General features: G+C 42.2%; 3 protein-coding genes across 3 annotated transcripts; 2 read left to right on the top strand and 1 right to left on the bottom strand.

The window, feature by feature from the left end:
* The first annotated feature begins 8,968 nt into the window (after positions 1-8,968).
* On the top strand, positions 8,969-13,822 carry psmc6 (proteasome 26S subunit, ATPase 6). Its single transcript, XM_018735128.2, has 14 exons — positions 8,969-9,072; positions 9,528-9,607; positions 10,318-10,357; positions 10,564-10,616; positions 10,707-10,774; positions 10,974-11,088; positions 11,171-11,258; positions 11,419-11,480; positions 11,586-11,709; positions 11,967-12,028; positions 12,186-12,306; positions 12,540-12,620; positions 13,274-13,345; positions 13,433-13,822. The coding sequence occupies exons 1-14, from the start codon at positions 8,982-8,984 to the stop codon at positions 13,549-13,551; spliced, it is 1,176 nt and encodes a 391-aa protein (XP_018590644.1). The 5' UTR covers positions 8,969-8,981; the 3' UTR covers positions 13,552-13,822.
* Positions 13,823-15,327: 1,505 nt separating this feature from the next.
* Positions 15,328-22,201, top strand: LOC108924135 (serine/threonine/tyrosine-interacting protein-like). Its single transcript, XM_018735330.2, has 11 exons — positions 15,328-15,546; positions 17,110-17,142; positions 17,240-17,293; positions 18,609-18,706; positions 18,842-18,902; positions 19,027-19,063; positions 19,257-19,296; positions 19,398-19,448; positions 19,928-20,000; positions 20,610-20,703; positions 20,824-22,201. The coding sequence occupies exons 1-11, from the start codon at positions 15,484-15,486 to the stop codon at positions 20,895-20,897; spliced, it is 678 nt and encodes a 225-aa protein (XP_018590846.1). The 5' UTR covers positions 15,328-15,483; the 3' UTR covers positions 20,898-22,201.
* Positions 22,202-34,718: 12,517 nt separating this feature from the next.
* Positions 34,719-40,135, bottom strand: cgrrf1 (cell growth regulator with ring finger domain 1). The gene is made up of 7 exons (XM_029255171.1): positions 40,009-40,135; positions 39,278-39,414; positions 36,837-37,014; positions 36,300-36,447; positions 36,113-36,220; positions 35,533-35,598; positions 34,719-35,457 (listed from the first exon to the last, which is right to left on the bottom strand). Exons 1-7 carry the CDS (start codon positions 40,125-40,127, stop codon positions 35,173-35,175), a joined length of 1,041 nt encoding a protein of 346 aa, XP_029111004.1. The 5' UTR covers positions 40,128-40,135; the 3' UTR covers positions 34,719-35,172.
* Positions 40,136-60,948: the final 20,813 nt, after the last annotated feature.

The following is a 60,948-nucleotide window of genomic DNA, read 5'->3' as shown; positions in this document are numbered from 1 at the left end:
ATGGCCCCCTCACAATGCCTTTTCGGGCTGAGCCCAGCCTGGTTACGTGGGCTGCCCGGCCACCAGGCGCTCGCCTAGAAACACTAGCCCCAGGTCTGGCTCCAGGGGTAGGTCGCAGTGACCCTATTCTGGGCAGGGTAAACATTCTTCTGTTCCCATTTTTCATAGGGGTTTTTCAGATCGTGTTAGTCTGGATCTTCACTCCACACCTGTTCGCCTTGGGAGATCCTACCAGGAGCATACTGCTCCCGCCGACATGGCTCTGGAGATACCCAGACCACACAAGCCCTTCCGCCACACCACAGCCCTGATCCAGGAAGGGACAGGAACGGCGGGGCCTCTCTGCTCTCCCTGCTGCCACCACAACCCTATTAGGACAAGTGGGATGGAAGATGGATGGGTTGAAATGCATTTCTTAAAATTGTTTAAAAACAGGGATAGCTTCATTGTTACAGCTCCATCGCAAACAATTGCGAGAAACACTAGGTTTCTCTTATGAACGAAGACAATAAAAGTTTAGGTAAGTTGTTTACTAGCATCTTGAGGGACAGAGCTGCAATTAATGCAACTTGCTAACTTGAAGGGGTGGCTTGCAGCAGTGGTTAAGCCAGATCAAGGTAAGTTTAAATCATGGGTTTATCAATGCAAAATTCTGCCATTAATTCTCTGACCCCATCTGGTTTATGACGTACCAATATCAACAATCATAGCATTCAAGAGAAAGTCAAGCTGTTACTTGCTCAACCTTCCAGGTACCCCAAGGCATCTGTAGCAACATGCCTTGTACAGGCACAGTGACAACCTGAAGTTCTTTCAGGAACATTGAAGTGGAGTTTAGGGTGACATGGGCAAGGAAAGTACTGGAATAGAGAGATTTAAGCTATGAGAGAGTTGCTGGAATGGGCACTGAGGTAAGGACAGGTGGCAATTGAGTGGAGAAGGCAGAGTCCCAGCTTCAGTGGTGGTCACAGCGGCTTCTGGAAGAGCTTCTTTGGGCACTGTTCCATCATGGTAATATGGCAATGTCTATGGGAAGGACAAGTATAACTGATTCAGGAAGGACTGTGCACAGAAGTAGAAGTATGTGACTGACAGTGGGATGTTGCAGCAGGTAGCACAGATTGGTAGGAAGAAGTGCTGGAATGGAAGGCCTTGTAACCTAACATAAGTTTCTGATTCAGGCAACGTATGACATACTGCCAAGTGCACTTAACCTGTTCAGCTGAGCAAAAGTTGATTATGTTGAGAGAGCAACATTGGTGCACTCCTTAACTGTGGAATAGTGCTAAGTGAGGGCTGCTATCCTTAGATCCTATGACCAGGCATTCAAGGTTTTTGCAGTATCTATGAACATGAGATAGCACACAGACGTGCCACCCAGCAAGAATAATTTTTCCCACATACATTTTATATTAATGATCCTACTAGCTGACTTGGAAAGGCTCCCTGTATTTCGTTCACTCTAAATTGGTGTTCTACAAGGGTCAGTACTTGGACTCCCCCCAACTCTTTTCAACCTACACCACATCCTTCAGCTATACCAATCATTCTACTGTTGTTGCAACACTGATGACAGTTTCTCCCCCCCCCCCTGCCAGAAGAATCACAAGTAACCAAACATTATGCCTGCTCTTTAGAATTGCACCAATTGGACAGAAATTCGCCAAGAATTGTTTCAGCTATGCATATTATCAGATCTAAAAGCTCAATACAACCATGATGAAACATCTGGTTTTGAGAAAGTTACCAGCCTTGTTCTGGGAAAGGCAAAGCTGAAGGCACATTTAACTTTCCTGCAGGCTTTGCTGTTAGAACAGTGTGTTTTTGGAACCTTATACTAGGGGCACTTGTAAAGCTCACTCTCAAAAGTGTTTCGCAGTGTGAGTCAGGGCAGAGCAGGAAAGAAGAATCAAACTGTCTGAAACCGCTTATCCCAGGCAGGGTTGCGGCAAACCAGAGGCTAACCCAGCAACATAGGGCGCAAGGCTGGAGAGGGAAGGGACACACCCACCATGGGACACCAGTTTACCACAGGGCAAAAGAATCTATATTTAAAAAATTTTTTGTTCATTGCCCACCTTTTACAACTAAAACCTAGTATTTCCAATCATTGCTTGCAATGGAGGTGTAATAATGAGGTTATCAATATTTTGAATCATTTGACACAATAGAACATTATAAAAAAAAAAAATTAAGACAACCAAACTTAAAATGCTGAGTGAAAGAAATCATTAGTCTAACAAAAACATTTTCAGTGAAAGTTACGATTAGATAAAATCTGTCTGACTGTACTCATGACATTGTTGAAAAATATTTACCTCAGCTGTGCTTGTATTTGCACAATCCAGGCAACTGAAATTAGAGTATATACTACTACTAGTTATTACACTACTAACAAAACATGTCTATTGCAAAAAGAATCAGAATAGCCAAGCATGGAAAGGTTTCACATTTGTTATTGCTGTTTTTAACCTTTCCACTGAACATTTTAGAACCCCCCCAATAATATGATTTTCATAGTAATTTCCATTAGATCCAGCTAGTACCTGCTACACAAATCTAAAGACATGAATGCCAGACCCCTCACTGTGCACTATTGCTATTAGCTGCTCTCCCTCAGTGTCTTTTCATTCAGTAAACCAGGCTGTGTGTGTTGCAGAATGAGATGGGAAACTTCAGTACCAGCGGCATTGCACAGAAACATGCCCCCAGATGACTTGGAACAGACAGGAGCAGAAATTGGTGAAATCTGGCCTGGGGGAAGCATTTCAAAAACCAGTCCATGCAGAAAATCCAAGAAACTCAGCCAAAAAAAAAAAAGAAAAAAAAGTTCTATATCCAGAAGTGTTTACAGAAAGAGGCATGACAGACATAGCTAATTTACCAAAGTGAAATAAACTGCAGTCACAGCCACAACGGGAATCAATTACAGGAAGGAAACTAAACAGTAAACTTCACTGTGTTTTACCAGGAAGCACAGACAGTTGATAATGGAAAATTTGAAACCTCAGTCATTAAGTAAAATGGCTTTGCAAGGAAAATACGAGAAACACAAACGGAAAGCCTTAAAGCAAAAATACTGATTAATTAGCGTTTAGATCCAGGAATCACATAAAGCTGTATCTAACCAAGCAATTAATTTCAATAACTGGTTGTCCTGAGCAGAGCCACAATCAGCTGGAGCCTATCCCCCAAGGTTGTGGGGGGGTGGGGACCTGGCCTGGAGGGGACGCCAGTCCATCGCAGGGCCACAACTTACCCAGAGATACAGCTGGACAAAATCAGTGGAGCCATTGCAGGGCAAGCACCTTCCTCAAAGGCACTACAGCCAGAGGCAGGGATCAAACCGGCAACCCACGCAGCCAAAGGCAGCCACTCCAGCCATGATGCCACTGGCAAACGGTAGACATACTTTGCTAAATTATTGAAAAAAATACATAAACAAAGAAATCTAATTATTATTAAATCAAATAATTTCAAAACAATTTCTTCAGTGGGGGGCGCAGTGGGTTGGACAGGGTCCTGCTTTCTGGTGGGTCTGGGGTTCGAGTCCCGCTTGGGGTGCCTTGCGGCGGACTGGCGTCCCGTCCTTTGTGTGTCCCCTCCCCTTCTGGCCATACGCCCTGTGTTACCGGGTAGGCTCCGGTTCCCCGCGACCCCGTATGGGACAAGCGGTTCTGAAAATGTGTGTGTGTGTATTTCTTCAGTTTTTGTTGAATATGCACACATTATATTAAAATACAGTAACGGTAGAGTAACAACAACTACTCAGACAAGAAAAAGTATAAGTCTGTATCATCATGTAAATCTATCCAACTCCAAAGACAGCAGTGAAATAAAAGTTTAACTTTTCAGCCTTTTCCTTGTCCAGTAAGGATTTGGTTAACAAGCTCTCTGGGGTTTTTGTGCTGTCTTCATTATGCAGTTCACAATAATGACATTAAATAACCACCACTTAAATGTAGTCATTAGAACATGGTAGAAGAAAAACAATCATCTTGTAGATTACCACACTTCTGGAACTGCTTTACAGCAGTACCGATTTCTGTTGGCCGCACATTTGGAAAACTGATTCTGGAATTTCACCCATTGCTCTCAGGTGGCCTTGCATTTTCTAAGGACATGTTTAAAAACAGCTGCAGGATTACATCAGTGAGAAAGACGGACACATGTGGACACCATTATTTACTAACACTACAACTTAGCCTGCTAAACCAAAAAAAGTTAACCAATAACATTAAAGTGAGTAAAACAGCATTGAATTACAAAGCTGCAGCACCAAACAAGATAACACTCTGGAAAAGTTCACAACTGTTTTAAATTAGTTGAAATAATACACATGCACAATTTATCAATTTTTAAGCTAAAACACAAACACACCATCTGCAACAGGACACCAGTCTGCTGCAAGGTACCCCAAGCAGAGCTTGAACCCTAGACTTATCACACAATAGGCACTGGGTGACTCTGCTGCACCACCATGCTTCCAAAACAGGAGACATAGAACAACTTGAAGATGACCACTAGGAACATAAGCAACCATTTCAGTATGTGATGGATAGTCATTCTGTCAGGACAGAATACAGACCAGTAACATGCGCACACACACACATTTTAAAGACAATATCTATGACATCATTCAGTCTTTTGAACCGTAAATAAACAATGTCACAACCACGTCCACACCTCAACCAGCAGCACCTGGTTCCAGTCAAGCACCTGAGTTTAATTTAAACACTTGGCTATAAAAACCACAACTCTACCACCTTTTAGTTGTAGAATCTTATTATAGACAACTGTCTTGAATTTGTGGAGGCATGTAAGTGGGGTTCAGGATTCTTGTCTGGATACCTAAGGTCCCAGGGTTGCTGGAATTTCTCCTGGTGTTATCCCAGCCCTGGTCTCACATTTCAATGGCCTTCCTAAGACCAGGACCAGTGGGTGCAGTTCTTCCTATGGGCTGAGTATGCCCATAACTCTTTCACACTCCTCAACAGGTCTCTCCCTGTTCCAGTCTCTCTTTGGGTATCAACTTCCTCTGTTCCCATATCACCCTAGCTCCTCTGATGTACCTGCTGTTTTTGTATTACAGAAGAGTGATGAGGCCTGTCATGTGGTTTGGGAGCTCCTTTGCAAGAGCATCTGCTGCTACAAACAGCAGGCTGACAAACATTGCTGCACCCTGACCTTCCAACCAGGACAAAGGGTGCAACTGTCTACCCATGACATCTGTCTCAAGCTTCCTTCCAGAAAACTCAGCCTCTGCTACATTAGTCCCTACAAGATCCTTTGCATCATGCCTGTCACTTACTGGTTACAGTTGTTGCAACCCTTACCCATATGTCCCACTCTTCATGGCTCCTTGCTCAAGCTTTACAGTACCTGCCTGCTCCAGACTACCCAAGGAGACCTTATGCCCCCTCCTGTAGACCCTTCTGGACTCAGTGTCGATGTAGGGGCCTCTACTACCGTGTGGACTAGAAGGGGAATGGCATGGAGTAGCACAGCTGGTGCTTGCGCCCATCATCCTGGATCCATCCCTGACTTCCAACAGGACCATCCAGACCAGCCAGCACCCCGTCCCAGAGGTTTCCCTCCTTCCAGGGGTTGTAAAGTGCCAAGAGCTGCCCATGAAGGGGAAGAGGGGTACTCTCATGACCATGCCCACACTTCAGTCAGCAGCACCTGGCTGCAGTTAAGCACCTGAGTTCAACTGGAACACTTAGCTATAAAAACCACCACTCAACCACTTCCCAGTTGCAGAATTTCATTAGAGACAACTGTCCTGTCTGCACTCTACAACCGATCTTACTTTGCTTTTCCCATGTCTTGGTCTTTACTTCCCAGTCCTGCTCCATGTCTCTTCAGTAATGACTGCCTGCCTTGTCCCCTGACCATGACTTTGGATGTTCACCTCTGTCCTGTTAACTGCTGGACTGACCATTTGCCTATCCCAGGCTATGAGAACAAGTCTTTAAAAGATCCTGCACTTGGGTCTCATTCCCTCCGTGTCCTGTTTGCCATGACAAACATGGTTATGGCCTTAATTTTCTTAAAGGGATTTTTACTAACTTTTTCTAGAGTTTGCCATCCACTTTTTTTAAATAAAATTCTACAATTCTGTGTATCTTTAGGAGGATTGCTTATTTTGACTTTAATTGTTTTCATAGTGTTTGTACTCACTTCTATTTAATTGTTAGCTGTATAGAAATTATGTAGTAGCCCAGTACACAGAATGCTTGTTATGATGAGTATGCATGTGATGGACTGGTGCCCCATCCAGGGTATACCCTCACTGCTGTGGCACCCTGTACTTCTGGGATAGGCTCTGGTCCACCACAACCCTGACTCAGACAAGGGGTTAACAATTGTCAGTGAGTGTAATCTTCAATATAGAACATTTATCATTTTCTAGCATGCCCTATTTGAGAGAATAAAAAGGGAAACGTAGCAGCTCTCATGGTGAACGCAGGAAACCAGGCTGATGGACTCACACACAGGTGCCTTTATTTATATAACAAGTTATGTTTTGTGTTTTAAAAGGTATTAAAACACACCTCTACTTTATCAGTGAGAATACATAGGACATTGACTAAGAACCATGACCATGTCACTGGTTGAACCACATTGATACGGGTCAGAATAAACATGCACCGTATCAAAATGGTATTATAACAGCGCTGAGGGGAGTAAATGTGTTAATAGTTGGCATTAGTGTTTATGTGTGTGTACATAGTTGTGTGCAGTTTCTGATTGGTTGTCGTTCTATTTATGTTCAGTGTTTGAGAGTAGAATTCTGGGGAGTCCTGGGGAGGGACCCCTTAACCATGGGGTGCAGCAGGGAGGCTGGGAGTGACCTGGGGGATTCTCAAGTGTTCTGTATGACTTGTACTGTCTGAAGCATTTTTAAGACTGCTACTGAGAGACATGTACACTTCTCATAAAGAGCACGTTTCTTTTATCCCGACTCCCGAGCCGGTTTCTAGTAGCTCCATGGGGAGATGCTACAGTATATTAAGTATTGAGACCCCAAGGAGGCGCCATTGTCGTTCCTGTGCAGTATCTCGCATCTGTAAAAGGCCTTTGCGCATCACCCTGTTGCTGTTCAGCGAAGTCGCACCTAAACGGTGGACTCCAGAATAACGCTTACGAACGCAGGCGCTCGAGATACTTCAGATACCTCGAGAGCCGCTGAGTAGCACTGAGGGCTGAATATACTACTACTGTATGTACGGCCTATTTATTTTATCTGTAGTACTATGTATTTTTCATAAAAGTGTATTGTTATTGTTTTGTGTACGAACAAGTTTATGGTACGACATGCAATTAAGGTTATACTGTCATCCGGTGCGCAGCGAGTTGCGCTGCCAGCTCAGCTCCTGCTGTGTGGTGCCAAGGGTTCGATTCTTTTTTAGCAAAATTACACCTCGAGGTGTCGATCCCCACCCAATCTGTGTTGAGTTTGCGTGTTCTCCCCATGTCTGTGTGGGTTTCCTCACAGTGCAGAGACACGCAGTTCAAGTGAACTGGTGACGGTCAAGAGTCCTTTAGTGTGCGAATGGGTGAGTGAGCGTGTGGCTACCCTGCGATGGACTGGCGTCCCGTCCAGGGTGTACCCCCCTAAGCCTTGCAATCCATGCTTCCAGGATAGGCTGCGGTTCACTGCGACCTTGTATGGATAGATGGATGGGTTGTGAACCGGTTATATATGCGTTTTTTTTTTTTTTACTTACATGCGGTGCGGATATTGACCCTTCACTTAAAATTTGACTGTGTTCAGTTCGGAGGCTGAAAAAACTGACAAATTTCTGGAATTATTTTATAAGCTGGTGCGCAGGACGGAAATGTAGTCGCTATAGTATCTTTTTGTTGAGAGGTATCGTCCAGTGTGTCACAATGTGATATAGGATTTACCCAAATCATTTCCTTTAGAAACTCAAGAAAGACATACGAATAGTGCTTTTTGTCAAGAGTTCTCGGAAACTGCTTTACAGTTTTTTTGGCAGTTCTCATACGGTAATACTGAAAAAAAATACATGAGTATTAATTATCACAAACCGTGATTGTCGTCATTGTGGGAAAATGTGCGCTTTTTCGTTTTTGATTCCTGCAAGGACAACAAATAATTTTAATTAATGTAATCTTATTACAGGATGAGAGCTCCCGCGACCCTGCCGCTCAGGACAAGGCTTGTCACAAGCGGTTAGTGAAATGGATGGATGCATAATTTTATTATGAACCAAATTTCATATCCATAAAATCCAAATTCACTACTCTGAAACACGACTTTGTGGCTCTCTGAAATAGAGTCACAGTACATTACTTTCCGACTCCATTATTAAATAGCAATTAAAAATGTGAAATTGAGAAAGTTTGTAAATCTTTCAGAATTTTCATCTAAAAATTTAATTGTATTATCTTTGCTTAAGTAGGGGGGTGCGGTGGCGCAGTGGGTTGGACCACAGTCCTGCTCTCCGGTGGGTCTGGGGTTCGAGTCCCGCTTGGGGTGCCTTGCGGCGGACTGGCGTCCCGTCCTGGGTGTGTCCCCTCCCCCTCCGGCCTTACGCCCTGTGTTACCGGGTTGGCTCCGGTTCCCCGTGACCCCGTATGGGACAAGCGGTTCTGAAAATGTGTGTGTGTGTGTGTATCTTTGCTTAAGTTTTATGCATCTTTGTACTTTTGCATTTTTTTTTTTTTTTGCTTTCATTATTTGAGTTGTTGTGTATGTTCTGTTGTATTAAATAAAAGAGAAACTGGCAAATATTACTACAGTCGTACGTATAAAATTAAAAATAAACCGTGTCTGTGGGTACATACACAAGGATGTATTACACGGAATTGTAATGTTATATTTACAGAATAAAACACCGCAGAGCCACGCAAATCCTCACGGATGTGACGTCACGCAAAAGGACATCAACCCGGATATCCGGTTCCTCGAGCGGCTCCCATGATTCCAGTGGTTTGAAGTCGTCAGTGTAATGAACATGGCGGACACCAGGGAGAAGGGTTTGCAGGATTACAGGAAGAAATTGCTTGAGCACAAAGAGATTGACGGACGTTTGAAAGAACGTATGTCTTGCAGCTTTAGGTTATTTAGTTTCGCAGCGCAGGGAGCCGCACAATGCGAGCTGCCGACGCGTTTGTCAGAGAAAAAGGGAGAAAGCGAACAAGTCGCTTTGTCATCCTGCCATGATTATTTGAAGCAGCCGCCGGGTCCTTCAGTTCAGGACCGAGAGGTGCCGAGGCTCATGCTTCGGCATCTGAAACATACCGTTCACAGGAATGTCATTGAAAAGACATCCCTAATCTGATATTGATTTGTGGATATTGGAGTTTATTTGTATTATTTCCTATTAACTCTAATGATGTTTAATTGCTAGTTTGTTAGTAACGATGATAATAAAACTATAAAGGTAATAACAGTAGAAAGAGTGCACCACAGTGTGCTTACAAAAGTCATGTCTGGTCAGAGCTTCATTAGTCATTTGTCTGATTGTTGTCAACATTTCTGTTGTTTACTTTAGTGAGAGAGCAGCTGAAAGAGCTTACAAAGCAGTATGAAAAGTCAGAAAATGACCTGAAAGCTTTACAAAGTGTGGGACAGGTGAGAACATCTATCATTTATAACATGCAATTAGCAATGGCGTTAAAACATTGTGTTTTTTTAAAACTAATTATTGTGTCTTTGTCAGTCCCCTGTCTGATGTTGTGTCATACTGTTGGGTTCTGTTTGGCTTAATGTGTTTTTTCAAGGTGGATATCTGTCTATCTAGTAGTAGTGAGTTTGCAGAAAGCCAGGTGTCATCATGAAATGTCTTTTTAGTCAGCAGCACCAGCTGTACACTTGTTAAGAAACAGGAATTTGTGTAGTTAATCTTGGTGGCAGGGAGTCTTATCTTTTGATAAGACAGCTTACCGGCTCTAAATATACAATTACAAAAACTTGTTAAACACTGTCACATTGGATGGAATGTTTTATCGGTGGCATTCAAAAGCATTGATAGGAGCCTTAAAAAGTGTGACATTTCTAGTCTTATTGACTCATACATTAAGCAAGGATGTAGTGCTGAACACAAAGGGAAAATTGAGCTCAGAATGCTACCAAAGAACCAGTTTAATAGCAGCAGTCAAGTTTAAACCCCCAAAACTATTAGAGAATGAACGCACAATTTAACTCGTACATACGATAGAAAACATGAATATGATAACTTATGTTGCATGTTTTATTTATGGTTTACTGTTTATTTGAGATTGCTTTATACTGTTACCTGTACAGGGTTTGCAGAAGTGTTTTTTTCCATTTATTTTGTGCAGATTGTTGGGGAAGTCCTCAAGCAACTGACAGAGGAGAAATGTGAGTAACAGAATTTTAGTAACATTTTTAGTAAGTTTGTTATTTTCAATTTGCATTTGAAATGCAACAATGTAAATGATATTTGTGAAAATTCTTATTGAATTCAAAGGGAAATATTTCCTGTAGTATGTTTTATGCTTTATTTTATTGAATATCTACAGAGCCAAACATTGTGTAACTGCAAAACATTTTTATTTAACCCGCAGTTATTGTCAAAGCCACAAATGGCCCTCGATATGTTGTTGGCTGCCGTCGACAGGTAAGTTAACATTTACCATCTGCTTATTAAAATTTGGACTTGCTGCTCTGTAGACAATACTCATCTAACTCTGCTGTTATTCAATTATAGCTGGATAAATCCAAGCTGAAACCTGGCACCCGAGTGGCTCTCGATATGACCACTCTGACCATCATGAGGTAGGTACCCAGAAAACTAACACACTTTCCCACACAAATTATCATGGTTTTTTTTTTTCTTTTTTTTTTTTTTTTTTAAATCTGAGGCTACAGCTCAATTCACTCCTGTATGCATTTGACCAAGTCCCAGGATTTTGCCACATAGCCTGAAATCAGGAGTTAAATTCAGGAGTTTGAACTGATGGACAGCCCTTTACAGGTATTTGCCCAGAGAGGTGGACCCCTTGGTTTATAACATGTCCCATGAAGACCCAGGAAGCGTGTCCTACTCCGAGATTGGGGGGCTGTCAGAGCAGATCCGAGAACTGAGAGAGGTACGTGGCATTTGACGCATCCCTTAGAGGCATGGTTTGTATTTTCTACACAGAAAATGACAACCTTTAATTTGCCACTCAGGTGATTGAATTGCCCTTGACAAACCCCGAGCTCTTCCATAGAGTGGGCATCATCCCCCCAAAAGGCTGTCTTCTCTATGGGCCACCAGGTGATTATTTAATTTATTTGTGCTTGTCACAATGTTCTAGTTTCTGTGGGTCAGAATCTTTAGGTAACACAGGAATGCTTATCACTGAATTCTTCTACTCCTTTTTGTCATATATTGTGCAATATATTATAACCAACACTGTATATTTCTTTTGAAACAGGAACAGGAAAGACCCTTTTGGCCAGAGCTGTAGCCAGTCAGCTTGACTGCAATTTTCTGAAGGTCAGCTTTTTTCCCCACATTCTTTCTTGTTCTTGTGTTGCAGTGTAAAGCTGTGGTATTTTGGTACTTTAGGTGTCTGATCACTCTTCCCTGTGTGTGCTCTAGGTGGTGTCCAGCTCCATTGTAGACAAGTACATTGGCGAGAGTGCCAGGCTGATCCGAGAGATGTTCAACTATGCCCGTGATCATCAGCCTTGCATCATCTTCATGGATGAGATTGATGCTATCGGTAAACGCGCTGGCCATAATTTTCTCTGTGGTTACTGTTAGTTACGTGTGTGTTACACCTCAATACTTTAAATTCTAAGCATCAAAAATGTCTGTATAGAATATAATGTAGTATCCTACTTTTAGTCTTTTCAAGAAATGGTACACTAAAACTGTGAAAAGTTTGGGCTGAGTACAGCTGTTTGGTGCCTTGGCACTTCTTTTCTCATACTCAGAAAAGGTGTAGGAGTGATTTACTATTTTGCTTCTGTTTATAAGGTGGCCGTCGCTTCTCTGAGGGAACATCTGCTGACAGGGAGATTCAAAGGACACTGATGGAGGTGACCCTGACCCTTTAATCTTATATTGATTGACTGAAAGTTTGGTTTTAAGCATGGCTGAGTGTTATTTACTTCATTCTTTATACTTGCATAATTATTTCTTTGTTGTGTCAAAATTCTGTCTGTCTGTCTTCTCTGATTCTTCTGTGATGCTCAGCTGCTGAACCAGATGGATGGGTTTGACACCCTGCACAGAGTGAAGATGATCATGGCCACCAACCGGCCAGACACTCTGGACCCAGCATTACTACGACCAGGCAGACTGGACCGCAAGATCCGTAAGCTTATTCAGCTGATGGCTCTATCGAAATACAATCCTCTGTAAAGTTTTAGTTGTGTTTTACTGTATTGTAGCCTTCTGAGCAAAACAAACGTATCAGAAGCATTGCAGATCAGTTCACACACTTAAACACAAAGCAACTCTTTTCGCATTGACCTTTTTCAGAAGCTCTTGTACCCAGTGTTTAAATACTTTGAGACAAGTTTGAAATACCTTTCACCATCTTTCTAGATATTGAGCTCCCCAATGAGCAGGCTCGTTTGGACATCCTGAAGATCCATTCCGGCCCCATCACTAAGCATGGAGAGATAGGTCAGTCTGCTGGGAAATGGCTTCATGTTATTTGGTTAATCTATGAGTCTGGTTAATCACTACATGGGAGCAAAATTTTGAAATAGCTGTTTTAGGGAATGAAAGCTATATTTATTAGAAACTCTAGAATTCTGTCAAAGCACTGAAATGTTGATATTAAATGAGGATGTTATATTTTGAAATTTTTAATTGTATTTTAGTATATATATGTTCAGACTTAGTGAACTAAGTCAGTACATGTAAAGGTTGATGATGCTAGGCTTTTATTGTCCCTCAGTTAGTCATGCAGTTGGTAGCATAGTACTTACGGCTACTGCCTTTGGACTCAAAGGTCACAGGTTTGAATCCAACCTCCAGCTGTAGTACCCTTGAGCAAGGTACTTACCCTGAATTGCTTCAGGAAAATTCAGTGGCCTATGCTTTTTTTTTTTAAAGTTATACTATTCAGAACAATTAAAATTGCTTTGAAATAAGGAGTTAGTAACTGTGACTAAGAATTGTGAAATACATAAAATAAAAAAATAATTTCTTCTCTGATATTCTGCATTTTTTGCCAAATCTGGATGTTTAGATTTTACATATTGCTACTTAACTGTTGATCAGAAAATTGGCAAAATGATTTTACATAAGAATTTATCTGAATTTATGTACAGATTATGAAGCCATTGTGAAGCTCTCTGATGGATTCAATGGTGCGGATTTAAGGAATGTCTGCACTGAAGCAGGTAGAACATTTATATGTGATACAATTTGGATATAAATTGTTTAACAGGAAATGTTAACTGATGCAAACATTTTTTTCCTACTTGCAGGCATGTTTGCGATCCGTGCAGATCGTGATTATGTGACCCAGGAAGACTTCATGAAAGCAGTTCGCAAGGTGGCCGATTCGAAGAAGCTTGAATCTAAACTGGATTACAAACCTGTATAGAACTTTGGTTTGTCAGAAACCCTTTGTGTATGTGTACCGTCAATAAAAGAAATACCAGCTTCTGTAGCTACGCTTCATGCTGCAATGTTTCATTTGTATGTATGAATAAAACAAGGTTTCTTTCTCGGTTTTTTCATGGATGGTTTGCATTTGGTCTGAGTATAGTTTTTCTCAATATAAATTAGCTCCAGTGACCCTGCATGACTTGTTGCATTTTTTTAATGTTTTATGAGTACCCTAAAAATTGCAATAAAAATTTTCAAAATAATAAAAATGACTTTATGAAATGTGAAACATTTCTCTTTGGATTAGTTTTAATGTGTATCAAAGTATATTAAAGCTGGCTGTACTTGTAGAATTATATTGAAAACCATTTTCTATAAAAATAAAATGTCTATATAACCCTTTGATATACTTATTCTTCAGCGAAGTCAAAGTTTATTATATGCAGCTGGTGTTTGTGGGCTCTCTTTCACCTTTCTTGAAAGTGACAGATTGCAGTTATTAATATTCTGCAGTACATAATGGAAGAAATAATAGCCTGGAGGTGGCTGAGTGTTGTGCAAGTTAATGTAGCTGTGTTGTTCCTCTGGGTCAGGTGACTGAAGCTGGTATACAGATTGTTTGCACTGGCTCTGAGTGGGTGGCACCAGGAGTTCATGAGGAAGGAATCAAATGTAAAGAAAAAACATGTTTGAGGTTGAACAAGATCAAGGATATAATACATAATGTACATCATGTGCCAGCTTGTAGCACAGTGTTTAGAGTAGTCCCATTCCAGTCAAAAGGCCCGTTCAAGGTCAAAGGTTTGCGTCACCCCTCTTGCAATAGTACTCATAAGTAGGATATTTACCCTGAACTATAAAACCATAAGTTACCCAGTTGTGGTTTAAAATACAAGCCTAACATTCTAGGTCACTTTGAAGAGATGTGCCCTGGCAGTCCTTGTCGTTACCTATGGATCTGATTTTTCAAGAACCGCAAGACAATTTGGCAGGTATCTGCAGAGCACTCACTTTTAGGAGTGCCTGGGTGGTGCGAGAGAATGTGGGTTCATTCTCCGCTCAGTCTGTGTGGACTTTGCATGTTCTCCCCATGTCTGTGTGGGTTTCCTCCGGGTGCTCTGGTTTCCTCCCACAGTCCAGAGACATGTTGTTCAGGTCCACCCACAATGTGTGAGTGACAGAATGTTCCACTGAGGTATGGATGAGTGACCTATTATAAGTACTGTATCCTGCAGTGTAAGTCACCTTGGTGAATAAGGTGTGTGGGCTGATAATACTACATAGAGTTCATTGGAAGTTGCTTTGGAGGAAAGTGTCTGCTAAATAAGTAAATGTAAATGCAAAGTCAGTAGTTCTTCATCCAAGCTGAGACCCCCAGGAGACACAAGTGTGCACAACAATGGTGGACAGACAATAACATTGCCCCATGTTGAGAACTGCATAAAATGCAAACTCTTATTATTGTTGTTGTTACAGTAGATTATCTACTGAATCAATAATAATAATAATAATAATAATAATAATAATAATAATAATAATTACATTAAGTTTATGTCCAGGGCGACTGACAACGTTAAGCGTGCAACACCGACAGCAACAGTCACACACGCCCCCGAAGCACGAAGGTGCACAAGTACATATTTATTTATTTTTATGTATTTATTTATTGAATTTTGAGAGTAATTTCAGACTGATGCGTGGCGTCGAAACACAACTTCCATGCCGCAGAGGGCGCCAGCTGTCGCGCGGGCGTGTGACGGCGGCCACGTGACCTCCCCAGCGGCAGAACCATCATGGCGGACGTGCATGTGGAGCTCCACAACAAACTCCAGCGGTACCGCTGCCACGCCGTTTCCAAATAACACACACACACTACAGCGACACGAGCCCGGGCCTGGGAAGTTGGCGGCCTGCAAGAGAGCGCAGCATGGAGGAGGAGAAGAGCGCGCTACAGTTTCCGTCGCTGCCTTCCTCGAAGGAGGACCAGCTGGTGAGCCGCGCGAGCGCAGTGCGGCTCGACGCCGTGGCGAACGAACGGTGTTGGACGCATCGCAGCTGTCCCGTCAGGGCCGGCGCGCGGAACCACTTCCCTCGCGTGGCTTTTCTGGCAGCACGTTAGCTTCCCGTCGTCGACAGGCGCTCGCTCATTAATTTAATCAGTGTTTGAGTTGCCAGCTAACTTTCATACGTCTAGTCGCGCGTCGAACGACGTTGATCTTGATGTACTGAGAATGATGAAATCGGTTGGTCGCTCGGCACGGCAGCACGGAATTTTAGGTGACGGCGGGCAGAGTATGACATTTTAGAGCGACGGTGAGTCAGTGAGTCCCCTGATCGGGGTCCTCTCCGTGCCGCACGTGCTGCTCCTCTCTGCGCTCGCGCACCAAAAATGACAAGCTCGGCGTTCGCACAATAGAATTCAATAGAGTGTCGCTCAGCACAGTCAGTTCCGTTCTGCTATAGCGCGATGCGTAATACTGTTAAATTAGAAGATGCTGCGGAACTTAGCAAAAACATACATTCTCTCAAATAAAGGATAAAGTTCATGAACACAATGAAAGGATGTGCATTTTGGGCCATTTCTTTTAGGTTTTTTTTTTTTTTTAATATTATAGTGCATATATAATTTCTTCATTTAGCTGATGCTTTTCTCCAAAGTGACTTGTGATATGGTACTTAGTTATTTACCCATTTATACAGCTGGGTAATTTTACTGCAGCAGTTTAGGGTAAGTACTTTGCAAGGGTACTGCAGCTGGATGTGGGATTCGAACCTGTGCCTTTGGGTTCAAAGGCAGCAGTTGTAACAACCACTGCCTGCTGTCCCAGTATATGTGTGTATTTTATATGTTTGTATTTATAACGTTTGACTGCTGTTGCGGGGTTATAGCTTTGCTTTATGGTCTCCAGCAGACCTTAGACCCCCCACAGAACATCCTTGCACTCCTATCACTTTACCAAGTCGTGTTTAGCTGTTGTACCTAAACATCTTGTCACATAAATTGTGCTCCTCTCTCTGTTGTTTATATATCTATATCTGTTTATATCCTAATGTTAGTGCTGGTAGAGAGATGTTCCTTTTGTCAGTCATGTTTAGAAGACCCACCATTTTTCATGTTATTGACACTTCTCTCCAAAGCATCTTGCAATGTTAAGCTACTTATGATTTAGCCATTTGTACAGCTGTGTAATTTTTCTTAAAGCAGTTCAGGGTAAGTACCTTGATATTACAGAAAGAGGTGGGATTCGGATGTTTGTCATTTGGATCCAATGGTGGTGACTCCCTACTGTATTCTAAGCAATTTACAATCTTAGTTGTACAGTTTTGCCACAACTTACCTATTCGTAGAACAGAGTATTCTGTTCAATTCAAGCACCTTGATGAAAGGTATTACAGCAAGAGTGGACTGTTTCAAAGCAACACCCTAACCAGTAGCCAGCCTGTTTAACATATTGCATAACATCATTCCCATGTCTCTCGTTAAGGGGCTTAACCGCATGATATTATGAACATGTTATTGTTTATGTCTTATGCGATCTGATCTTTTTTGTAGGATTGGGCATATCCAATGAGGCGAGAGATGCAGGTATGTTGATATTGGAAAACACAGGGCATCACCATTCACACTTCACAGGCACAGTGGTCACATCTAAATTTACTGTATCTTCATGATTTTGTTTCAGGAGATCTTACCTGGTTTATTTCTGGGTCCTTACTCAGCAGCCATGAAGAGCAAGGTACGTTTATCCAAAATACTCTGGCAGTGTAGGATAAATATGGTCAGGGATTTAAACCTTTTATTTTCTTCTGCCATGATCTTTGACTTGATTGATAGTCTACTTTGAGTAAAAAGAACTATATTTTCCAAGAGTCTATGAGTTACAGATACAGACACATGATTTTTGAAGCGGTCAGTTTGTGTTGATACCTCTGTTTATTACGGTGCACAGGACAAGGAGATGCCTTTAAAATTGATACGAAATGATGTGCAAGTTTATGGAGCAATTAGAAGGTCTGGAGATAAGTAGGTCCAAAAGATGCATTTTGAGACTCTTCAGGTTTGAAAGGCAGTTATTTCCCTCTCTCTCTCTGAGAACTGCTCATTGCACCTTGTTAGAGCCAAAACCAAGAACCTGCACTCTTGATTTTAGACCTCTCATGAGGGGGACCGCCAAATGGTCAATGGTGGAGAAGCATAACAATCTTACGGGTGCATAGTGAATGATTAAATGGGTTTTAGAGGCAGATTCTTTGTCCTGTAAGTTGTAACCAAAGTTTTGAACTGGATGGAAACAACCACAAGAAATACATGAAGAGGAGATGAGATACATAGGAACACTTTTGACAGGTCAAATACAACTCATGCAGCAGCATTCTGTATCATCTAAAGAGGTTTAATGGCAGAGGCCGGAAGACAACGTAGGCCAGTAGTTGCTGTAGTCAAGGCAGGATAACACCATGGCTTGGACCATGAGCTGTGTAGAGTGTGTTGTGAGATATGGGCACGTCCTGTGGAAGTTGTATAGGGGCTATCTGTTGGGAGAAGTAGAGCAAATATCAGTATACAGATCAGCAGATCATTTATCACTCCCAGGGTCTTGACAGCAAATTGTCCAGTCTGATAGAGCATTCCTAGCAGGTTGACGGACCTGCTAGGAGGTGGACGATCTCTGTTTTGGAGAGGTTGATCTGTAGATGGTAGTCAGTCATCCAAGCAGAGATGTCAGAGGATATGCCTGTAGCTGCAGAAAGGGAAAGAGAAGAGCTGGGTAACATCAAGCAATGATAGGAGAATTTGTGAGAAGCAATGACAGAGCCAAGGGAAGTGATGTAGATGCAGAAGAATAAGGGGCCAAACACCAAGCCCTGCAGAAGACCAGTTGAGAGAGACTGAGGGGAAAACAGGGAGCCACGCTGAACCACCTGGTAGGATCTGTTTCATCGGTAGGACTCAGACGATTTCAGTGTTGATTCTTTCATTCCATGCTGTTTTAGACTGAAGCGGCATCTTTGAGTCTATCAGATATATTGAAGAATTTCATTCTTTTCCAGCTTCATATTCTGGAAAAAAGGGGAATCACTCACATTGTGTGTATCAGACAAGACATTGAAGCTAATTTCATCAAGCCAAACTTTCCAGAGGAATTTAGGTGAGACATCCTGGGACTCTGGATAATTCATTTGAACTAAAGTAACAGTTTCCATAAAATACCTCTTTGGTAGTGTTTTTGTAATGGCATCAGGAGACCAGTTGGAAGATCGTATTTTCCTTTTTGAATACTCAGATACCTCGTACTGGATATTGCTGATAACCCTGTGGAGAATATAATTAGATTTTTCCCGATGGTGAGTGACCATTGTATTACTGTTTGCATATTGCATAATGTAACACTGTTGTTACTGTGGAAGGCTTTAACACATTAACACACATTTCAGCTAAGCTCATGTAACTTCTTATTTTCTGCTTTAGACGAAAGAATTCATTGATGGGAGCTTACACAATGGAGGTACAGGTCTTACACTTATTGCATTATTATTACTTGTTATGTTAATCACTTGTGACGTGCTGAATATTATGACTCTTCGGTTATGTTAAATGTACATTTATGATGTGCGTTCGGACCTTAAGCGCCCTCTTGACTAAAAAGTGGCTCAGCATTTTCTTTAATGATTTTAAATACCTCTGTATTCTCCTTGCAGGAAAAGTCCTTGTCCATGGAAATGCGGGGATATCGAGAAGGTTATTTTGCACCTTTAAAAGTCAAACAGTAATTTGTTTTTTGATGTAGACTCTTGGACATTCTTTAATCAAGTCTGACGTACTTATTTACTTTGTTTCAGTGCTGCCTTAGTAATTGCTTACCTTATGGAAACATTTGGTGTAAAATACAGGTAATTATCAAATTTCTTTTATAATCACATGAAATTGTATATAACTGTATAATGCAATTTTTAGTAAAATAGTGTAAATGTATGTAAAATATATGTTGTATATAAATTTCTTAAATATATTAAATTTGTTTTTTATGTTTTGTATATTTTGTTTTGAATTCAATTAACATTTTAATAAATTAGCTGAATTAAAAATTGAATTTTATGCCATGTATATAATATTAAACTGTTGAGTAACTTTCAGTTCCACATAAATAGTTTTTTTCCTCATAGTACAAATGTAAAATAAGATTGTAAAGAGTACAGAGAGCATACTGCAAATAGTGGAACTCAGAAACTGCCTGCATCTAAAATAGCTTTGGGGAGAAAAGATATATGTTTAGAATGAAATGAATTTTGTGTTGACGTTTTACTCTGTAGCTTGTCAGTGTGTCTGCCAGCATATATATATACATTCCATCTGTATTGTATGTGAACAGGGAGGCATTCAGCCATGTTCAGGAGAGGAGGTTTTGTATCAATCCAAATGTGGGCTTTGTGCATCAGCTGCAGGTAAATGTCTCTTTCATAACCACTGGATTCTGTGCATGTTGGAAATCCTGTTTGACAGTTTTGCTGCCTTTTGATGTAATGGGAACCTTATTGTTAAAGGATTCGAACCTGTGCCTTTGGGACAGCAGGCGGAGCAGTGTTTACAGCTGCTGCCTTTGAACCCAAAGGCACAGGTTCAAATCCCACATCCAGCTGTAGTACCCTTGAGCAAAGTACGTACCTTAAATTGCTGCAGTAAAATTACCCACCTCTATAAATGTAAATAACTGTAACATTGTAAGTCACTACCTACTCAAACGATGAACCTCAGTATAGCAGGTGGTAGGTAACAAGCTAGGTTTGCTTGAGACTTTCATGTCTGCAGCTGTGTCTCCTTCTCAATGTAGTGCATAAATTGTACTTTTGCTGAGATGTATGTCTATTTGGACAAAGGCGTCTGCTAAATGAATAAATGTAAATGTTAATTTTAGTGTTCTCAGTAGACAGATCTTTTTGAACATTGTGCCTGTTTTTACTGTTTGCATCTGTTTAAGGCAAAATTAATCAATGAATGATTTGTGTGATTCTAGAGTGCTGTCTTTTTTTTTTTTTTTTTTTTTTTTTAAATAGGAATATGAAGCTATCTACCTAGCAAAGCTAACTATAAAAATGATGTCACCAATCCAGCTAGGCAGGTCATTCTCTATGCAGGCTGGAATGCCAGGTTGGTAAAATCGTCTGCCTCGGGAAAGCTGGGATATCTAATTTTGTGTTGTCTTGTTGGCTCATGCCATTGTTTTCTTGAGGAAAAAACGGTTGAGTAACATTCAGTTCTCCTTTACAGGCAGCCTGAAGCGTACGTTGGAAGAGGATGAAGATTTCGGAAGCTTGCAAGTTACTGCTGGGCAGAACAGATAGACAGAGTTCTCTTGCTAAGGACTTTTATACATTTTTATTGGATTCTGGGAAAAAAAGATCTTGCTGAAGATGGGACGAAGGCAATTTGCAATTTTTTTTGTTTTTAGGGAAATCCTTTCTTAAGGCTCCCGATGTTAGAGACCTTCGTCCTAGAGAATGAAAGGGTAAAATGTTTGCACTGATGAGAATATGCATCCATCTGCAGATTTTAGAGTGTTTAAAGCATTTTGTGTTTCAGCAGCACAGTACTGAAAATAATGCACTTTTGAAAAATAAATCCCTCCTCCTTTTAATGGGTGGAATACTGATACCATTAAGGAAATGGTTACGTGACGGTGATTTGAGGACATTTTTCTGCCGCCTACTATATGACCGTTAACAAAGTCCGAAGGAGGAGAAATCTACAGACCATTGCTCTTATTGAGACACTGTGAGCCGGGCTGAAGCTTGGAAATTTAGTTTTTTTTTTTTTGTTTTTTTTTTTTGAGAAGTTTTTTTTTTTTTTTTTTTTTTTGTAAATTACAGATGTCTGATTCCCCTTCAAAAGGATGAACAGGGAAAAGATGCATGTTGCATAATAGAACAGCCCATTCATTGAAACATGGTCTTCAACTTCTGGAAGAAACATTAGCTTATGGTGCAAGCTGAAAACATTATAAGAGGTGTGCTTAAATTTCTTAAAAGAAGCAAGTTTTAAGAGTGTGTTGCTTCTTTACTTTGATGCAAATGCAAGCGTTTGGCTTTGTCACACTCAGGCACAAGGTAGTATTGAACGAATCTATTGTTGATATGTATTGCAAGGACACGCAACGCAAAACAACATGACAACGGCATACATGCTGATTTGCTCCTGTATAAAGTAAGCATTTCCTCCAGCTGCAGACATGTATTGTGCTGGAAAGAATAAGGGTTTCTCTCTCCTTGAGTCTGTTCCTGTGAAACTTGTGCGAAGAGTGAAAATATCGAGGTCAGTTTGACAGCTCCCTGCAAAACTAGTTGTTGTTACCATGTGGCCCTAAGTTATGTTTCAGCCTTCATTGATGACTTATGAGTTTTTACTTTTTCAGTCAAAAAATCACATTATGTTGTGCTCTGTGCTGTCTGGGCACATCACATTTATACATGTTGTGTGCATTGGGTAAGGGTCACGGTTGTTTTCTTTTTTTTGTTAGTTTTGTTCTTATTTGATAGCTGGTATGCAAGCAGCAGGTCAGTTTATAGGAGAAACTAATACCAATGTGAAAGGCTGTTAGTGGAATTTAAGACAAAAGCAGTTGGAAAATAAAAATCCATGTGGTTTTGAATGTTGTCTTGAAAATTCAGTCTTTTGCGAGAGGTAAACCGGCGTTAGGGCCGAAAAGAAGGCGACTCCTACTTGAGGGTTTTTAAAGGTTTCTACTTTCTCTACGAGCTTTACATACCGAATGCACAGTGAGCGGTCACATGATCTCTTACAACACCTCAAATGCCAGCGTACGTAACACAAAGCTTACGTGCTTTCCCCGAGTTAATAAAGTAAGACTCTAAGAGTACCCGGCACTAAATATTACAGCACTGTTTAGTCTTAAAAAGGTGTCAGCTACATGAAAAGGTTCCCTGCGCTTGTGAATGCCTCTCTTTTTCAGCTTCTCGACATATTGTCTGCACACCGGCCGGGTCGCAGCGCGCGAGGCGACGCACGCGCGGGACCCGCCAAAACTAGCGCTGCGCGCGCCGCTCTGCGCGTCTCGCTCCCGGTTCGCGCTGCCTCCTGCGCTCAAAAGTTCTCCGGTTCCGTCGTTGGGCTGCGCGCGCCGAGTGACTGGAAGTTGAAACATGAAGCGGGCGGTTTACTCCAAGGTGTCCGTGGCTGGGAGGGGCTCGCTCACAGTCGCGCGCTGCTGCGGCACACAGATGTGCGTGTTCCAGCAGTGGCGGCTGGAAGCTGGAGCGCAGCCGAAGCGCGGAGGACGACGACGTGAGCTTGGCCACTCTCGTCTCTGCCTACTCAATCCTCGGCGGTGTGGGAGAAGGTCCTCACACAGTCAGGGTCTCGTTAAAACCCCACTGACTGAGATCCGCCACTGCCATGCTGCAGTACTTCGCCACGGGTTACCAGGAGAATATCAACGGTGCGTCCTGAAAGTTTAAAAAAAAAAAAAAAAGTAAATAGCACTGCTATAAAACAGGAGGGCACGGTGGCGCAGCGGGTAGCGTGGGTTTTGTGTGTGCGCGCGACCCTGAGAACGAACAAATAATATGAAACACGGGCTAAACTCATCAAACAAAAGTGCGAAATGCTGAAGATGTGATGTCCGTTTGTGTTTATTACCTGACAGGCAAAAAATATGAGTATTGACTGCGCTAACAGTCCACACTCCTCGTAACTTCAAGTTCATCATCAGCCGCGGTCTTTTTAAACACTGCCTATTACGAGCTATTTGCTATCCTTAAACGAACAACCAAAGTATAAATGCAGCTAATAGAAGTGCAGCACAAGCAGAAACGTTGTTTGTACAACATGATCCACGTGCTCCTGTGAAATAGCTGTTCTTTCCTATCTATCTATCTATCTACTTTTCTTTTCAAGCATTCTATTGCTGTAGTGTGTGTGCTTATTTAGATGTCTTAAACCAAATAATGCAAAAGTGTGAATGAATAATTGAGAGCTCAGGGTTACGCAGTGTACCTACAGCATCGCGATGTAAATCTGGTCCATGTGTGCTTACAAGCTCTACTGGTTTCTGTGCCTTTCAGTGAGGCCCACAGCTCTCTGTTGTCCGCTGCGTACAACTGGCTGGAGCGTCTTGACTCCCACTGCATCTGCACCTGATTTGGATGGTTTTGGGGGGAGGGGGTTACTGGGTTGGAGTTAGTGTACAAATGGAACCTGGTATGATGGTCCTTTGGTGATGAACGCTCACGTTCCTATTGGTTTCATAACATGGGGAGGTTTGATAACAGACTGCAAAGGACTCTTGGCAGATCAAAGCGTGGGCAGTTTTCCAGGCAACAGATACAGATTAGTGAAATTCACCGACTTTCTCCCGCAAATATTTGAAATTTGTCTTCAAGGTGGGTAGAACACCTTAAACACTGTTACGCTACAGCTAATTATTTTTTTCTTAATGATACTCAAGTCGTTCACTTTCATTAACTGCTTGTTCAAGTCGGGGTCATGCTGGTGCAAAGTCTGCCCTGAAACCACAGTGTAGGAAGTGTACACCCCAGACAGAATGGCAGTCCATCGCAGGGCGCGCACACGCACACACACACACACACACACACACACACACACACACACACACAGGCGCACAGAGACGGTTATCTGGAGTCACCAGTTCACTTAAAACACATCTTTGGACTGTAGGAGGAAACCCACGCAGACGTGAAGAATATTTGTGCTCAGTGCTTGCTTTCCCCCTTCATGTGCTGTCATACTTTATCGTAAGTCCCAGCCCAGTAGATAAGTGGTGCCATTCTTTGCCTCTGACCCCTCGGTGTTGTTATTGATTCATTTAACTCGATGTCCTCCAATGAAACATGCGATATTCAGTTTGAACTCTAAGCTGCATACAATTATGAATTGATACAGTTTGGTCATTTTTTTGGATACATTCAGGGTATGGACCTTGTTCAAAGGTACTACAGCAGGGTATTGGATTCAAACCTGGGTCTTTTGATCACAAGGTGATGGCACTAATCCCTACACTACCGGCTGGCCGGTGTCCTCATGCATACGCCCAAAACTGTGCTCCCAGGTCCGTATGATAGATAGATATCTAGATAGATAGATATACTTTATTGATCCCACAAGGGAAATTATGTTACAGCAGCAGAACACAAGTCAGATAAATACTTGCAATATATATCTAGAAAACATATAAAACAAGTGGAAAAATACAAGTTAAAAATACAAGATAAAATAAATGTGCAATTATGTATACTGTTGGAAAAATAAAAGAATAAAAAGTATATTAAATAAATTAAAATGCTGCAGAACCTGAGTCACACGACATCGTCAGCTTGCCGCGTTTCCGTGTATACGTTCTCTTGCGCAAGATAACTGACCAGGAAATTAAAAAAATCATGACCCAGAAGATGCTGATCCTTCTGGAAACAGCCGCTGAAACTTGATTTCATTTGAATGACAATACAAACCTGGTGAAACCAGGACAAGAGTATAGAATAACAGAAACTATTTGACTTCTGCAGCAGTGGAAACTAAGAGCTAAGAAACTAAAAGTATAAAAATAATTAAATATGATTTCTTTTGAATTAATGAGAATATGTGCTGTGGTCTTTTACACTGCAAATGGTTTTTCAGTGTGTTCTCTGGCAAGACAAATTGGTGTCACATGTATCTTTCAGAGGGGGGCGCAGTGGCGCAGTGGGTTGGACCGGGTCCTGCTCTCCGGTGGGTCTGGGGTTCGAGTCCTGCTTGGGTCGCCTTGCGACGGACTGGCGTCCCGTCCTGGGTGTGTTCCCTCCCCCTCTGGCCCTACGCCCTGTGTTGCCGGGTAGGCTCCGTTTCCCCGTCACCCCGTATGGGACAAGCGGTTCAGAAAATGTGTGTGTGTGTGTGTGTATCTTTCAGATGTGATCAGCGATGCTGCCTTCGACAAAGGCCACGATGAGATGGTGATCATTAAGGACATTGACACATTCTCCTTGTGTGAGCATCACCTGGTTCCCTTCACTGGCACAGTAAGAGTCCTCGTATCTGCATATCTGAAACAATTCAGAGTCGTTAAAAATGTTCAGAGAAATTAGTTGGGAAAAGCACCACTGTCAGCTATTATAGTGAAACACTATAATGAAATGGCTAGGACTGCCAAAATTGCATAACCCTGCAGAAAGTTAAAGCTGTGTTCTGATACAGTGTATGTGTGTGATACTAATTAGTTTTATAAATAAGGAAAACCTGACAGGTGTTAAGGTTAGGGTAGATTCACTGGTAGTGTTAGCGTGCATAATACATAGAATAAAATGTATTTCAAATACTGTATATTGACTACCCTGTAATGCACTGGCACCCCATCAGCATGTACCCCCGCCCCCCCCCAGCCTCGCGCACAGTGCTCCTGGGATAGGCTCCGGATCACCGGGACACTGCTCAGGGCAAGCAGTTACTGAAATTGGATGGATAGATAGCGTATATTGAAAGAGGATCCTCAAAGGCAGGGTCTGTTTAATCTAGAATGCCCAGGAGGGGTGGGGAGCCACTGGCACTTGGACCCTGAGAGGTTTTTTCTCTCCCTCGACTGTCAGCTGGGAGTTTTTTGTTCCTTTCCTCCGTTGCCAGTCGACATACTTATAGCTTTATAAAAACATTGATAATGCATTACGCTTGTTCTGTCGTTTCTTTGTTTCCTTGTCCGACGCATTTGTTTCTTTGCTCTATGCCTGTGTTCAAGCGCTCCGTGTCAGTGCATGAGAAGAGTGTTCTATAAAAATAAACTGAATTGAATTGAATTGAACGGAACTAAATTGAATTTAAAGTCGAAAAAAATGTGATATTTTTCCATACAGACATAATAACGACAATGCAGAAGCCCCAGGTCCCTCTGTAAAAAAAAAATGTACCACACTGCTGAAGGTGCAGGAATTTTCAGAAGCAGTAACTCATATTTACCACACAAGTAAGAGCAGATTAACGGAATAGCAACACCTCAGGGAACTGAAATGTCTGTTCTTGTTCTAATGTGAAGAGTTTTCCTCTTCCTGTCTGCATCAGAGAGCAAGATTAGACCTTGCCGTTATGCAACGTGAACTTCTCCTTCCTCTTTTCTGCAAATGGTTCAACGGGATGTTTGAGGGTTGGGCAGGCAATGCCCATACTTGTGTTGGAGCTAAATAACGTCTGTGGCATCGCATGGAGACAGCTCTCATCAGAACGGTAGCGCGGGTTGGGATAAACAACTCGTTTCGAGAACCCGCCGAGTGAAACGAACCGAGTACAAACCTTCCATCCAGTGCTGCGGAATCAGAGTCGAAAGCAATTATTGGGCTACTGGAGTTGGAGTCGGTAAAAATGTACCAACTCCGACTAAATGTACCGTATATGCCGGCGTAGAAGCCGATCCGGCCTATAAGTCTACCCCCAAAAATTAGAGGTGTAATATAGGTTTAGGCCTATATATATTCTGTATTCTCCAAAACAGAGATCCTACACCTCCCAGCTGGCCTGTCTTCCTGTCACGATCTCTCGATCAGACTGGACAACTCACTCATTTTGCCTGCCTCCTCAGCTAAGAGTCTGGGAGTGATTATTGACTCAAGTCTATCTTTCTCTCAGCACATCGAAGCCACAACCCAAACCTGCAGATACATCCTGCATAACATCCACAGGATCTGTCCTTACCTTACAGTACACACACACACATACACACACACACATACACACAGGCTGAAGCTGCTTGTCCCGAGTGGGGTCGCAGCGAGCCACAGCCAAACCAAGCAACACAGGGCATGAGGCTGGAGGGGGAGGGGACACACCCAGGACAGGATGCAAGTTCGTCACAATGCACCCCAAGCAGGACTCGAGCCCCAGACCCGCCAGAGAGCAGGACCCAGTCAAACCCACTGCACCACTGCAACCCCCTACCTCACAATAGACTCTGCCAAACTACTTGTCCAGGCCATGGTGACATCCTGTCTGGACTAATGCAACTCTCTCTTGTATGGCCTTCTCGCTACTGCCATCAAACCGCTACAGCTGATATAGAATGCTGCTGCCTGAGTTGTGTTTGATTTGCCAAAGAGTTCCCATGCATCTCCCCTCCTCATCTCTCTGCGCTGGCTTCCTATAGTTGCTCGGATCAAATTTAAGACCCTGGTTATGGCCTACAAAAGCATCAATAGAACTGCTCCCAGTTATCTACAAGACTTGATAAACCGCTATGCTCTTCCACATCTGCCCGCTTGGTGGTCCCACACACGAAAGGTAAAGCACGGAGGTTCTTGGTTCTCGCTCCGTTGTGGTGGAATGACCTCCCCCTCTCACTCAGAACTGCTGAATCTTTGTCCACATTTAAAAAGGGTCCGAAAACTGACCTCTTCCAGACTCACTTTGCCCATGATCTCATAAGTTCATGTAAAGTGTAAATGTTCATGCACTATAAGATCATGCCCGAATAAACCTTTATGCAGCTACTCATGTAATGTACGGAAATGTTTATGTGTATCTCAAAAAAACAAAAAATTAATAGGAAGGTAATCAGAAATCACTGATATTCTGAAAGTTTTATGCAGCTAAATGTGTGATGGACATTGGTGCATATGGTGGAAAGAAACTAACTGTACTTAAGAATCACATGTCTGCATCTATGTCTCTCTTTCTGCTAATGTAATGCACAAATTGTATTTTCTATGAGGTGTATGTTGCTTTGGAGAAAAACGGCTGCCAAAATAACGTGCAACTTTTGGGCAGTGCTGTGGAGTCGTGAGCAATTACTTGGCTACTGGAGTCGGAGTCGAAGGTTTTGTGTACCGACTCCACAGCCCTGCTTCCATCCATCCAGTTTCAATAACCGCTTGTTTTGAGCTGGGTCGCAGTGAACCTATCCCAGAAGCATTGGGCATGAGGCTGTGGGAGTACCCGCTGGACGGGAGGCCATCACACACACACACACACACACACACACACACACACACACACACACACACACACACACACACACACACACACACACACACACTCACTAACAACCATTAATATGCTAAGGGCACTTTAGCATCACCAATGTACCTGAACTATATGTCTTTGTACTGTTGGATGAAACCAGAGCACCCAGAGGAAACCCACACAGACATGGGGAAAATATGCAGACTCCACACAGATGTTTTTGTCTTATAGGGGGTGCGGTGGTGCAGTGGGTTGGACCGGGTCCTGCTCTCCGGTGGGTCTGGGGTTCGAATCCTGCTTGGGGTGCCTTGTGATGGACTGGACTAACCCGTCCTGGGTGTGTCCCCTCCCCCTCCAGCCTTACGCCCTGTGTTGCCGGGTTAAGCTCCGGTTCCCCGCAACCCCATATGGAACAAACGGTTCGGAAAGTGTGTGTGTTTTTGTCTTCACTTGGTGTCACAAGATCTGAAATTTTCATCTTCATTAGTGGCACATTCCTCTGTGATTGAACAAAATATGATACCATAAACCGTTTCGGTAATTTTTAATTGTTATGAGGTGAGCCACTGTTTTTAGTCATATGTTGCTGTTTCTGTCTCCTCCAAGCTCACATAGGCTACCTCCCCTGCAAGAAGGTGCTAGGACTGAGCAAATTCGCCAGGTAGGTGGCTCACCTGAGAAAAAAGGCTGATGGAGCCATTGTTGTCCCTTTTCCCCACACGACCAGTAGCCTTCACAGTACGTGTGTCAAAGCAGAAATGGACCAATCATGTTATCTAGCAGCCTTGAAAGGGAGCATTAGGACACATTGTTTTCAAAAAGTGCTGTAATCTGGGCAGAAACAAATTGGACACATGAATGATGTTCAGATCAAATTAGGCCCTGAACATCTGTTTGCATTTAATATTTTACAAGATTAGACGTTGATGTGACAATATGAGAATATCACAGACGGGAAGCCCTCAGTTATTAAACTTTAAATGGTGCTTTTATCAAAAAACTTTTATTCTAGGTCCTTAATCTGTAAGCTAAAGTAAAACAAAAAGTAACAACTGCGACATAAACTCTCAGAGTATAATTGATCTGAAAGGCTTAAAAATTTGAAAAATGCAAATGGGTTTTCTTCTGGACGCCATTTCTGGTGTCTCAAGTTTGTTACTGTCTGCACCTCTCTCCATGTAGACGGTTTTACATCAGACCAGCATCACAGTTGTTTGCATCCTTTCAATTCCCTGCAAAGATGTTGTTCACAGTGGGGTCTGATGAAGTTAGCAACTCCCTTAGGAGCTTTCAGGAGTCAAGTCAAGGGGATCTACAAAGTATTATACTAATTTTGAGAAAGAGGGATCCCATGTGACACTGTCCAGATTTACATCACTTTTCGATTTTGAATCTCATTACATGTAATGACTGTTATTTGAAATCTGTATGTGACATGGCAATGCTGTTTATGTTTCTTTTAACTAAAACCTTTATCCTCTTTCAGGGTTGTTGAAATGTACAGTAGGCGATTACAAGGTAATTTTACATCAAATTACAGTTAATTTGATCAAGGAATCACAGTCTGCAACCAGTTGCATTTTATTAATCTAAGTCTAGGCTAAAGGCTTATGGTAGATGCCATGATTGCATTACATTTGGTTTAATTACCTGGCCTGAGCACTGCGGTATTTGTTCATGGCTGTGAGGGCCAATACCAAACGTAGGTGATACGAAAAACCGAAGATCTGAACCCATGATATTGGACGTTTATTTGTATTCTGGGGCTTTTACTTAACATAGTTTAAAAGCTGCCCTGGCGGTTTATCTTTTTGTGTGTCTGGTCCAGGAGCGCCTGACCAACCAGATAGCCAGTGCCATCACTGAAGCTCTGCAGCCAGCAGGGGTCGGAGTTGTTATTGAAGCCATGTACGTGTTGCTGTACTCTGCCAGTCCATTGGATGTGGTGACTACCTGCTTTCAGCGGCAAACATCATACGTTCAAATTCTTTCATGTCACTTGCCAGCATCACCCGCACAGGCTGTAGAGATGCCAAGTTTCTAGAATTCCAGATGTCTCTGAGTGTTTAGAACAAACAATGTTTCAGTGGTAAGAAACCACAGCCGGATGTTGACATAGGTAATTACCCCAGAGGCTTTCATTTGTTTTTAAAGGTCTTGCAGTCAATGCCAGTGTTAACAAATTTAAAGTGTCACAACATACTCATGTCAAACAAACACTGGCACAAAGTCACACAGTGGATACTGTGTACATAGACTTTGATGCATAGATTTTGAATTGTGCTTATGAACGTACCAGTGTAAAGTTTGAGTACACCTGCTAAAAACTTTTTTAGTAACCTATGTTATATCAAATGCCTCTTTAAATACTTGAATCTCTAAGAAAAAAAAAGAGAAAATTGCCTCAGAATCTTGGCTTCCTCAAAATATCACCCTTTACCCCAGTAACAACTTCATAAACACTGCTGGTTACCAAGGTTCGGCAGGTACACTCAAATTTAGGACAGATGTCCTTCATCTCAGTTTCTGTAGTAGCAGGATTCCTTTGTGTTCATGGAGCTGTAATGGTCAGGACGTTGATGTTTTTCTCTGCTTTTTAGCCACATGTCTATGGTAATGAGATGGGTACAGAAGACCAACAGCAAGATGGTCACCAGCACCATGCTTGGCGTGTTCCGCGATGACCCCAAGATGAGAGAGGAATTTCTAGCACTCATGCGAAGCTTTTAGGACCTGGAAAAAATTACAACACTATGCAACTATACCTGCAGCCTGTAATCTCACACCAGCCAGCTGATGGCCTAGTGGTTATGGAACTGAATTTATAACCAAAACCTTCTTACCCCTACTCTTGCTCTGTGAACCCATCTCTCTGTGTTTATTAGTTACACCCATCTGTCTCCTGAGATCCAGGCTATGCCCTTGAATGTGTTACACACTCAATTCAGATTTTAAATAATAAAAGAACAAGACTTTTTGTTCAGTTTAAAAGTACTCTTTATGAAATAGCCCAAGAAATGATTTAGCATGTATTCATTCAGAATTAATTCATCTGTTAATACAAAGACTGTTTTCATTGCTGGGTTTTCACCTGCTCTCTGATACTATGCTTCATGATGACTTGATGTGATGAGCGCAATTTATGGCACTTGCACAGTTCCAGCCATTTTATCTTGGCCAAGGACAAAAGCAGCGGTTTAATCAGATATGACCAGGAACAAGGCATTTGCTGAAGTATGATTCACAACCAATCTAATAATTTAGATAATATCATTCATAAACATCTACCGTATTTACTGAAATAGAGATATCGGTTGAACTCCGTTCACACCCCACAGAATTACATAATTGGTCAAAAACATGCTATGGGTATCCCAGTAAATATGGCATTTCTACATCACATCTTCTTAAAAAAGAAAGCTTTTTAAATTGTCTTCAGCAAAGTAATTGCACTTGTAGAAGTTAATCATTACTTTGGTAAGGATGAAATCCTATCAAGTGGTCTGGCGGAGCGCTCGTTCTTCCCCTCTGCCTCTCTCAACCGGTGTTCCGCAGGGCTCGGTATTGGGTCCCCTTCTTTTCCCAGTCTACACCTCCTTCCTCGGTCGGGTCATAGCCTCCCATGGATTCAAATACCACTGCTATGCTGATGATACCCTGCTCTTCCTCTCCTTTCCACCTGGTGCATCACACATCTCAGCACGCATTGCTGCCTGCCTGTCAGACATCTCTCCATGGATGTATGATCACCACCCCCAACTCAACCTCTCCAAAACAGAGATTCTTTACCTCCCAGCTGGTCTATCCTCTTGTCACGATCTGTTGATCAAACTGGACAACTCACTCATTTCGCCTACCTCCTTGGCTAAGAGTCTGGGAGTAACGATTGACGTGAGTCTGTCGTTCTCTCAGCACATCGAAGCCACAACCGGGTCCTGCAGATAAATCCTGCATAATATTCGTAGGATCTGTCCCTATCTCACTACTGACTCTTCCCAATTACTTGTCCAGGCCATGTTGACTTCCTGTCTGGACTACTACAACTCTCTCCTGTGTGGCCTTCCTGCTACTGCCATCAGACCTCTCCAGCTTCTACAGAATGCTGGTGCATGAGTTCTGTTCGATTTGCCAAAACATTCTAATGTATCCCCTCTTCTCATTTCTCTCCACTGGCTTCCTATAACTGCCAGAATCAAATTGAGAACCCTTGTTACTGTGTACAATTGCGTCAATAGAACTGCTCCCGGCTATTTACAGGACTCGATCAACTGCTACACCCCATCCAGACCCCTTCGTTTGTTTACTTTCATCTCGCTTGGTGGTCCCGCGCACAAAAAATGTAAAGCTTGGAGGTTCTTGATTGTGGCTCTGTTGCGGTGGAATGACCTTCCCTCGTCACTCAGAACTGTGGAAACTGTCTATATTCAAGAACGGTCTGAAAACTCACCTTTTCTGGATCCACTTCGCCCAAGATCTCTCCAGCTTATTTACGGTGTAATTGTTCACGCATCATAACTTCATAGCATCCCCTGACACAACCTTTATTCAGTCACACCGGCATTATACTTGCTTATTTGTGTATATTAGAGTATTTTTTTAAATAAAAAAAAAAAAACTGGTAAGAGGGTATCAGGATTTGTCTAGCCTGTGTTTTACGCACCTGCTTGAATGGTGAACCTCGGTGCAGCAACGAGTGGGTAACAAACTAGGTTTATCTGAGACTTTCATGTCTGCAGGTGTCTCCTCAATGTAATGCATAAATTGTACTTTTGCTGAGATGTACGTCGCTTTGCACAAAAGTGTCTGTTAAATGAATAAATGTAAATGTAATGAAATTGGTTTGGAGCCTAATCATCACAGCATGGTGGTGTCACTGCAGGGACACTTTACACTGTTCTGCTCTTCACACTGTTGATACACACAGCAGTAACATTATGATCTGAGTTTTGGTTGGGGTCTCTCACAGTGACAATAACAGTGAGTTACAGCACAGTAAGGGCCATGTCTTTGTGATCTGGAAGTTGCTGCAGTACTTGAATCCTACAGCGCTTCTCAACAAAGTACTTACCCTGGCTTGCTTCAGTAGTGTTACCCTGCAATGTAAAGAATTTTAAGTCGCTTTGGGTGAAGACATCTGCTAAATATCAATGATAATTATTCTGATTCCATCTGTTGGTAGCAAATTATGGATGCCCGACAAACACATTTCAGGTGCCAGAGCCAAATGCATTATGTGCGGCTGTAAGATCTCAAAGGTATTGCACACATAAAATGTACGCTGCCTGTTTTTATCAGAGATCTTCCTTCCTGTTTCCTGACGACAACTGGAGAAGAAAGCAGTGTTTATGAAGACAGCAGGACTATCTACACTCAAAGGCATTTGATAAGGAACTGAACGACCATGTGTCATGAAACTGTCCCAAATAGACCACCTAAACCCCCTTAGAATGGCATTCAAAAGAAGTACAATTCACAACAAAAAACAAACCTCCCTTCATTCTACCTTGGCAATAGGAGTCTTCACCACAGGAATCACCAGCTAAGGGGACCATGTGTGGTAGGGGGGTCCACATACAGAAATATTTGAGTCTGTGGTCCAAATTTCATTGTGTAGATGAAACATGGAAAAAGGGTATGATTAAGAGTGCTACATGACCAACCTTGCTAAGCCACCTTTTACCCTTGTGTTGTATTTATTATCTGTACATATTTGCTTTTTCTCAGTCTACCGTTTCTGTCTCTATGTTGCTGCGACACGTGTTTTGTTTCTAATTAATAAAAAGTTAAACTCTAAATTAAAGTAAGTGTATTTACATATATACTTGCATTCGTTAAAAAAAAAAATCATAATTGAAATACACTACTTGAACATTCAGTCTTTCAGCCAAACTTCTAAAAATGTACTTGTAAGTGATTTACAATGTATAATCTGTTCAAAATGTTGAACACCATACTTATTTTTCAGTTAAAATCGAAGCTAAAGTAAGTGACAGTGAATAAGGATCGTGACCGCAGTAAGCACACCGAGCTTCAGGCCACACGTTTCTCTGTGCCATAAGGAAGTCAAAAAAGACCCGTACTGTATTTTTACATTAGTGAAATTAAAAATCTTAACAAATAACGAAATGAAAACAACATCAAGCAACTTTAAATCTAATGCTTGCAAAGAAATGTAAACAAAAAAACGTTAGAAACACTTGGATTTCTATCCCAGACAGATTCAACATATAAACACTAATTTTATGTATTGTACATATTTTGCATAAATAGCTTTTAACATGGTTCCACATCTAAATCATTACAACATGACCTTCCTGTGAATCAAATAATCACAATTTCCCAGGCGCCTCCTCTCTACAGTGACAAAGGGAACTGTGTATGAAAGACTGACCTTGCAGAACACAGATGTGTAAAATCTCTCATTCAAAACAGATGAAGAATATATTCTTCCAGTGCAGCAAACCTTATATTTCATTAAATTATTACTCTGCCTTCAATTAATACTGAAGTGTTGTCCTTCTGCAGCAGGATGGTCTCTGTTTCTGAGAGAACGGGAGGTTCTGCTGCCTGTGGAATTACGAAACACTATGACACTGCACCCTAGAAGCTGTGCTCTCTCTTCTTGCCATGTAAGAAATGTCACTATGAGTTTATGAGAGCTGCATTCCCTCAGTCTCCCCACTCTGCCTCTGTTGCAGGATGGACCTGGGTGAGAGCGAAGGACTCAAGGACGAAAGCGCGACACATGGGGCAGTGCTGGACCCTGCCCAAGCAGCTATCACACAGGCATGTGTGCCTGCAGGGTAGTAAAACACGGTTCACTGGGGCATTCTGGCAAACCACACAGTCCCGGGCTGTTCCTGGGGAAGCCCTGTGCTCCCGTCCCTCCTCCTCCTCCTCCTCCTCCTTCTCCTTCTCCTCCTCCTTCTCCTCCTTCTCCTCCTCCTCCTCCTCCTCCTCCTCCTCCTCCTCCACTTCCTTGTAGAAGCCTCCTTTCTGAAGCCCCTTATTCTGTTTTGATCCCTCCACTTCTGTGTTTATGCCAAGGTCCAGGGGTTCAGACTGTCCTCCATCTTCCGTGGACATGAACAATGGCTGGAGAGATATACCCAGAAGCCATGAGGTCTGCTCACAACAGGCACTATCAAAGGCTGCAGTTAAAGGTGTTCCTCAAAACAAATTTAGGGTGTACCCTGCATAGCCAAAGTGACAGCGAATGAGTGAGATTACAAAATGAAAAGAAACTAAACTCACCGGCTCTTTAAATCATCCTTATGGGAAACTTTGGCATAGATTAAATAATCAAGTTAAACGTCACACACGGTGACCACTAGAAACTAGTTACCATGGTTTCCACAGTAAGGGAGTGTAGAGAAGTGGTTTATTATTGCTTTCTTCCACGTGTCTTTGGATTGTGAATATGGTAAAAAATGTGCAGACACCACACATCCTCAGCCTCACTTGAACCTACACCCAAACATACAGCTCAGGCACAGTGAGATAGCCATGTTACTGCTGTGGGCAGCCCGAGTAAGCTGATGAACTTCACAAACATCTTAGAGTACGTAAATTCAGTTGCGTCCGCCAAGCAAATACAGAAGCAGCTTACCTTCAGCTCATACATGCTTCCCTGAGATGTGAGAAGGTACTGAAACAGAACCCGTGTTGACAGCCTGTAACTGTTATCAGGCACATGGATCACAGTCACGCTAGAGACCTGAAAGTCACAGTACAGGAGTTACTGGAATTGTACGCAAACAGTGCCCGACCCCAGAATTCCCTGCTGACTGACTTACAACATTGTACTCATTCCGAACCTCTGGCTGTGCCAGAGTGAGCAGAGCCACGAGGGGGTAACAAGTGCGTGGCTGTGGTCCGAAGTCCCAGACACCCAGCTCAGCTGGCATCTGTGTGAACCGCTCCTCTGTGTCCTCCCGGCAGACACTGAGGGCTGAGTGAAGGTGTCAAAACTCAATGTGTCGACGTACTACAGGCCTTTAACATCCCACATTCTAACTCCTGTGCTTCTTACACCCTGTCAGAGAAAACTGAGCACTTTAGTACTCTGTCACATTACTGCATGTACACAAGACTGTCAAAAAGAACCGCCAACCCCTGTAATGACAGTACAGAAACAGTAATGAATGAGGTGAGTTGGGTCATGGCTGCTAGACTGAGGAAGGGGTGAGGCCTAGGGAGCAGGTCCCTCTTCTTCCTAAAACACATCACCTGTCTGTTTCACTTGCTTCGTAACACCTGGGTGCACAATGACACGTGCTGTGTGACACTCACTAGTTTGGAAAGACCGTTCCGCACAGGGAAATGAAGGATACTGGAAGGTCTGGAGGTGCTGATACTGAAAGTGCAAGGCCGTCTGGAAGCGCTGTGGTGTGCTCAGCGGTGGTCCATGCTGGTGAGCCTGGAGGGCACTCTGCAGGCCGTGGATACTGCAGCCCCAGTAAACGCTAAGGACGCAGTCCTCCAAGCACCGGGGTCGTAGGGCCACTCCCTCTGGGACATAAGAATATTAATATCCATACAAACAGATTCACTAATGTTCTAGAGGTCAGACAGAGGAGTTTCCCGATTAGCGCAGTTAACCACAGCGGGAAAAAGAAAGTTTCTAAAAAGAGCTTCAAAACACATACAGTTGGTCCTTGACTTAAGAACATCTGAGCATCATATATTTTGCTGTTCCAAGCTTTTTTAGAAATATTTAAGCTGCTATGCCAATTCAAACTGAGCACCAAGGCGTCGCCCGATGTACAGTCAGACAACGATCCCAAACAATAAGCGCTGCCTTATGTTTTTCAAAAGAGCAGACAAGGTGGAAAAGAAGTGAGCAGGAGGTGAACAAGCTGTAGATGATCCGACTCCTTTTACATCTACCGGTTCTGAGCCCGTCAGCGAAGTACCACCTCTTCGTCATTATCCACCTCCATGTAATACCTCAAGCTCCCCAGTTGATGGGCAGTTCTCGTCCACGCTTCAGGGTACATAATAAACAATTTACACTGATTTTAAACTTTCTTATAATTATGTTTTTATTCCTTATTATTACATAAATTTATTTAGCAGTCGCTTTTCTCCAAAGTGACTTCCAATGAACTTTATGGAGTGTCATCAGCCCAAACACCTTATTCACCAAGGTGATTTACACTGCTAGATACACTACTTACACTGGGTCACTCATCCATACATCAGTGGAACACACTCTGTCACTCACACACTATGGGTGAACCTGAACAGCATGTCTTTGGAGTGTGGGAAGAAACCGGAGCACCCAGGGGAAACCCACACAGACATGGGAAGAACATGACACAGACTGAGCGGGGATCAAACCCACATCCTCTCGCACCACCCAGATTCCGTGAGACAGCAGCGCTACTCGCTGTGCCACCAGGTCGCCCATTATTATGCTTATGTTGGGTATTACTGAATTTTGTATGATGTGTGGGATATAAAGAAGGTATTTTGGACCCAGAGCTGAGCACCAACACTCATTACTGGTATTTCTTATAGTGGACTCAAAACAGCAGGAAGTGTGCACAAACCATCCTGTCTCAACAGGGGTGGGGGGAGGGGGGTAAGAGGGAGACAAGGAAAAAGGGAGTGTGAGAGAGAAAGAGAGAGCGGGAAGGAGAAAAGGGGGGAAGGGAGGAAGAGTGAAGGAGAAGGGGGGGGGAGTCTGTCTGTGTACCCCTCTTTTCCTTTCCAAAAAACCCCTGCTTTTGCCTCCCACCCCACACATCTGTCTAGGTTGCAGAAATTTACATTTATTTATCTGGCTTTCTTCAAAGTAACACACAACTCAGAGTAAAAAAATATGTATTTTACAACAGAGAAGTAGAGATGCAGACATGCAGCTCTCAAAGTGCAGTCAATCAGTCCAATACCATGGTTTTGGCAAGTGCACGTTATATGTACACATTTCGAATTGATGATGAATTCCTGTTCCACTCCGTGCTATATTCAATTCATGATCTTTGAGTAACAAACCAGCTCTCGCTCTCAATCAAATTTGTAAGTCAGGGAATAACTGTAATGGCAACTACTTTTTCTGAACTTCCTCTTAATGAACCATATTCCTTCTATTCCCCATCTTCAGCTCCATTCCCCATTTATAACTTAGCTGAAGGAAATACTAATAATCAAGCATATAAGAGTTTTCAAGTGCAGGAAGACATATAGTAATACGGAGACCAAACACACACACACAAAATATCTAAAACCGCTTGTCCCGAGCAGGGTCGCCAGGAACCAGAGCCTAACCCGGCAACATAGGGTGCAAGGCTGGAAGGGGAGGGGACGCACCCCGGACGGAGTAGACCAAACAGTTAAACCTAAACATGTCTCATAGCAGGACAGTCCTAAGGACACAACAGGACTTTCTGAAAGCGCGGCTGACATGTATCCTGTGGGTGTGGTGGAAACCAGGGATGTGGAATCGGTACACAAAATCTACGTCTCCGACTCCAGTAACCCAATAATTTGCTTCTGACTCCATGACTCAGAATCCGCAGAACTGACTAAAAGTTGCACATTATTTTGGGGGTCGACTCATCCGGCAAATACAGGCCTAAACCTATATTAGACCTCTAATTTTTGGGGGTCGACTTATACACCGGCAAATTTAGTCGGAGTCGGTACATTTATACCGACTCCAGTAACCCAACAATTGCTTCCAACTCCGATTCCACAGCACTGGTGGAAACAACACCAGTGAGGCATCCACTGCATCGCTCCAGGTGTCCAGCGGTCACCAGGTCCTCACCTGTTAAGGAGCCACCTGCAGAGCCCAGCTCCAAAGCAAAGGGGTTTATCACCTGGACCATCCTCTTCTCGGGGATGTTCGCCAGAAGGTCCGCATCATCTGAACTTCGCAAGATGACTGGAACATCAATACGAAACCTTTCACAAGACAAAAAAAAGAAAAATAACAAAATAACAAGAGATAAAGATCAGTACGTACCTGATTCCGAAGAGCAGGTAGTGAGTGTACGAGTTGGGGGTCTTGCCTACAGTCTGCACCCCACTCCTGTAGGTACTTACGCAGAACTGGGACAGTAACAATACCCTGCTGTATGATTATGAATGCATAACTCATGGTAAAGCTGACCAAGTAACACTGTCGTGCAAAATGGACGAAGGTGCCCGCTGAATAAAGCAATTCAGTAATAATAATAATAATAATAATAATAATAATAATAATAATAACAGGACTCAGGAGCCGAGCCACAGCGGAAGTGCCAGCGCGTGGACAGGAAAGGAGAAGTGCTGCTCGTGAGTCACCACCCGCCGATGCCAGCGATCGACGAAAGGCAATGCCAATACCGGAGTTAAAACCGCCTGACTGCACTAAAATATACAGATGCTAAATATTATAAGAGAATAAATAAATTCATTTTCAGATACCAACATTCATCACTTCCCCTCTGAACACACGTCACGTGCTAACCAAAAAGACGCTCCCAGTCTCTAAGAAAAATTTAGAGGGAAACGGACCAGAGCAGAACCACAGCAGCGGTGACGATAAAGCACAGGAACACGAGGCTGATATAAAAAGGGGGACAGTACTCGTAGAGCATCTTCAGGAACAAGGCGGCCATGTCAAAGCCGTCCATAGATGTGGACAAACAGTCGGGTCACGTGACTACGGCGGCCCGTGGCTGTCATTCCGAGCCGAAAGGAGACGGAGTTCAGGCGCTAGCGAAAAAACGAATCCAAAAGATGTGCTCTTTCTGCCAGCATTACAAACAGCGGCCCAGTTTAATCTAACACTTCCGCAAAAACTTAAACCGTGGTGTTCATAATAAAAACGTCTTCCCTGTCTTTATTCATTTAGGAAAAATATCTAAATTGCAAATTTGCTGGTGCTGAAAATCGGATGGAACCCGATAGACAAGTGGTCTAAGTGTGGAAACTGAACATCCTTCTCCGACTTTACACTTGATATTTGTAGAATTAAACATAACTGACAGTAATAATGCTCTTGAAAAACAAATACATTTTCCATATTGTGCAAACGAGCTGACAAGAAACGCGGGATTTCGTTAAATAACCACTAGGGTGCAGTCTTTGTCAAATAAAAAAAAAATGTCGTTGCCGGGGGAAATGTCTCGTGCAGGAAGGTGCGTGAACTCAACTTGCAAAACACGACTTCTTACTTTCTGTAGTGACTACACCGAGTCTAAGTATTCGTGCCAAGTCCAAGTACAGCTTTCTCATCATTTAAAAGTACTCTAGAGCTTCAGCATGCACCTTCGTAAATGTGTTTGTTTCTGCAGGTGGACAGATGGGACTCGTCCCAACTGACTTGCTACCATGATATGCCATCTGCATCTCTTAGAAACTCAATAACTGACTTCTACTCTAGCTTTGTGTGAGGGAAAGTACAGCTGGGTCACAGGTTCGAATCTCACCTCCAGCTGTAGTACCCTTCAACAAGGCACTCGCCCTAAGTTGCTCCAGTGAAATTACCCAGCTGTGTAAATGCTTAAATAATTATAAGTAGCTTCGCATTATAAATGGACAAGAGTGTCGGATAAACAAATAAATTATCATAATGATGGTCAGTTCCAGTAGGCAGGCAATATTTTGCGTGTGTTGTTCAGACAACTCAAACGCTCGTACGCAATTCAAGTTTTTGGTATAACTGTTTTTGGTCAGTTATTTCAGATAGGTTCTAAACAAGAACACCTTTACTTGAATGAAACCGTCGCCGAAGAATGTAGACTGGCAGAACCCATAGAAGAATTTAAGTTGTAATAATAGCCAGATTATTTATTTATAACGAGTGTGTATCTCTTGTCTGGAGGGGTCAAAATAAAATATACATTTTCCAGCTTCAGATGTTTTCACCTATTATCCACATATTTCACATATGTTTTTCTTTGCTTTATTCTTTAAAAAATGCTCTTTCCCAGTTTTGTTCTAAAAATAGATTTGCAGATGAGCTTGCCTATAGCAAGGTTCTCATTCTGAAATAACATGTGTCCGTTGGATGGAGTCCAACATGGACAAGTAGTTTTTCTTCTTCTTCCTGTCCGTCTCTCTGGAGCTTTGGTGTAATCCCTTGCCATCCCACCTGGACCACTGCAGGAAGAGCACGGCTGCAACACTGTTAGCTGTGTGGGGCTGCGACATAAACTCTGACAACCTGAGGAAGAGGAGAAGCTGTGCTCAGGAGCTCCCTTATGAACCGATGGCATCTTTCCTGACTTTGTTCTCCTACAAAGACATCTGCCCTTGTTTGCCCCAACCAGCCCTGCTGCTGGAATGCACCTCATGTCTCCGTTACTGCAATGGAATGGGGGGAAGATGGGTGAGGATATTTCAGACCTATCAGAGAGGCCCCCAATGCTAAGACCATACTGCCATAGTGCTAACAGCTACCAGCTGACAGATTAATTTGCATTAGCATCTCCTGTTGGGAGGAGTACAACCCCCTTAGTGTCTTCTGTTGAGAGGTGTATGAACCCCTTAATGTCTCCTGTTTGGGGGAGCAGGACCCCCTTAGCATCTCCTGTTGGCAGGAATACGACCCCCTTAGTGTCTCCTTTTGGGAAGAGTACGACCCCCCTAGAGTATCCTGTTGGGAGGTGTTTCAACCCCTTAATGTTTTCTGTTGGGAGGAGTACAACCCCATTAGCGTCTACTGTTGGAAGGAATACGACCCCATTAGTGTTTTGTTCTGCGAAGAGGACAACCCCCTTAGAGTTTCCTGTTGGCAGGAGTACGACCCCCTTAGTGTCTCCTTTTGCGAAGTGTATGAACCTCTTCGTCGTCCTGTTGGGAGGAGTACGACCCCCTCTGGTTTAAAGGCAACCGGAGTGACCCCTTGTTAAGCCAATGCACTGATGTGTATGCCTTCCTTTCTCACATATGATGAGTAGATGGTGTCCTTTGCTTTGGTTGTAAAGCAAACTGCTAGGAACAGTATGTTAACCATTTGTGGCCATTTTTCAGGGCTAAATGAGTGTGTACAGAGTAAGGGAGGGGTCAAGGTGGTGGAAGATGAGGTAGTGGTGATTGCAGCAGGAGGCCCCTGTCGCAGTGTCTCCATTTCCCCAGCTTGATAAGCCCGTCTGCGGCTGAGGGTGCAAGGCAGACATGGAGGCCCCAAGGACCCCCTTAGGGGCTGCTCAATCACAGTGAGCCCTCCTGGGAATTCGCACCTCTGGTGCCTCTCTGTAGCCGAGCCTGTGTCCTTTAGAGGATGGAGTGGGCCGAGAGGTATGTAGAGATTGAGGTTTGTATCCCTGCATTTCTTTGGAGAAAGTGTAGCTGAATTTGTGAGGAAGAGTAACTGAATTCATATCCCAAAAACAGACAGGGCTCATTTTAAGACTGTCATTCATTATACGGTTGCTAAACATCACTCATTCAAATCTCCAAAATTAATCACAAAAAAAGCATCAGAAAAATGTCAGTGAGATCATACAAGTTGCAATGTTGTTTTTGTGTTTATACTGTATACATATGACAATGACAGCTTTGCCTTAGTAGTTATAAGTACAGGTAGACCTGGCTTAAGAAAAAGATTATGTCCAGCTTGGATAAAGTTAGAATACACAATAATAATAATAATAATAATAATAATAATTGTCATCATCATTCTGTGTGTTACTTGTTTCTTTTAGTGATTTGGTTTCCATGCTGTAAGTTATTACAGTGGACTGAGTGATGGTATTCAAGGGAAGACCATTTAAAGTGGCTGTGTGTCACCGTGGGCAGTAAACCAAGCACATTATTTGCAGAGAAATCATCTCACTAATTTGCTAAACTGCACCGAAATTGAGAACTGCTTGCGTTACAACTTACACTTTTATTCTGCTGTTCATACATCTACAGTTCACTTCAAAGTGGAGCAGGTGAGGTCATTGACCTTTCGGTAACCTTTGGTTGCATAAGCAAGTCCCACTGATGTGAACCTGTGACCAGCAGGCTACAAATTCAACACCTTGACTACAGTGCAATGCCACATGCTGCTAAATAACTCTGTATTCAAATGTAAATAACGTTTTACTGTACACAAAAGATTTATTAGATATGTACTTTTCCAAAGTATCCAAATACACAAACACATCTAAACATTTCAACAAGTCAGAAGTTCTTAATGTTTGTAATGGAATGTTTGTATGGGGAAAGAGTGTAAACTGATAAAAGTTTTTGTTTGAGTTTTTTTGTTTTCTTAAATGAAATGAAATATTTCTGAATCTTAGTAAACAGTGTATAAATAAATTGAATATATTAATATAGCTTATGAATGTTCATGGTCATTTTGGTTGCGATTGACTTCAGTTGATGTTGGTCCTTCTCCCAAGTGCGTATTAAGTTTAACAATTTTATGCAGTTATAGTCTGTGTTTTGCTTTATTCTGAAAAGATTAAAGCAATCGTGTCTCTGTACATCCTCCTGTGTGGCCGTGAGCCTATGGACACTTCTCTCCTTCCCCAAGTGATGCTCACTCATAAGTGGATTTTTGTCATTCTGCCTGGAGGGTCACGGCTCTTAACACACTTAAATCCTTCGTGCTTCAGAAAGAAGGGAAACCCTAGCGCTCGTGAAATTCTGCCTGCATGGAGGAAAAGTGCTTTGGATCAGCTTGTGACTCGAGACTAGTGATTGTGACTGAAGTTTTACTGGTTACGTGGAAAAGAATAACACGGGAAAAAACTGTGCAGTGCTCAGTGGTGACGTTGTGGTGACTGTGGATGTCAGTAACCTGTTGTGACAGTTGTGCGCAATAACAGTACATTCGTTCAGTAAGTAGGTCTTAGAAATCAGGGAGGGATGCCTCTTTGGTTACCCTGTCAGAATTACATCAGCGGGACTGGAAACTCTCAGTGGGAGCAAAAGCTGTGTTTCCGGCATGAAACACACGTTTCACACATCCGCCCATGTTACAGCCCTCCTCAAAGTGTTTACGCTTTCTCCCCTTTAAAAACACAAATGTTCACAAACATTTATTCGCACAGTAAAAGATTTGTTAACTTTGACAGCTTTCATGTGTGCCTGTTGTGTTTTTTTTGGTGGAATTTACAGTTTAAAGTGTATAGTTCAGCACCCAAGTTCAGCATCTCTGGATGCTCATGAGTATGCACTGTACTTTCTTACTGTGTTTGGGTGGAGGTGTTTTACCTGGTTTTCTGTGTTATTGACCAGATGCCAGCATTGATGTTTATCTTTTTCACATCTTAAGTTTTTTTTTAATATCTCGACTGACAAAATAAACTTTGAAACAGGTATCTACCTTGATTGTTGGTAGGGGAAGAAGGGAGAGTGACTCTGGAGGGTGTCCTGCAGCTACATACTTGAGCTCATAAGGTCAGATCTCTTTGTTAAAAAAGGCCTCTGTCTTATTGCTCTCATCTTAGTTGCCTGCCCCAAGCCACTTTTTATTCTCTTTTATTCCTCCTGCTCCTTTAAATAGAACCCTTCGGCTACTTAACCTGCCTTCCAGGCTGAGTACAGATGACTACATGTCAGCATCACTCGCCTTGCTGTTCGTCGCTCTTCCTCACTGTTTGCTTTTCACCAAGACTCGGAGCTAAGCTGCTGCGGTGAATCTTTCCCATCATGTTTTATCACCCGGATATTCTTATTTTCACCAGTGCGTCGTCAGAGTGGTTAACCAAAGGTTATTTTGTTTATGACAGTGTTCTCGAATTCCTTGAATAAATGCCATGTTCTCTAGCTCACTAAAGAAAAATGCTGAGGCAATTAAAGCAAAGTTTGTGTGTCCAAATTTTCTCCTATTCACCGAGAATTTACAATTGCTTCAACACCAGATTTCCATGAATTGTGGGGCAGTGAGTAATGGGAAATAAGGCCACAGGGCTACACATGGGGAGCAAAGTGGATGGAGTCAATGAGTGGAATACACTTTTGGAGGAGTGGGAAGAGTGGCCTCAATATGCCTGATCATGCTGAAAACAATGCGCAAGTGAGAATTGGGTTCACACTTACCATAACGGGCAATTCAGAGACATGTGGAACACTGGAGTAAACAACAAAGGTGAAACACTGTTCACATGAAAAAGAATGGACAAGGGTGACATTTTCAAACATAACTTAATGGACCTGGGAGAGACATGATCCTACTCGTTATAGAAGACACACTGAACATAGCAGACAACAAAGAGACTTGTGAAACACATGACAAGAACGACTTTACTCAGTCAACATAATGGACAAAGGAGATACATATTAAGACATCCTAATGGACAAGGGTAACACTTGTTCATACGCCACGTAATGGACAAGGGAGAGACCTACGTATTCACAGTTAACGTATTGGATCATGGAGATATACAGCCACGTTCACCTTAAAGGACATTTGAGACACGTTTACACTCAATAGAAAAGAGAGAAATCACACACAACACTAGGGACAAAGCAGGGACATGTACAATCTCAAAATTATGGACAACGGAGAGATAAGTTCACACTCAGCATAATAGATAAGGGAGAGACACGTCCACAGTCAACACACAAATTGGAAGGAAAGACATCCTGAAGTCAGGTCTCAGAGCAGGAAAAAGCCCAAGTCTGCAGTCAGCCAGTCAGTATACATTGGACCACAAGGCAGGGCCTCCCCAAGGCTCAGTACGGTAAAGTATTCAGTGCTGTCGTGCTTTGTGGGCCTGCCAAAATCTGCAAAAAGAAATATAACTCTTTGGCTTCTTTTTATTGCTCTCTTGAGCCAGGCCCAACTCCATTTTCAGCAGGTGCAGTTGGAAGCAATGGAACAAACAGAGTATCCATAGTATCCATGTGTCCTGCTGCTTCCCTTACCAACTTCAAAACAGGATACAGGAGGGTGATCCTTCATATTGTCTTTACATGTACATTTGCAATCATTCAGTTAGGAGAAAATCAGGCTCAGAATGAAATAAAAGCAAATTAAGGCCAAGATTCATAATATTTTAAAAAGTAGACAGCGGTACAGTTGACACAGCATTAAAAATATATTTTCCTGGTAAGTAAGAGGTGCAAAGGTGTGGAGGTCATTAAAGAGTTTCAGTGGATGACAAGAAGAAGAAGAAGAAGAAACTATCTAGATTGCAGCTTTCTGCTTTCCTTCTATTCCTTCCTTCCTGTCAGTCGCTGTGGACGCGCTGATGGTGAAGTCCCCTGGGGTCCCCTACCGTTATAGGGTTGTGTACAAAGCAGCAGATAAAAGGTACTCGCCCCCTGAATGAATCCAGGAGGAATGCTGATCGCATCACAACAGTTGTTAAACGCTACGCAAAGCCCCGGATCCCACGAGGGCCATGGGACAAAGGGGAGGGCTTGCACAATAAACTCCACAAAAAACCCTCCACTCACTTTATGGTCGATACTAAAAAGCAGTGTCCGAGTACACGGACATGGATGTCCACTATGTGATCTGAGCCCCAAAACCTTCTCTTTTTCATATTCTATATTAAGCTTCTTTGAGGAAGCCAAAATGACATCTCTGAACATATGTGAGAAGGAGCTTTTTGTTGAAGAGTCGTCGTTACCTGTGTTCATTGTTAAGGGTTTATGGTCTGTGTGTGAGTGTGTGCGTGTTGGCAGGGCTGGTGGGTTGATGGGGGGGGCGTGGTTACAAATTAGTGGTCCTGGCTGGAATGCTCTTCAGTGGCTGGAATGTGAAGCCCCAGAGAATGGATTAACATGCTAATGGAGATTGTCTGTGGTGTAATGAGTTTTAACACTCTAACTCTAGTAATGAGGAGAGCGGGGCAAGGGGGGGGGGTTATCTTGATGAAACCCTATTAATAGATATCGTCGGGCATTTTTACGTACTTTCTCACTAGTCTATAAGCGCCACCTCTCAATATCTGCTGAGCCAAAAAAATTAAAGAGGAATACTTTTACATTAGTATTGACCATGCATTCAAAAGACATCGGCAAGTTTGTGTTGAATACCTGTAGGAATTCTATTTTTGCTGAGTGGTTGATGGACATGTGTTCATTTCTACAGTGATATCAAAGGCACAGCTTCACCTTCCTCTTCCAAATCTGTGCAACAGTCTGTTTCTCTCTCTCTGTCAAATTCAAATTCAAATTCACATCCAGATGCTTTATTTTCATGGCAGTTTGACCTGTGTTGCAGGTCTGCATGTAAAGCTGCAAATCAGTGTAAAAGTGGTATCAGCACATTTGAAGAAAAAATTTAGTATCAGAATCAGAATAAGAACGAGCTTTATTGCCAAGTATGTTCACACATACAAGGAATTTGTCTTGGTGACAGAAACTTCCACAGCACAGACAGAATGAATTAGTAATTAGATCTATTAAAAATCTATTATCATCCCAGAAAAGACTTTTAAAACTTTTATTATTCTATTTCCAATTTACATTTACATTAACATGTATTCATTTAGCAGATGCTTTACTCCAAAGCGACGTACATCTCATAGAAAATACAACGTGTCCGTTACATTAGCAGAAAGAGAGACATAGAGGCAGAGGGGTGATACTTTGATGCAATTAGTTTGTTTCTTTCCATCTCATGAACCAATGTTCACCACACAAGTAGCTGCATAAAACTTTATCAGAATATCCACAATTCCTGATCATCTTCCTGGATTTTTTTTTCTGAGATAGATATTAACATTTGCATTACATTACAGAAGTAGCTACACAAAGGTTTATCCAGGCATGATCTTAAAGTTATGGTGCATGAATACACCTTACATGAATTTAAGAGATTATGGGTGAAGTGAGTCTGGAAGGGGTGAGTTTTAAGACCCTTTTTAAATATGGACAAAGATTCAGCAGTTCTGAGTGAGAGGGGGAGGTCATTCCACCACAATGGAGACAGAACCAAGAACCTTTGTGCTTTAACTCTTGTGCGTGGGACCACCAGGCGGGCAGATGTGGAAGAGCATAGTAGTCTGGTTGGGGTGTAGTGGATGATGAAGTCTTGTAGGTGGCTAGGAGCAGTTTTCTTGTTGCATTTATAAGCCATAACCAGGGTCTTCAATTTGATCCTTGCAGCTATAGGAAGCCATTGCAGAGAAACGAGTAGCGGAGATACATGGGAACGCTTCGGCACATCAAACACAACTCTGGCAGCAGCATTCTGTATCAGCTGCAGAGGTTTGATGGCAGTAGCGGGAAGGCCAGACAGAAGAGAGCTGCAGTAGTCCAGACGAGATGTCACCATGGCCTGGACAAATAGTTGCGTTGAGTCTGTTGTGAGGTAAGGACAGATCTTGCAGATGTTATGCAAGATGTATCTGCAGGTCTGGGTTGTGGCTTCGATGTGCTGAGAGAAAGAAAGACTTGGGTCAATTGTCATTCCCACACTCTTAACTGAGGAGGTGGGAAAAATCATTGAGTTGTCCAGATTGATCAAGAGATCATGACAGGGTGACAAGCTAACTGGGAGGTGTAGAATCTCTGTTTTGGAGAGGTTGAGTTGTAGGTGGTGATCAGATGTCTATGCAGAGATGTCTGGCAGTCAGTGATGCGCATGGACATGTCTGATGCTCCAGGTGGAAATGAGAGTAAGATCTGCGTATCATCGACGTAGCAGTGATATTTGAATCCATGGGAGGTGATGACGGGGCTGAGGGAGGAGGTGTAGATTGTGAAGAGCAGAGGACCCAGTACCGAGCCCTGCAGGACACCAGTTGAGAGAGGCAGAGGAGAAGAATGGGGCCCTGCCAGACCACTTGATAGGATCTGTCAGATAGGTAGGACTCAAGCCATCTTAGTGCTGTTCCTTTGATCCCAAGCTGATTAAGAGAGGAGAGTAGAATCTGGTGGTTGACAGTGTCGAATGCTGCAGACAGATCGAGGAGGATGAGGACTGAGGAGGGGGGGCTACTCCAGCCAATTGGAGAGCATCAGGCACTGCCAGGACTGCTGTCTTGGTGGAGTGACCAACTCTGAATCCAGACTGATATCCATCGAGAAGATGGTGCCATGTGAAGAATTCAGATAGTGGATCACAGGCTGCCCATTCTAGAGTTTTAGACAGAACAGAGAGGAGGAGACTGACCTGTAGTTCTGGACTGAGTTAGCATCCAGAGAGAGTTTGTTTACCATAGGTGAAATGAGGGCAGTTTTGAAAGCAGATGGTAAGGAGCCTGAGGAGAGCAAAGAGTTGATGATCTTGGAGATGTAGCTGGAGAGTTGGGGTGGGGAGATGGTCTGTAGGAGTGAAGATGGGATCGGATCTAAGGATCAGGTGGTGGCTTTGTGTGATGTCAGGAGGTCGGACATTTCAGTTTCTGACACAGACTTGAGTGCGAAGAGCGTGACTTCACAGGGAAGTCCAGCGCGAACAGAGCAGGGTGATACTGAGAACTTGTCCGTGGTTGCATTGAGTAGTTGCAAGCTGTATTTTGTTATGGAAGAAGGTTGTTTTAGCTGAGGAGACAGCAAAGTGAAAAGCAGCCAAGAGTTGTTTGAAGACATCCAGAACCATGCGAGTCTTGGATTTTTGCCATCGTCACTCTGCAGCCTGGAGTTTTGTCCTGTTAGTTTTTATTATTATTATTATTATTATTATAGTAACTTGTAAACAACAACAACAACAATAATAATAATAACAAGAATAATAATAATTTACTCACAGTGACATACCCATTTAATAGCTGGGTAATTTTTACTGGAGCATTTTGGGGTAAATACTTTGCTCAAGGGTGTTACAGCAAACACAGTGCTTACAGCTTCAGCATTTGCAGATTGCATGAATCCCACCTCTTACTGTACCCTTTAGCAAGGCAATTACGTTAAAAAATTACCAAGCTGTGCAAATGGGAAAATATTTGGAAAGAGCAATGTTTTTAATCAATTTTTGAAAAAATTTACAAATTGGTGCCACCTAGTTAATGACACTGAACACATTGGAATAAAATGGAAAAACTATCAATGTCCACGTATTTAGGTATTTAGCAGGTGGTGTAAATACAGCCCAATCAGAGTTTATAGGGTAAGAACAAAGTGATCAGTTTATTGGTGCTCTCAATACGGCACATGCTCATGAGTAAAGCTGTTTTGTTTTCAATCAATTAATTTAAACCTAGAAAGAGTTTAAACCTGAAAATTCTTGTAAAGATAGACTATTTTCATGGACTACCAAGTTTTAACAAAGCTGAAGACACAAAGACCACAGATGAAAAAGATTTAAGTCGTAGGAGTTACTTCATGATCTCACATGGTCTCACATTCATTTCTAGAACTTTTCCAGAAGATTGTTACATGCACATGATTCATTCAGTCTTAAAGAATGAAAATAATTTTCATGGAATGAATGTTTATGGACCTTGATCGTTCTTCTCTCTGTGTTCTCATTTGAAATTCCTTGCTGTAAACAGTTGCAAGAAAATGTTAAGAGAACCCTTTCAGATTATTTGTATTTCTACACAATAAGCCTTTCAAATGTATTCTCATCTTGTTTAAAGTCAGAATAATATGCAAAGACACTGCTTAAAGAAATACCACACTCAAAATTGTACATTGTAGTATCTTTAACATATTCTTTAAATATACCAAGTCAAAGATGGAACCTAGTAAAGAGGGTATTTGAAAAGGAAATAATTGCAGGTTATCCATTCAATGAGATGACAATCAGACATGGATCTGAGGGTGCTGTACCCTGGAGCTGGCAGCAAAGTGGTTACAGGTAGTGCCTTTGGATCCAAATGTCACAAGTTTAAATCCTCCCAAAACATTACCTTGAGACAGGTACTTTCCCTAAATTACTCTGATAAAATTGCCCACCTGCATAAATGGGTTTGCAATTCTATGTAACATCACATTATACGCCACCATTGAGGAAGAACATGAGTAAATATAAAATACCTGATAGTGTCCATTTATTACTGCTTTCCATTCTACACAACAGAGATCTGTTGAAGCACAATATGGCCTAAACAAAAGAAATTTCAGTGGCTCAGAGGTTGAAGTTCATCACCTGGAATGGGCTACAGAAGCATGTCCAAAGACTTGGGCCTCCATCAGTCCACACTGAGAAAGTGCACAAATGGAAGAAGTTCAGGACTGATGCCAATTTTAGGAGTGGGCATCTTTCAAAGGTTAATGCAAGAGCACTCCATTCAAAGCTCAGGCATGACAAAGTACCCTAAGGTAAAAGCTAAAGATCTGTAGGCATCTCTTGGACTTGATAATGTCTGTGTACATGAGCCCACAATAACAAAAACACTAAATAAGAGATTCACAGGATGTTACCACTGTTCTCCACCAAAAAACATTTCTACCTGTCTCAAGTTAGCTGAAGGCCATCTGGATGACCCACCAAAGCAGTGTTCCATGGACAGATAAGACAACATTTAAAGTTTTTTCTTAATTTTTATAGCATGATGTCTGAAAAAAAGAAAAAAAAAAAACACTGCACACAGACACCGAAACCTTATCCCAACTCTGAAGCATGGTGGAGGGAGTATAATGGTGTGGGGTGGCTTTGCTACCTGAAGGCCTGGAGAGCTTGTTATCAATTAGGGAACAATGAATTTCACGTTGTTTAAGGAATTTCTGCAGAACAATATTTGGGTATACTTCTATGATCTGAAACTCAAAAGAAGTTGGGTTGTGCCACATGGCACACACTGGAGTGAATAACAGAATTACTTAAACAGAAAAAGTTATATTTTACAAAGGCTCATTCAGAATTTAATCCTACCTCAAGCTGTGCAGGTCTGATCAGCAACTATAGAAATTGCTTGCTAATAGGTTCCACCCTTGGCAAGTAAGTTTACACACACATCGTCTGAAACTGCTTATCCCAAGTGTGGTCACGGTGAACCGGAGCCTAACCCAGCAACACAGGGCAGAAGGCTGGAGGGGGAGGGGACACACCCAGGACAGAACGGCAGTACATCGCAAGGCACCCCAAGCGGGACTCAAACCCTAGACCCACGAGAGAGCAGGCACAGGCCAAACCAGCCACACCACTGCACCGCCCCAAGTAGGTTCAGTAAAAATATAACAATGTATAGTTTTATGTGTTATTTGTTTAATCAGACTGTATTTATCTATAACTGTGATATAAATTAAGATCACACCACATTTCTGAAACCACTCATACAAGAATTCAAGCCCCAGGAGCAGTGGGTCCAAAGGTAAGAGGTTTGCATCCCCCCTCCAGCTGTAGTACTCTTGAGCAAGGTACTTACTCTGAATTGTTCTTGTAAAATTACCCAGCTATCTAAATGGCTGGAAGTTTTTTTGGAGGAAAGTGTCAGTTAAATTAATAAATCTAACAGCAAAGGGTTCACAGACTTTTTTCACATCAATACACTAACTGGTAAAAAACGCTGTAATATTATACCTTTTTCTTTTCTTTCTTCTTTCTTTTTGAGAAATTTATCTTTTAGCTTGAATAAATTCAGGAAAAGTACATAGTGTGCAGGAACGTATTTTGAGGAAAGTCAAAAAGACATGTCTGTGTGTTTCAGCTACCCTGTGAAAGACTCCCTACTAAGGAATACTTATGTATCTCAAAAAAAAAAAAAAACTACCAGGAAGATGATTAGGAACTGGTGATATTCTGGTTAAGTGTTATGCAGTTACTTGTGTGATGAATGTCGGTGCATATAGCGAAGGAAACTAACTGTGCTTAAGAGTCACACATCTGCAGCTATGTCTTTTTCTCCTAATGTACTGCACAGATTGTATTTTCGACGAGATGTACATCACTTTGGAGAAAAGTGTCTGCTAAACGAATAAATGTAAATGTGAGTATGTCCCTTTGCTGGCTTGTCTTTAATTGTGTTGCTGAAAGTGTGCATCAAAAGGCTACATTTTGTAGAAAAATTTTGCTGACCCTTTTAAATTGGTAAGTGTAGGGGAGTTGCCCTAATTTATGTATTTGATATACATGGAGCAGTTCTATTTCTATGACTGAGCCAAACTCAAAATGCACATTTTTTATTTGAGGTTTTTGTCCCATTTTTGTTTCTTTTGTTATCCGTAACGAAGTGCTGGGTTACAAGGCCTCTATTTTAACTTTTCGAAAATATTGTTAACCATCTTTATAAGGGGTATATTTGTAACTTTTGCATACAAAACCGTATACCTTCTATCTTAATGAACCTTACGCTCTCATTTCATTTAGTTTCCTGTTCATTGTTTTTGTTGCTAGCCTCCGTAGAGAGTTTGTAGAATGGATCCCCTTAATGGAGTAGAGTCTGTAAAATGGGTCCCCTTAACAGAAGAGTCTGTAAAATGAGCAGGGCATTTGCAAAGCTACTGGTCGGCCTCTGTGGGACAATCAGGGTGGGAATAGGAAGCTGTCCATCTTGATGGCTGGCCTCTTTTCTCAGTGGTGGTCCAGGCGCTGTGCCCCCCACGTCCCACCTCTCAACACAATCACCCAACACAGGCCCCTCCTTTCGTCTCTTTCTCTGCATTTGTAAGTCCCTCTGGTGCCGAGCTGTATTTCTTTATTTGCTTAATTTGTTTTCTGTATAAACACATGTTTTTTTATTCACTCTTGCTGCGGGACCTTTCCCAAACTTCTCTTGACGATTATACTTATTATTGTATGTGCAGAACTGTTTTTAAATGGCATGACTCCCAAGTCATGACAGTGTTAAATGACTTTTTAAATAATGCCATTGAACGCCGTGCTCGTCAGATCTTTGTCATTTGTTTAAGTTTCAGGTGGTATATTGTGGTGTGTATGGCAACTGCTGCTGTACTCGTTCAACCCGGGTAGTTTTATTCAGTTACATGCATTTCTTCAGCAGACATTTTTACTCAATGCGACTTAAAGGGGGGAGCAGCTGATACTGTAGTGATTAGAGCTGTTCCCGTTCAATCTGAAGGTTGGCAAATCGAACCTCGTCTACTGCTGTAGTACCCTTGAGCAAGACACTTACTCTAGATCACTCCAGTAAATTACCCGGCTGTACAAATGGATAAATAATTGAAAGTAGCTTAACACTGTAAGTTGCTTTGGAGAGAAGTGTCAGCTAAATGAATAAATGTAAAGAGCTCTCAGTTGCATACAGCACCAAGAGTCAATGAAAGCAATTTTGGTTAGGTAACATTTTCATGGGTACAATGTCAGCTCCTACCCTAGGATATTTCAGATTGGTCCTTAACCAGTATCCCATAAGGTGTCTGCATAGGTCCTGCTCCTTAACCAGTATCTCATATATGGTTCTCTCATAACCCCTCATACTTATTGCCTATAGAGAAATGCCTGAAAACCACGGACCTTCTGATGGTGGTCAGATCAGATCACCGTGCTGTCCCTTTCCTAGTCCCAAGAGTTGGGACTCTGGAGAACAACAGCAGCTCTGGTGAGACTTGTTAAACACAGGTCAGGTAATGAAACCTAGCACGCACATCTCCACAAACTTACCTTGGGGGAAACATAATTACACGCACATACAGTGGCTGAAGCTGCTTATCCCGAGCAGTGTTGCGGCAACCTGTAGCCTAACCCGACAACACAGGGCATAAGACTGGGGGGGGAGGGGACACACCCAGGACGGGACGTCAGTCTGTCGCAAGGCACCCCAAGCGGGACTTGAACCCCAGACCCCCACCAAAAGCAGGACCCAGCCAAACCCGCTGTGCCACCACACCCCCCTGGAAAACATAATTAGACAATTATTAGCTGTACAACTGTGCACAGCTCCTTTCATAAGCACACCTGCGGCGGAACACCTGGGCACCCGTGGAGCAGTCTGTCCAGAGAAAGAGAGAAAGAGATGGAATGGGGTATCAGAGGGAGACCTGCCACAATTTACTCTCCAGTGGGGGCCATTCTCGAAACAAGAGAACGGGAAACATTGCCCACTACAGATGTTTATGTCAAAGGTCAGAGGCCACTTATTGTTTATATCAAGAGTGGGGGTGGGGAACGTGTTTACCACTGGTTGTGCTGCTGTAGGCAATTATCATAATGAAATTATTTTGTCTTCCCCTACTTTCTTTTCCCCACCAGAGAATATTCCAGATCTGAACCAACTGCCAAGGCATTTCTTTGAATGATTGATCCCACAGCAAATGCTGCATGGTGTACATATATTTTACATACATTTAGTTATTTCGCGTGCTGTATTTACTCGTGGTTTCTGATGATGGATAGCTCATGAAAATCTGATTTTGTTCAAATCTATTCTCAATATTTTTCAAAATGTTTTTTAGAAAATAGTTATAAGTTCTTCACTCACTCATTCATCCGAAAGGGTCCAGATAAAAAGCCTTTTCATTTCTAATGTGCTTCTGGAACATTCAGTAATTTCCAGGCACACATTAGTCAACAATGAAATCGACGCTATTACTGTGAGGAATGGATGGAATCCAGAATCAAGCCGGGGAAGCTCCTTCAAAGTCAATCAGGGAGGAGAGGGGACTGAGGGCCTGCGAACGACAGAAAGAAAAAGGGAAAATGATGGGATAATTGAAGAGTGTTTGTTTTAGGAAGGAAAAACTAAACATTTCCACCCAGGAGATGCAAACCCAGGGCAGGGTCGAGGCCTCAGTCTGGTCACTCAGAGATTGTCTTGCATTTATTGTGAGGGCTTGACAAGACGTCAGGTGGGAGGTTAGTGTTTGTGCGTGTGACAGTTATGAGTGCCACTATAGGCATATCAGCTATGATTAACAACATATTTAAAGAAAGTCTAGTTTGTCTAGTTTGTTGCATAATCTGACGTACAAAATGAGCCACATCTAGCAAAAGCATATAATTTAAACTGAATCATTCACTTTCACTAACCTCTTGTCCCGGTTGAGGTCAAAGTGGTCCGATGCCTATCCCAGAATCCATTATACGTACTAAGGGCAATTTATAGCCACAGATCCACCTGAACTGTATCTCTATGAACTGTGGGAAGAAACCAGAGCACCGTGAGGAAACTTACACAGACATGGTGAGAGCATGCAACATCTCCACAGGCAGAGCTGGATTCAAACCAACACCAAGACAGCCCAAGCAGTGGAAGGGGCAGTGCTGCTGATGCCTGCAGCTGCTCCAGTATAAATATTAACCTGGATTGTTAGGTCTGCATAAACACAGCACACAGAAATGATTTCAAGGTTTATAATAATCACTGGATAATATTTTTATATTTCAAAGCATCCACTTCCCTATTTTAATAACTGATATAAGAACTAAACTGAACTTAACTGAACTGAATTGATTACTTGGTTGTTCACATCATATAATAAACTATATACAGTATATTATATACAGTATAACAGGGGCCCCGGGAGCAAAAAACTGCTACAGTGTCTTATGAAAAAATGTTATCGTTTTTCATACAACAGGCGTATTATTCAATATGACAGCATTTTGCCACTTATACAATACAATTTTACTTCCACAACGAATTTTATACTGGTTCAATGGTTTGTACCAGGTGCTTGTATCAGACATTTCAAGGCAGAGGTGCACACCTAGTGTCTCAAACCTGCTACATGTGTGGTATTTGTCCATTAGTGTTGTAAGTCCCAGTCCTGCTGTCCGGTGGGTCTGAGGTTCGAGTCCCGCTTGGGGTACCTTGCGACGGACTGGCGTCCCGTCCTGGGTGTGTCTCTTCCCTCTCTGGCCTTACGCCCTGTGTTGCCGGGTAGGCTCCTGTGACCCCGTATGGGATAAGCGGTTCTGAAAATGTGTGTGTGTGTGTGTGTGTGTGTGTGTGTGTGTGTGTGTGTTGTGAGTCCTTTACTTCAGTTTATTAACATAATCACACATCTTCTGTAAGAAAATCAAATACACAGTTTCTACTTCCTGTCACACTGACAGTCTCAACCAGTCTCGACCATCAATAACGGTAAGTCTAATATCAAAAGTGAAATAGCAGGTTCATTATTATTATTATTAACACTGCAGTTCACATTATGGGCAGTAAGAGTTTCAAGTGGAACTTTTTTCAGTTCAAGTAATTCCAGTTGGTTTCACACTGTTGCGAAGGCTATAACTTATGAAACCAACACAAGCTATATTATAGTAAATTAGAGGGAACTGCTGCATTTCAGAAGTGTCCTAGGTTTTGGACGGGTGACCAGGTGATGAAGACTTCATGATCACAGCCAGTTTCATCTCAGAACATGGTGCAGCACCTTCCCTTAAATTAGACTTTAAGGCTCCTGGGAATAATTTTGATTTCCAAGTAGACCTGCAATTAATTTCTTTTTAAGAAATTGGAAAACGGAAGCGGGAACCAGGAGGAAAGTGTAGGGCCTGTGCGAGAGCAGCATTTGGCTGCTCCTAGAAGTTCCATAGGCAGTTCCTGACCGGCTTTGCATGGGCCGCCCACCCTGGGTCCCGAAACTGTCCCGTGCTTTATGTGGCTTTGTGTGGGTGGCTTGGGGCGTGGGTGCAAGGTGCATGCATCTGGGACAGTTTGCCACAGTACCAGCTGCCGCTCATGCTGGTCTTCCTGCCCTAAATCCAGCGGGTGTGAGGAGCATTGTGTGTGTCAACTTGTGGGGGGAACAAGCTTCCCTCCCAACACAAACACACTTGATTAGAAACCAAGAATTGTGCACAGGAGTCTGAGTGATGTCTAGTGCCCACCCAGCCACCTACCCACCCTCTGCTGTACAGCCCCCCCCCTCCCCTTTTCCTCGCTCCTCGCGATGACATCACATACACATAATTACATGTGCTCTAGGATGATTATGTGCCTCTGCTGGAATCTGGACGACTGCCTGTCCAAGACCCGAGTCACGTTGATCCGCTACAAAGTTTTTTTTTTTTACAGCTATGTACAAAGTGATTTTGAAACATACAACTGAGTTTTTTTTACAAGGCTCATTTTATTTCATTTTATTTTATTTTATTATTCATTATGAGATCTGCAAGGGACTGGTGTCCCATCCAGGGTACACCCTTCCTTGTGCCCTGTGTTTCCAGCGCCGTGACACTGCATTGTAGCAGAGATAGCAGACAAGTCAATGATATTGGACGGAATAAGTCATTATAACGTTAACTGACATACTACATGTTTTAAATCAGAAATGTTCCCCAACTAGTCAATGGCTTGTTCAGCATATGTGACCAATTGACAAATAACTACACAACTCATGAATGAAGTTTTATGTAAATGCCTTTAAAAAGTCCAAATATAGATGCCACAGAAAATGTGGGAAGGTGGTAGTATAGTGGTTAGACCTACTGCCTTTAGACTAGAAGATCACTAGTTTGAATCCCACTTCCTGCTGTAGTACCCTTATGCAAGATACTCACCCTAAATTGCTCCACTAAAAGTTACCCAGCTGTATAAATCAATAAATGATTATAAGTTGCCTTGGAGGGAAGCATCAGCTAAACAAGTAAATATAAATCCTGACCCTTTCCAGTAAGAAGACATCTAGAACTTCCTCAGTTAAAAAGGACAAAATAAAAAAGGCCCTTAAATGTGCCTTCCAATATATACAGCTTATTTTGAATCCTGGAAGTCAGAAAATGAAAACCATGCCTGAGCTGAACTGAAAGATGGCTTCCGTATTTTAGTCCCTAGGATCTGCAGCTGTAAAAGAAACCAAATATACATGCTTCTTTCAACAGAGGGAAGTGTTTCGATGTGGGGGTGGAAAAAGGGGCCATAGTTTTTGGAAGGAGTCGTCCGTGCGTACGTGTTTATGTAAAGCTATGTGTATAGGTGGATATTTTTGGGACGCTGACATTGCGGGAGAGGAAGCACTTATGGGGCGTTGGAGTAATGCGTACAGCAGGTGGTACAGCAGGGAGGAGTAGGCCCATGGAAAGCCCTGTTATTGGCATTGTGCTGTGGTGAGAGTATCTGCTCTTCCAGCTCTACCAAGCTCAAAACCCCAACATCGAAGCACAGGGGGTATAGCCAGAGGGAGAGGACAGATCATGATTAATGTTCCTACCCCAAAAGCAGGACCGCCATACTTGAAGACTTGAGGTTGCCTTCTATGACACTAATGGTTTTGATGGATAATTACACCGGGTCCTTAAGTTCCACAGATACGAATACTCAAGTTACACATTTTCAAAGACGCAGACACTTCCATGTTTATTATTTTATTTCTAATTGTGTTTTCTTCATTTGTGCTTTTTCAAAAACTTGAAGCCTTGTTGCGAAGTGAACGTCACCCACATTGACACATCCTGCCATCAACAGGAGCTAAGAGCCCCCAAACACAATAGGGGTGCGAGACCACCTTTTTTCAGCTCACTTCCACAGCCGTTTACATGTCTGCTGTGTCCATGATCAGCAACAAAATTACAAACATTGTATATGTTTATAGCTTAAAAAGGCCAACAATTACACATTTGTAGAGACAATGTATTTCTATCTTATATTTCTATTCAGTCATTCTAAATATGTTTTAATTTTAGTTTAGGTCAAAGTGAATAAAAATGTTAAAATAAAGGCCTTACAGCATATAGATTTTATTATGACTCTATGCGAGACTTTTATAGAACCTATCCATCCAATAATTTGAGATACATTGATGTTATCACTCTATTATTGACTATGTACTGCAGATAATAAAGCAAACTACAAGTGGCCAGATGCTGACAAGTGTTGCACATGTCGTTTAAAGACAATAAAAATAATAGTACAACAGTGCTGTGTGAGACTGGTATCCAGTCCACTGTGTTACCTTCTTCACTCCATATACAGTATTTCCAGGATAAGCTCTGCAAAATCACAACCCTGCATAAGATGGGTATTTCACAAATTTTACATTTAAATTCATCATAGTTTTAAGTGAAATTTTTACAGAACATTGCCTGAAGGATGTATATATTTTTACCCTTTTATATTCATTTTGATTGAGGGGCTGGATTCAGAAACATATTGAGTTATATTTGTGTTTATAGGTTGAGGACCCAGTTTATTTTGCCAGTTTTATTTTCATCTTAGTAATTCATTTTTCAATTTTTCATCTTTCTGACTGCTTCTCTTATAAGTATTCTAAATAGAGTTAGAATTCAATGCAGACCTAATTTACTTCTTTTAAAATCTTAACATTTTCTGAAGCAATAAGAATGCAATATTATATGTTTATATTTGTTTACACAGATCATAAACCTAGAGTGGTGTGTTTTTAATGATGCTCTGATACATTGATCACAACAAATTTGACATGTCTATATTTGGTATTTAACTGTGTTTCTGCAATAAAATCAATTATTTCCACTCATTCTAAATTACCTGAATTTGTTGCTCTCAGTGTCGCAGAACCCTACAGGATCTTTGACACGATGTTTTACTCATTTTCAGCGTGCTGATTACTTTTTCATTGTTACCTGACTATCGATGCTTTCTTGTTTCTCATAAACAAAAAACCTGAAGTTTAGCAGCCAATCCAGTGACAAAGAAAAAAATTGCAGGCATTACCAGGTTTACGTCAGCAGGAACACTAACGGTGTTATTCCCGTGCCCATACTCTTGAGTCTGCCCGCTGGCTTTCTTAACTTTAAAAGCTGCCATCATAAAATTCACCTGTTGCCATTTTGGTGTACAAAAAGTGTCATTT

The sequence above is a fragment of the Scleropages formosus genome, chromosome 1 (genome assembly GCF_900964775.1).
Source record: "Scleropages formosus chromosome 1, fSclFor1.1, whole genome shotgun sequence".
NCBI lineage: Eukaryota > Metazoa > Chordata > Actinopteri > Osteoglossiformes > Osteoglossidae > Scleropages > Scleropages formosus.
This window is presented reverse-complemented; position numbering and strand designations above follow the sequence as displayed.

Coding starts and splice junctions, on each gene's coding strand:
- cgrrf1 (XM_029255171.1), bottom strand. CDS start 40,127: ATGGACGGCTTTGACATGGCCGCCTTGTTCCTGAAGATGCTCTACGAG. Junction 35,599..36,112: donor GAAGCATGTATGAGCTGAAG/GTAAGCTGCTTC, acceptor ATATCTCTCCAG/CCATTGTTCATGTCCACGGA. Junction 35,458..35,532: donor ACCTTGGCATAAACACAGAA/GTGGAGGGATCA, acceptor GAGGAGGAGGAG/GAGGAGGAGGAGGAGGAGAA.
- psmc6 (XM_018735128.2), top strand. CDS start 8,982: ATGAACATGGCGGACACCAGGGAGAAGGGTTTGCAGGATTACAGGAAG. Junction 9,608..10,317: donor CTTTACAAAGTGTGGGACAG/GTGAGAACATCT, acceptor TATTTTGTGCAG/ATTGTTGGGGAAGTCCTCAA. Junction 11,089..11,170: donor AGATCCGAGAACTGAGAGAG/GTACGTGGCATT, acceptor TTTGCCACTCAG/GTGATTGAATTGCCCTTGAC.
- LOC108924135 (XM_018735330.2), top strand. CDS start 15,484: ATGGAGGAGGAGAAGAGCGCGCTACAGTTTCCGTCGCTGCCTTCCTCG. Junction 17,294..18,608: donor CAGCAGCCATGAAGAGCAAG/GTACGTTTATCC, acceptor ATTCTTTTCCAG/CTTCATATTCTGGAAAAAAG. Junction 20,704..20,823: donor TATGCAGGCTGGAATGCCAG/GTTGGTAAAATC, acceptor TCTCCTTTACAG/GCAGCCTGAAGCGTACGTTG.